This window comes from Arachis ipaensis, chromosome B01 (genome assembly GCF_000816755.2).
Source record: "Arachis ipaensis cultivar K30076 chromosome B01, Araip1.1, whole genome shotgun sequence".
Lineage (NCBI taxonomy): Eukaryota > Viridiplantae > Streptophyta > Magnoliopsida > Fabales > Fabaceae > Arachis > Arachis ipaensis.
This window is the reverse complement of record NC_029785.2, coordinates 111,196,450-111,268,538: the sequence shown is the minus strand read 5'-3', so window position 1 is coordinate 111,268,538 and position 72,089 is coordinate 111,196,450. Positions and strand designations below refer to the sequence as shown.

The window sequence follows — 72,089 nt, the reverse complement described above, 5'->3', positions numbered from 1 at the left end:
TTATATTTCTTTCATTTATTTACTCTTTTGATTTGCTGCTTGTTTGGACTTACATATGATGGATTATTATTGCCTTCTTACTGCGAAACACTTGCATAAATGAAATTGTGTAGATAAAATAGAATGTGATTATTAGCATATTTATTCTTTGTAAATTAATTCTTATGTATGTTGGTGGGAATCTCTCTAGGATATATGATTATTAGCATATTTATTCTTTGTAAATTAGCATTTTTTTACTGTTATTTAACTTTTGAGTTTGTATTTTGATAAGATTATAATACTCTGGTTGATGATACTCATATAATGCTTTTAATTTGAAAGACATTTTAAGGTTTATATAGACTATATTTATGTTTTATGGTGGTTATTTATAATTTATTTTTTATTATAAAACGGTTTTTTCAGTTGAACCTCAGTTGAACCGGTTGGACCAATAAACCAGTGAATCAGTAGCTAAAGTGGTTCGATGACCGGTTCGGTTTTTAGAACCTTGCTCTACACTCTTCTTTTAATAAATGTATCCTGTCACTCAATTATGATCAATAGAATTCTTTAATATAAATTTTTACGTCGCTGAACAATAGAATAGCTATATACCAATAAAGTGGTCTAGTACATGTAAAAACTTTTTTATTTAGAAGTTAGATAATCATTAATTTACTAGTATATCGATAAAATATACTGGCACATGTGAAAATCTTTCTATATTTTTCAGTAATTTATTTTTACTATAAGTTTTTAGCCATTTTGCATGGTCCATACTCTTCTCCGCCGCGATTCTCCTCTACGCTGCTACTCCGTGCTCTCCTCTCCGCTGCGCCATCCCCCACTTATTATAAAACGGTTTTTTTTTTGGATGAACCTCAGTTGAACCGGTTAGACCAATAAAACAGTAAACCAGTAATTAAAACGGTTCAATGACCGGTTCAGTTTTCAGAACCTTGCTTTTACCCCAATTCTCAATCTCTCACTAAGCTTCACTCCCTCCTTGCAGCCGCCCGGTAACACCCTAATTAGCCTAAGCTTTACCTCGTGTCGTAAAGCAAAGGTTAATCAAAGGTTACGACAGTTCTAAGCTCATACATATAATATATAGAAGAAATAATATAATCTAGAAGCCCGATAAATAATATAGCTCAAAAATAGGATTTAAAAAGCACAAAATGTACTAACAAAGCTGCTATCTTAAAGCACAAGAAACAGATGTGATATAACAAAAGATAAGGAGTATAATATCATAATAATCTAGCCAGGGATTGCGGAGTTTAAGCCGGCTAGTCATATATACAAACCAACAAAAATCTGACAGTAAAAACAGCTTATACATGTTTTGTTCTCTCTCAAATATATGCCTCTAAGCAAAGCAAAATACAAAAGTGAGAGATGCATAAACAAAATAAACCAAAAAGACTCCAAGAGTAATAGGATCCTCCGCTGCTGTCACCATCCAAACAACTCACCGAAGTGGGTTGCGACCTGCATCTGAAAAACATAACAGAAATATGGTATGAGAACCGAAGGTTTTCAGTATGGTAATAGTGCCCAGTGATGTAGGATATAAGACCCCGGGACGCCAAAGGCAATCCTAGACTTTATATCCATCACAAGATTTCAATCTTAAGGCATACTAAAACAGATAAGCATAATTATATAAATCTTAACATAATTAAATAGGGTACTCTATCTTAGGGGATTTCTAATCTAACCAAACACCGCTGTCTCACAGCCTTCACCAACCTATCCTCCATGCGATCCCATCGCCACCGCCTCCCGAACCTCCTCAATCCCAGTAGAAAGCACAGTAAATTTCAATGCAAGTAAAACACAAGTAGAAGCATATAAGGCAAGTAATTCAAGAAAGCAAATAGGCATGTTATTTATTTAGGAATACAATTAAAAGTCGGCAAAGCAAACAAACAGAAAGAAAATGCATATGATGAATGCCTGTCCTATTGGCTGTGATATCACATTGTCAGTTCAACTGCCAACCCGACACATCTCCATGGAGATGTCGCCCTTCGGAATCATCATTTGGGAACCCCCGAGATATAGCGCTCGGATCACTGTCCAAGGTTTTCTGCCTACATACTCTATTGATCCGAAGGGATGCGACCGGGATACTTTTGCCACTGACCTCACATTTCAACGCAAGCAGGACGAACCACCGCCCTTACGCCGCCGCCGCTACCTCGATAGGCGGGATCTAACCCCGTCCCTGCCAGGCGCATAACGTATCAACAATAGGAGTATAAAACAATATCTCAGTCATTTTTCAGAAAACATTTTCAATACATCAATGATTCATGTTTGAACATTCGAGTCCTCGACTCATCTCAACCACTGTCAATTCATATTTTAATTCCAAACTCAATAGTTCATCAGTTCTCATTTCATATATCAATCATCCTCCACATACCATCACACATCCTCAGTACACCCGAAACCTAAGCCTACGTTTTCTAATTTTTCATAATAATCATCAATTAAACCCTTAGGTTATTTCCCATTTTCTCATGCCCAAAATTAAACCCAAAAGCCTTAAAATGGTGTCACAAAAGCTTACAATCTTGTTGGCAAGGTGAAATAGTTGAAAATAAAGTTTAAATTTGAGAAACAGGGCGTGTGCGTACGCACAGGGGTGTGCGCTCGCACGCCCTAGAGAAGTTTTAAAATGTGTGTGTACGCATAGAGGTGTGCGTACGCACAGGTGCCAAAATTCACAATGTCTGTTCGCTTGCACAACCTGTGCTAGCGCCCTCAATAGACTAACCTTCCTAACGTGTGCGCACGCACAAGCTGTGCTAGCACTGTAAACAGAAAGCCTTTCCCTGCCTGTGCGTATGCACAGGTCTGTGTGTGCGCACAGGTTAAAATTTTCGCAGGGTTGTGCGTGCGCACAAGGCTGTGCGTGCGCACATACCAGAAATCATAAAATTCTGCAACTTTGCAGAATTTCAGATTTTAACACCAAACTTTGATTGATCCTAACTTCCTTTACAAAATTCCAAATTTTACAAACTTTATATCGTTTCGAAGAGTTTTCAATAAGCTTTAATTTCAAACAAATTTCAATCAATTTTGAAAACCGAGGCATGAGTTATGATCAGACAAAGTTCACTCAAAACCAACTTTTGCCAAAAGTTCACAATTTACCAAATTTCTCAATTTCACAACTTAAACCAACCAAAACCAAATAAAGCCATTTCAAAGTCCATTTTTCACCATAATTTACCCTTTGTGTCATATTACACCCAACTTACTACATTTCCTTCACATTTCATCATCCTCAACCTCAACATCAAATATATGACTCTAAAATCAATCCTCCACCAACACATTCAACAATCATCACTTTATCTCTATCAATTCTCATTCATGCTTTATATCAATATCCAAAAATATACAATCATTCAAAATCATCAAGTATCATATCTCAACATCATTATTTCTCAACATAACAATATCAATTCAATATACAACATCAACCAACCATCATCAGCAACCACATAAATCCAAACCTATCGTATGGGTCACTAGCCTAAGTGTCCATGAATATTATATACTACATAGAGGAAACCGAAATCATACCTTGGCCAATTCTCAATATGTCCTTAACCCAAAATGAGCACAACAATGATCACCAACAAGCTTTCCAACACAATCCAGGCCACCAACAATCACCAAAGGCCACCAACTCAAATCCAAAAGCTCCCAAAATCACAATAATCAAGCTATACACAATTAATTCATAAAATTAATACTTAGGGTTCTTTATATACATAAAACCACAAGTGATTTGTGATTCCTTACCTTGCCCAATGTGGATTGGGACAAACCCACTAATTACTCGGTGCTAGATTGTACCTAAATAATCAAAATCACAAGAACCACTCATTCACCATAGCCAAAAATCGAATCTGTTATAGAAGGAAGAACTGGGCAAGAAATTTGAAGTTCCTTACTGTAACACCCTAATTAGCCTAAGCTTTACCTCGCATCATAAAGCGAAGGTTAATCAGAGATTGCGATAGTTCTAAGCTCATACATAATATATATATAGAAAGAATAATATAATCTAGAAGCCCGATGAAAGATATAGCTCAATTTTGGATTTGAAAAGCGTAAAATGTACTGATGAAGCTACTAGCCTAAATCGCAAGGTACGGATAAGATATATCAAAAGATAGTAGTATGATATCATAAAGATCTAGCCACAGCTCGCGGAGTTTAAGCCGGCTAGACATATACAAGTATACAGAACCATACAGAAACCTGACAGTTTAAAAATAGCTTATACAAGTTTTTCTCTCATAATACAAGCCTCTAGGCAAAGACAAAATACAAAAAGAGAGATGTATAAACAAGATAAACCAAAAAGATTCCAAAAGAATCCACGATCCTTCACTTCTGTCACCATCCAAAGCAACTCACCGAGGTGGGTTGCGACCTGCATCTGAAAAATACAACAGAAATATGGTATGAGAACCGGGGGTTCTCAGTATGGTAACCGTGCCCAGTGATGTAGGATATAAGACCTCGGGATGCCGAAGGCAATCCTAAGCTCCATATCCATCACAATGTTTCATCTTAAAGCATACTAAAACCATAAAGCATATATACATAAATCTTATCCTGACTTAGAACCTTAATAGCATATAGAGGGAAATCTATCTTAGGGGATTACTAACTAAACTATTTACCGCTGTCCCACAGCCTTCGCCGTCCTACCCTCCGTGCGATCCCATCGCCACCGCCTCCCTAACCTCCTCAAATTCTATACAAACACAGATAATACAAGCAAGTAAAACACAGGTAATATTCAAATATATAATAGGTAATTCAAGAAGCAAGTAAGCATATTATACATTTAGGCAAACTTAAGTAATCAAAGCAAACAAGCACATAAGAGATATATATGATGAATGTCCATCCTATTGGCTCGTGATATCACTTGTCGGTCCGTAAATGCCAACCCGACACATCCTCCCGGATGTAGCCTTTTCTGCTACGCCAGGGATATAGTTCCCTGCACACTCATGCAGCAGCTCTTTTGCTATGCCAGAGATATAGTATCCTGCACACTCATGTAGTAGGGAGTCTACTACGCCGAAGATATAGGCCCCACACACTTTCTGTAGCAGAGAAGGAACCAAGCACAACAAATCATGCAACAGAATAATTTGCTACGCCAAGGATATAGGCCCCGCACACTCTCAACATCCAACAAATCATGCGGCAGAAACATCTGCCACACCGGAGATATAGGCTCCGCACACTCTCAACAAAAACTAGTCTTGCAGCAGAATAATCTGCTACGCTAGAGATATAGGCTCCGCACACTCTCATATAATCCAATCATTTCCTCATCATCAAATCATCATCAGGCATTACCATTCCTCATCTCAAATCTCTCAGTTATCAATTCTCAATATTCATCAATATCATCCTTTCTCTTCGAGTCCTTGACTCATCTTAACCGTCCTCAATTCATGATTTCCATTCCGAACTCATAATTCCTCAGTTCTCATCTCATATACCAATTCTTCTTTAATCTCCGCCCAACCCATTCTTAGTACACCAGAAACCTAGGCCTCCATTTTCTAATTTATCATAAAATCATCTACTAGAATCCTTAGGTTATATCCCATGTTCTAATACTCAAAACTAGGCCCAAAAGTCTTAAAATGGTGTTATAGAAGCTTACAACCTTGTTGGGGAGGTAGAATAGTTGAAAAACAAGTAAAATTTGAGAAACACGGCGTGTGCGGCTGCACAGGGGTGTGTGCGTGCGCATGCCCAGGAGATTTTAAAATGTGTGCGTACACACAGGGGTGTGCGTACACAGAAGTGGCAAAACTTCCAGAATCTGTTCACTCGCACAACCTGTGCCAGCGCCCCTAATATACTGGCCTTCCCAACGTGTGCGTCCGCACAGACCTGTGCGTCCACACAGGTTGAAATCTTCCTTAGATATGTGCGTGCACAAGCTGTGGTAGCGTTGCAAACAGAGCGCACTTCCCTGCCTGTGCGTGCACACATGTGTGTGCGTCCGCACAGGTCAAAATTTTTTGCAGGGTGTGTGTCCGCACAAGGGTGTGTGCCCGCACATATCAGAAATCATAAAAGTCTGCAACTTAGCGGAATTTTAGATTTTCAACACCAACTTTGAATGATCATAAATTCCTCTACAAAATTTCAATTTTCACAAACTTTTATCGATTTAAAGGGTTTTCAAAGATCTTTAATTGTAAACGAATTTCAATTAATTTGGAAAACCGAGGCAAAAGTTATGATCAAGCAAAGTTCACCAAAAATCCACTTTTACCAAAAGTACCCAAATGACCAATTTTCCCAACTATCATATCTCAAACCACCCAAAACAATACCAAACCATTCCAAACTCCCTTCTTCATCAAAATTTACCTTTTGGATCATATCACACCAACCATACCACAATTTTCTTCACATTCCATTATTTCCAACATCAATTAACACATATACAACATATCCACCAATCATCATTATCTCACTACCAATTCTCATAAGCAACTCAACCATGCTTCCTATTCATAGTTAACAATACTCATTCATCTAAATCCATTATTTTTTAAATTCATCATTTAATCACAACGATACATCAATTCATTATACCTCATCAACACAAACAATAATCAACAACATAAAATTTCCAAACCTATCCTATGGGACACTAGCCTAAGTGTCCATGGATATTATATACTATATAGAGGAAACCGAAACCATACCTTGGCCGATTCCCTATATGCTCCAAAACTCCAATTTATTCCAAACAAGCTCCGAACCAAAATCCAAGCTTCCAATTCCACTCCAATAAGCACAATTAAGTTCCAAAAGCTCCTAAAGCCACAACAATCAAACTATATGCATATAAATCATCTCAAATCATCCTAGGATTCCAATTAAATATAAATTTACAAGGGTTTAATGGCTCTTACCTTTTCCAACAGATTTTATAGCAAGAATTCAAGGCCAAGCAAGGATTACAGCAAACCTAAACATCCAAAATCACAAAAACTCACTTAATCCAAAATCCTAGAAACCCGAAATTTAGAGGAGAAAAACTGAAGAGATTTCGAGCTTTTCTTAATATTTTCTTATATGGGTTTTGTAGAGCTCTTCACAAGAAACGCGTAGCCACTGACGGCACACAAATCGGAGCACCGTAGCTCGAGATATCGCGAAGAGAAGAGAGGTGTGAATAGTGTTCTCTTCTTCCCCTCCTCCCCTTTCTATTTCTGAAGTGTGTGTGTGTTTAATGGAGTTGTGGCTGGTTTGGTTCACTTAATGAGCCTTTTATATGTTGGGCTTGGGCCCAACTTGAGCCTGACCCAACCTGTTAGCATTTTTAGCCCGTTTGGCTCAACTTCGGGCCAAACCTTTAAAATTAATGCCTGGTTTTCCATTTCTAACATTTTTCTAAGGTTTTTGACGATTTTCACTTTTTCTCATGCGGTACCGGGTAGACTTGAACCGGTTCAACTGGTTCAACTACTGATTTACGATTTTTCACGATTTTTCGCAGAAAACACATTTTCTGACTCAGGAAGACTCACTATGTCCAAAAATCACCTTTAAATCCTCAAATTCTCTTTCTAACTTTTCAGAATCTGATTTGGGGCAATATAATCACTTAATTAACCGGTTGATTAATTACGATTCTTACATTCTCCCATTCTAAAAAGATTTTCGCCCTCGAAAATCTGAATCATGCGATGTAATATATATATATATATATATTCTCCACGAAGCGTCCTACTTTCAACGTTACCAACCCAACAAGTTGCCAAAGCATCTCATTCACTATCATCACACCGTGTCGATGTTCTCTCTCGCCTTCCGCTGCGTCACTCTAATTATCGTCATTAGGAATCTGAAAATTCTTTCTTTTAAACCAATTACCGATTTTGTAATACTTTTCAAAACCTTTTAAAATAAGTTCCTTATAAATGAGCTCATTGGTAAAACTTTTTAAAAGAGTCAAAAATTATTTGTTTGTAAATCAATCATTTTAAAGCATGATTTTCCGAAATTCATTGAAACCCTTAAATCAAAACCCTTTCCATTTGAATCCCTTTCTATAAGTGAAATTACAAACCTAAAGTCACAAGTTAACAAAATCATAGAACTCACTTTCCCTTTTAAACTGTATCATTTGATCAAAATTTTCAACCCTAGTTTCAAAACCAAATCATTTAAACCAAAGCTCCAAATCAGATTTGAAAGTCATTCTAAACCTTAAAACCACAAAAATCATAGGTAAAAAAAATGGCAATGGCGTTAGTCGNNCTGAACCGCACCCATCACCCATACCGGAAACTGTCAAGACTTCTAGTCATGTCTGGTAATCCTTCCGGCACGTACACTCTAGTCGTTCGTCACCAAAATTCTGAAATCTTCGGCTACCGCTGCTAGAATCCTCCCTTCCCATGGTTCACTTCCAACAAAACTCTAAGCTCTTGTAATCCTAACGAGGACTTTGCAAAAGATAGAACCAAGCTACCCTCTGGTCTGGTAAAATTAATACTCAAAGCACACGCTTACCTTTCGTCGGAGGATTCGATCCCGTCGTATCACGTGCATCCAAAGCAAGCACACGACCTGACTGTTGCTGCTGACCCTCATCTCGGTTTCTCCCACGGCGACAATACTTGGATATGTGTCCAGGTTTCCCACAAGTAAAACACAGACGACTTCCCTTCATGTGGTAAAACTGGGCATTGTCATCCCTTCTGAAGTTCCCTTGACCTTGCAGATGCTGAGGAGTTTGTCCGTCTTTCTTGAAGTTCTGTCCCCTTGGTCTGAGGTAATCGTCACGTCCCATATTAGTATTCCTTCCATAGGTATCTTTGGATGTAGCTACTATCTTGGCATACTCCTCAACCACCCTTGCTTTGTTCACCAGATCAGAAAAAATACGGATCTCCATAGGAGTCACAGCAGTCATAATGCTATCCTTTAAACCCCTCTGGTACTTAATGCACTTCTAGCTCTCATAAGTTTCTGGGGCACCTTGACATACCCTAGAAAACCTACAGAGCTCCTCAAACTTGTTGGTGTATTCCGCCACAGATAAGGAACCTTACTTCAGCTGTATTAGTTCCATCTCCTTTGCTTTCCTTGCAGACTCAGGGAAATACTTCTTATAGAAGGTCGTCTAAAACACCTCCCACGGAATGTCGGCGTTCTGAAGTTATAGCAAACGACACTCTGCTTGCCACCAGGGCTGGGCCTCTCCCGCTAGCTGATAAGCGGCAAGCTCAACATATTGATTAAGGGGAACATGCTGCGCCTATAAAGCACGCTCCATAGCCTGGAACCAGTGATCTGCTTCAGTAGGATTAGTGGATCCTCAGAAAGTGGATGGATGAACCTTGAGGAACGTCGCCAAGGTCATCGGAACTCCTCTCGTGTTATCTCCGTTTCCCTCAGCATTATCATTGGCATTTCCTTCGCCATTCCCATTCCCGTTGTGGTTCTCATTTCTGTTGCCATTCCTGGCCAGTTGACCTAGCCTCTGCACAGCTTGCAGAGTCGCAGCAGCATTCGCCTCCATAGTATAGGCCAGATTCACCATCGCCGCTACGAATTCGGCATGGTTGTCCGCCGGTTGCTCATTCCTACTCTTGCGTGAACGTGCTTGACCTCGTCCGCGAGTGGCCATTAGGGTTTCTATCTACACCAAACAATCGATATCAAGGTGATCAGTGTCAATATCAAAAGCATAATGCTTCAATTATCCCAAACAGGTACTCACAAACAAGCATGCTATGCATATATCAAGTAGATAACCTAATAGAATAAAAGAAAAGACACACAGAGTATGCAATAAAGCACAATCGGTTTATCCCATAGGCTCACGAGGACGAACCGCAGATATAGCTCAATTTTGGACTTGAAAAGTGCAAAACGTACTAACGAAGCTACTAGCCTAAACCGCAAGGTACGGATAAGATATATCAAAAGATAGTAGTATGATATCTTAAGGATCTAGCCACGGCTCGCGGAGTTTAAGCCGGCTAGACATATACAAGTATACAGAACCATACAGAAACCTGATAGTTTAAAAATAGCTTATACAAGTTTTTCTCTCATAATACAAGCCTCTAGGCAAAGACAAAATACAAAAAGAGAGATGTATAAACAAGATAAACCAAAAAGACTCAAAAAGAATCCACGATCCTTCGCTTCTGTCACCATCCAAAGCAACTCACCGAGGTGGGTTGCGATCTGCATCTGAAAAATACAATAGAAATATGGTATGAGAACCAGGGGTTCTCAATATGATAACAGTGCCCAGTGATGTAGGATATAAGACCCCGAGATGCCGAAGGCACTCCTAAGCTCCATATCCATCAAAATGTTTCATCTTAAAGCATACTAAAACCATAAAGCATATATACATAAATCTTATCCTGACTTAAAACCTTAATAGCATATAGAGGGAAATCTATCTTAGGGGATTACTAACTAAACTATTCACCGCTGTCCCACAGCCTTCGCCATCCTACCCTCCGTGCGATCCCATCGCCACCGCCTCCCTAACCTCCTCAAAGTCCATACAAACACAGATAATACAAGCAAGTAAAATACATGTAATATTCAAATATATAATAGGTAATTCAAAAAGCAAGTAAGCATGTTATACATTTAGACAAACTCAAGTAATCAAAGAAAACAAGCACATAAGAGATGCATATGATGAATGTCCATCCTATTGGCTCGTGATATCACTTGTCGGTCCATAAATGCCAACCCGACACATCCTCCCGGATGTATCCTTTTCTGGCACGCTAGGGATATAGTGCCCTACACACTCATGCAGCAGCTCTTCTGCTACACCAGAGATATAGTGCCCTGCACACTCATGTAGTAGGGAGTCTACTATGCCGGGGATATAGGCTCCACACACTTTCTTCAGTAGAGAAGGAACTAAGCACAATAAATCATGCAGTAGAACAATCTGCTATGCCAGGGATATAGGCCCCGCACACTCTCAACATCCAACAAATCATGCAGCAGAAACATCTGCCACGCCAGAGATATAGGCTCCACACACTCTCAACAACAACTAGTCATGCAGCAGAATAATTTGCTACGCCGGAGATATAGGCTCCATACACTCTCATATAATCCAATCATTTCCTCATCATCAAATCATCACCAGACATTACCATTCCTCATCTCAAATCTCTCAGTTATCAATTCTCAATATTCATCAATATCATCCTTTCTCTTCGAGTCCTCGACTCATCTCAACCATTGGTATGCGAAATTGTTACTCAGGTTGTGAATTATTGTTCGAAATTGATTCCCTGGCGATGGCACCAAAAACGGATGCACAGAACCATGGTCTAAACATATCTTCACAACTTCGCATAACTAACCAGCAAGTGCACTGGGTCGTCCAAGTAATAAACCTTATGTGAGTAAGGGTCGATCCCACGGAGATTGTTGGTATGAAGAAAGCTATGGTCACCTTGTAAATCTCAGTCAGGCGGATATAAAATAGTTATGGAGTTTTCGAAATTAATACTAAAATAAGGATAGAAATACTTATGTAAATCATTGGTGAGAATTTCAAATAAGCGTATGGAGATGCATTCATTCCTCTGAACCTCTGCTTTCCTGCTGTCTTCATCCAATCCGTCTTACTCCTTTCTATGGCTGGCTTTATGTAAGGATGTCACCGGTGCCAATGGCTACTTTCAATCCTCTCGGAAAAATAGTCCAAATGCTCTGTCACAGCACGACTAATCGTCTAGAGGCATCACTCTTGTCATTGGTTGCATCCTATTCCTCTCTGTGAAAATGGTCCGATGCGCTGTCACTGCATGGCTAATCATTTTGGAGGTTCTCGATCATACTGGAATAGAATTTACTATCATTTTACGTCTGTCACTACGCCCTGCACTCGCGAGTTTGGAGTTCGTCACAGTCATTCAACCCCAGAGTCCTACTCGGAACACCACGGACAAGGTTTAGACTTTCCAAACTCTCATGAATGCCGCCATCAATCTAGCTTATACCACAAAGATTCTGATTAAGAGATCTAAGAGATACTCATTCAATCTAATGTAGAACGGAAGTGGTTGTCAGGCACGCGTTCATAGGGAATGATGATGATTGTCACGTTCATCACATTCAGGTTGAAGTGCGAATGAATATCTTAGAAGCGAAATAAGATGAATTGAATAGAAAACAGTAGTACTTTGCATTAATCTTTGAGGAACAGCAGAGCTCCACACCTTAATCTATGGAGTGCAGAAACTCTACCGTTGAAAATACATAAGTAATGAAGGTCTAGGCATGGCCGAATGGCCAGCCCCCAAACGTGATCAATAGATCAAAAGATAATCCAAAGATGTCTAATACAATAGTAAAAGGTCCTATTTCTAATAAACTAGCTACTAGGGTTTACAGAAGTAAGTAATTGATGTATAAATCCACTTCCGGGGCCCACTTGGTGTGTGCTTGGGCTGAGCTTGAAGTCTACACGTGGAGAGGTCATTCTTGGAGTTGCAAGCCAGCTTTTGTGCCAGTTTGGGCGTTGAACTCCACTTTGCAACTTGTTTCTGGCGCTGGACGCCAGAATTGGGCAGAGAGCTGGCGTTGAACGCCAGTTTGCGTCATCTAAACTTGAGCAAAGTATGGACTATTATATATTGCTGGAAAGCCCTGGATGTCTACTTTCCAACGAAATTGGAAGCGCGCCAGTTTGAGTTCTGTAGCTCCAGAAAATCTATTTTGAGTGCAGGGAGGTCAGAATCTAATAGCATCAGCAGTCCTTCTTCAACCTCTGAATCTGATTTTTGCTCAAGTCCCTCAATTTCAGCCAGAAAATACCTGAAATCACAGAAAAATACACAAACTCATAGTAAAGTCCAGAAATTGTAATTTAACATAAAAACTAATGAAAACATCCCTAAAAGTAACTAGATTCTACTAAAAACATACTAAAAACAATGCCAAAAAGCGTATAAATTATCCGCTCATCTACCATCCTCAATTCATGATTTCCATTCCGAACTCATAGTTCTTCAGTTCTCATCTCATATACCAATTCTTCTTTAATCTATGCCCAACCCATTCTCAGTACACCAGAAACCTAGGCCTCCGTTTTCTAATTTATCATAAAATCATCTAGTAGAACCCTTAGGTTATATCCCATGTTCTAATACTCAAAACTAGCCCAAAAGTCTTAAAATGGTGTTATAGAAGCTTACAACCATGTTGGGGAGGTAGAATAATTGAAAAGCAAGTAAATTTGAGAAACAGGCCGTGTGTAGCCGCACAGGGGGGTGTGCGTGCGCACGCCCAGGAGATTTTAAAATGTGTGCGTACGCACAGGTGGCAAAACTTCCAGAATCTGTCCACTCGCACAACCTGTGCCAACGCCCCTAACAAACTGGCCTTCCCAACGTGTGCGTCCGCACAGGTTGAAATTTTTCCTTAGATATCTGCGCGCACAAGCTGTGCTAGCGCTGCAAACAGAGCGCACTTCCCTGCCTGTGCATGCGCACAGGTGTGTGCATTCGCATAGGTCAAAATCTTTTGCAGGGTGTGCGTCCGCATAAGGGTGTGCGCCCGCACATATCAGAAATCATGAAATTCTGCAGCTTAGCAGAATTTCAGATTTTCAACACCAACTTTGAATGATCATAACTTCCTCTATCAATTTTGGAAACCGAGGCAAAAGTTATGATCAAGAAAAGTTCACCAAAAATCCACTTTTACTAAAAGTACCCAAATGACCAATTTTCCCAACTATCATATCTCAAACCACCCAAAACAATACCAAACCATTCCAAACTCCCTTCTTCATCAAAATTTACCTTTTGGATCATATCACACCAATCATACCACAATTTCCTTCACATTCCATTATTTCCAACATCAATTAACACATATACAACATATCCACCAATCATCATTATCTCACTACCAATTCTCATAAGCAACTCAACCATGCTTCCTATTCATAGTTAACAATACTCATTCATCTAAATCCATTATATTTCAAATTCATCATTTAATCACAACAATACATCAATTTATTATACCTCATCAACACAAACAATCATCAACAACATAAAATTTTCAAACCTATCCTATGGGGCACTAGCCTAAGTGTCCATAGATATTATATACTACATAGAGGAAACCGAAACCATACCTTGGCCGATTCCCTATATGCTCCAAAACTCCAATTTAGCCCAAACAAGCTCCCAACCAAAATCAAAGCTTCCAATTCCACTCTAATAAGCACAATTAAGTTCCAAAAGCTCCCAAAGCCACAAATCGGAGCACCGTAGCTCGAGATATCGCGAAGAGAAGAGAGGTGTGAATAGTGTTCTCTTCTTCCCCTCCTCCCCTTTCTATTTCTGAAGTGTGTGTGTGTTTAATGGAGTTGTGGCTGGTTTGGTTCACTTAATGAGCCTTTTATATGTTGGGCTTGGGCCCAACTTGGGCCCGGTCGAACTCGTTAGCGTTTTTAGCCCGTTTGGCCCAACTTCGGGCCAAACCTTTAAAATTATCGTCCGTTTTTCTATTTCTAACATTTTTCTAAGGTTTTTGACGGTTTTCACTTTTTCTCATGCGGTACCGGGCAGACTTGAACCGGTTCAACCAGTTTAACTGTCAGGTCACGATTTTTTACAAATTTTCACAGAATACTTATTTTCTGACTCAGGAAGACTCACTGAGTCCAAAAATCACCTTTAAATCCTCAAATTCTCTCTCTAACTTTTTAGAATCTAATTTGGGGCAATATAATCACTTAATTAACCAGTTTATTAATTGCAGTTCTTACATTTACCACTTTGTTCAGATGAAATTGAAGAGCTCGACGAGAGCTTTGCGTGGCAATTGACGGCATGCGAATCGAAGCTCCGGAGAGTGAGATATGGCTCCAAGAAGAAGATGGTGAATAGGGAATTTTTGGATCCCTACCTCTCTTCTCTCTTTTCACGTTGCTGCTGGTTGTGTGGTGTTAAAGTGGCTGAACTGGCCACTTAAAGGGACTTATATAATGTTGGGTTTGGGTCCAACTTGGGCCCGGTCCAACCCATTAGCGTTTTTAGCCCGTTTGGTCCAACTTTGGGCCAAACCTTTAAAATTAATGCCTGGCTTTTTACTTCTAATATTTTTCTAAGGTTTTTCACTATTTTAAATTTTTTTCACACAGTACCGGGCAGACTTGAATCGGTTCAACCAGTTTAACTGCCGGTTTGCGATTTTTTATGATTTTTCGCATAAAATATATTTTCTGACTCAGAAAAAACTACTGAGTCCAAAAATCATATTTAATTCCTCAAATTCTCACTCTAACTTTTTAGAAGCTAATTAGGGCAATATAATTACTTAATTAAACGGGTAATTAAGCTCGGTTCTTGCACGCCCCCTCACGGCCTCACCTCTGTTTCTCGTCTTCTGACTTTTCTCGTGCTTCCTTATTCCGTTAACCGTCTCTGCCCTTTGGTTATCACTGTCAACGTCACAGGTGCGGGCATCCGGTTCATCTTTCCATCCGCCTCTGCTTGTGCTTCTTGCCTTTGGGTCACTATCTGCCTCTGCTCTGCCTCTGCGTATTCTGGTTCGTCATCTACCGCTGTTTCTCCTCTAAATCTACCGCTGTGTGTGCAATCTGGTGAGCATTTTTTTGTTTCTTTGGTATTTAACTTTTTTTAATCAGTTGATAATTGCTTTACAATTAGTTGATAATTAGTTGATTGATGCTGGTAAATATGTAGAAGAATCAAAAAGCTTGGTAGGGAAGAATATATTTTGGGTATAAGAATGAAGGAACCATGGCTGCATAACAAACGTGAAAAATATTTCTTTTCATTGTGTGAGTCCTTTTAAAACCTTTATTGTGCGGCTTTTTATTTTTATTTTTTTTTTGCTTAGAAGAGAGGGTTTTCTCTCTGGGTGAAAGGTTATAGGTCTATGGTAGAATGGTACATGAAAATTGAAAAATGAGAGGAGAATAAGAAAAAGTAAGAATAAAAATAAAAATTTGATGATGTGAATTTAATGTGTGTTGGGTATTGTGATATGATAGCCTTTTTTTGTCTGCTTGCTATATTTCTGCAGAAATGAAAAATGGACCATTGAATTGAATTGAATCTGTCGAGACTTCTAGGAATTTTATTGTGAAAATATATGCATAACAAATTTTGGTCCTAATTAATTAGTAATTAGTGACTCACCAGTTGAATCAGTAACCCAATAACCCGGTGATCCATAGTCCAATAAGTTTGATTGCCATTTTGGTTCTAATAACTATGATAGGTTGATAAACCACTATTTTATGGTTTATCTTATGTTTAATTGAGTGGTTTCATCAAGCCTTTACCCACTTATTCACATAAAATGGCATGATTTTACAATTCCTTCCTAAGTTTATTCTATGGTTGAAAACTGGCTTCCTAGAGATCTTTAATTTGTATATTTTAATTCTCCTTTATTCCATTCGATGCCGTGATTCGTGTGTTAAGTGTTTCAGGCTTTATAGGGTAGGAATGGCTTAGAAATTGGAGAGGAAGCTTGCAAAAAATGGAAGGAACACAAGAAACTAAGGAGATGACCAGCGAGCATCTACACGCACGCATGGCTCACGCGTGTGCGCGACATGAAGAAATTTGCAGCGACACGTGCGCGTGCCTAACACGTACGCGTGGATTGGAGTCTGCACAAAAGACGCACACGCGTGGACGACGTGTACGCATGACAAGGAAATTTGCCAAATGACGCGCACGCATGACTGATACGTACGCATGACCTACGCAATCTGCAGAATTAACAGAAAATACTGGGGGCGATTTCGGGCCGCGTCTTGACCCAGTTTTTAGCCCAGAAACACAGAATAAAGCCAGGAAACGTGCAGAGACTCAAGAGAGATACACACATTCTCATTAGGATAATTTTTAGGTTTTAGATCTGAATCTAGAGAGAATTTACTCTTCTTTTAGGTTTTGTTTACATTCATAGTTTCATAGTTTATTGCTTTTGCTTTTGGATATTGAAGAGTCATCACCTCCGTTGAAGATACTATTCTAGTTTGTTTCCTTACTTGCTCTTTTATTTATTCCATATTCTTAATTCTTGTTTAGAGTGGTAATTGGATTGTTAATGCAAAGGATTACTTTTACTTTTAATTAATTTAAACCTCTATTTTATTTAAATTATTATGTCTCTTTTCTATTCCAAACTCCCAATAATGAAGATGGTATCCATGTCAATAGAGTAGATTCCCTACTTGACATGGGGTTGATTAAGAAGAGACACTTGAGCTGGAATGCTCAAGTAATTAGTTAAATTGGAAGTTGTTGGATAATTCTGTATTTACTAACGCTAGACCTTCCCAAGGGAGAGGACTAGGATTTGTGAATAAGAGTTAGCTCAATCACTTGACTTTCCTTTATTTAGTAAGGGTTAACTAAGTGAAAATAACAACATCTTTATACTACACTTGAGAGGATTCCAACAAGGACAGAACTTCCAATTAATCATTCCCCCAGTCAAGGCTTTTTATTCTGAATAATATAAATTTCTTTTAATTTTCATTGCACTAAATTACAATTGTTTATTTTCTGTTAATCAATTCTCAAAACTCTCGGAAAACACCTGATTAATAAATTAGCACCCTTTCTAGCAACTCATTGGGAGACGACCTGGGACTCATACTCCCAGTATTTTTATTTAAAACTTTTGTGACAACCTTTCTAAATTGATGCAGCGGATTTTTGCTGGTTAAGAGCTATACTCGCAATGCTATTTTTATTTTACAATCTCTTAATTGGTCTAATTTCTACCATGCACCAATTTTTGGCGCCGTTGCCGAGGAGTTACAATTGTGTGCTAAATTATTAATTAGTGTACATATTTTATTTTTTTATTTGCATATTTTATTTTATTTTGTTACCATGAGCTATATGTTTCTATCATTGAATGACGTGTTCATTGCCTGATCCGAGCTTAGCCGCATTTGACCCTGAAATTGAAAGAACTATTTCACGTATTAGGCGAGCTCGACGCGGGTTAGCCTTTGAGGGTGGTGAAGTGATTGTTATCGATTCACCAGTCTCATCTGAGGGCAAATCTGAACTGCCATTTGAGAGCGAAACAGCTCCTTTACTACTGATTCAGTTGATTCACGTGCAGATAACATGGCAGCACCTAAGAGGATCACTCTCCAGGAAACTGGAGCCCCAGATTTTACACTGCAGCCGTATCAAGTGCATCATCTAACTCTGGCCACAGATTTTGAACTGAAGACTGCACTAATCAACTTGATGCCCAAGTTTCATGGCTTACCTGCTCAGGAGCCTATCAAGCACCTAAGGGATTTTCAGACTGCCTGTTCTACTGTTAGGCATCATGGTGTAAATGAAACTTCTATTCTGTTAATCGCTTTCCCGTTTTCTCTTGAGAAAAAGGAAAGGGAGTGGTACTACTCCCAACCTGAAGCAACTGCTACCAACTGGGATACGCTCAGGAGAGAATTTTTGAAAAAATACTTTCCAGCGGAAGTTATAGACAGACTGAGGAAAGAGATCTCCTGCATTGTCCAAGGTGAATCAGAAACTCTCTATGAGTACTGGGAACACTTTAAGAAACTTCTAGACGCATGCCCCCATCACATAATTGATAGGCTAGTGTTAATCAGTTACTTCACTCAAGGCATAAAGCCTCGGGATAAAACTACACTGGATGGTGCTAGTAATGGTTCTCTGAAGAAGTACAAGACCGTAGATGAAGCATGGCAACTGATCAGCGACTTAGCTAAGTCCACCAGGAATCACAGGCACAGGAGCAGCCACTCAAAAGCTGTTGCAGAAGTTTTCTCTAGCACTGAGACTTCTGCTCTTACATAGAGTATATGTGAAATGACCAACCTACTGAAGCAAATGCAGTTGAATTAACAACAACAAGCTCAGCCTTCCCCACCACAACAAAGCCAACAGTTAGTTCCCCAAAGAGTATGCAGAATATGTGTTGATTATAGTCATTATACTGATGAATGCCCATAGCTCCAACAAGAAGACAATACTATGGCAGCTACTCATAGCTTCTATGACCGCCCGAATCAAGGATACAATCAACAAGGCGGCAACTACAATCAAGGTGGGAACTATAACCAAGGATGGTAGGACAACTCCAACCAAGGTTGGAGAGATAATTCCAACCATGGCTGGAGGGACAACTATAATAGAGGAGGCAGAGATAACAATGGAAACCAGAGGTGAAATAATAACAACAGATAGCAGAATCAGAACCAACCTTACAGAGCCCCTCACCTAAGACAATCACAAGGACCCCAACAAAACCAACAACAAGTCCCTCAGATCACTTATCCTACTTCCTCATCAAATGACGAGATGCTTCATTCTCTTGCACGAGGGCAACAAGACATGCAGACTATATTAAACTCTACTCTAAATGGTCTGAATGGAACTTTACAAACTCTCACCGCCCGGATAGATTCATTACCTGCTTCCACCAACCAACCTTCAAGCTCCATTGGAATTCCTTATTAACCCTTACCCAACCCAAAGGGTGGCATCAATGCCATCACTTTGAGGTTCAGAACCACATTGCAAGAGAGGAACCAAGAGGAGCCAAGCGCACTAGAACACGCCCCAGCTGAGGATATGGTAGAAGTAGAAGATGCTGAAGAGGAAGAGGAAGTACAAGACAAGGTTGAAGAAGAAGTAGCTCAGCAAGGGAATGGAGCACCAAAGGATGCAGAAGCTGCAAGTGGCGCCATTCCTATCCCATTTCCACACCTTGCAAGGAAGTCCAGAAAGCAAATGGAACTTGATCCCAAAATGGTAGAAATTTTCAAAAAGGTTGAGGTAACTGTTCTCCTTTTTGATGTTATTCAACAAGTACCTAAATATGAAAAGTTTCTGAAAGATTTATGCATACATAAAGATAAAATTAATGAATTAGAAACTATTCCTTTAGGTAGTTCTATATCTACTTTAATGGGAGGTATACCTGAAAAATGTAGTGATCCAGGTCCATGTATGGTTAACTGTACCATTGGAGGTGTGATATTTTCTGATTGCATGTGCGATTTAGGAGCGTGTGTTAGTATAATGCCGTTGTCTATATATGATACTTTAAGGCTCCCTCCCTTAAAAAGGTCGGCAGCTCGTTTTGTGTTAGCAGATAAAAGCATTATTACAGTAGTTGGAATTGCTGAAGATGTATTAGTGAGCATTAAGGGGCTCACATTTCCCATTGACTTCTATATCCTGGAAATGCCCCCTAATGACTCAAGAAGACCATCAGCAATCCTGCTTGGAAGACCATTCCTGAAGACTTCAAAGTTCAAGCTAGATGCATTCTCAGGAACTTACTCCTTTGAGATAGATGGCAGAACAGTGAGTTTCAGTTTGAATGAAGCTATGAAGCACCCTCCGGAAGATCATTCTATCTTCTAGTGCAACATCATTGATGAAATTGTAGCTGAAGTTCCCCAAGAAGAAGTAGAAGAGAAGCACATGGAGCAAGGTCCAAGTGTGGGGACATCCTTTGAACATAAAGAAGACCCTTTACCATTATCACTAGCCCCGGATGATCCAGAACCTAGCCAAGCGCAGAAATTAGAATTTAAGCCCCTTCCTCCACACCTCAAGTATGCTTACCTTGAGGATAATCAGAAGTTTCCAATTATCATTGCAAGGGAACTCACTTCCCAACAAGAAGAGCAACTGCTTAACGTGCTGAGAAAACATAAGAAAGTAATTGGGTGGAGCTTGGCGGATATAATAGGCATCAGCCCTCAAGTTTGTGAGCACAGAATATATTTAGAGGAGGAATCAAAGCCCGTCCGTCAACCCCAAAGAAGATTGAATCCCACCATCTTAGAAGTTTTCAAGAAAGAAGTGACCAGGCTACTTGAAGCACATATCATTTACCCCATCTCAGACATCGAATGGGTTAGTCCAGTACAAGTGGTGCCCAAGAAGTCTGGAGTCACAACAGTAAAGAATGAACATGAAGAGCTCCTGACAACTAGAGTGCAGAATTCATGGAGGGTTTGCATTGACTATAGGCATCTCAACCAAGATACTCGCAAGGATCACTACCCCTTGCCATTTATTAATCAGATGCTTGACCGCCTGTCAGGTAAATCCCATTACTGCTTTTTAGATGGTTATACAGGCTACTTTCAAATTCATATAGCTCTTGAAGATTAGGAGAAGACTACTTTTACATGTCCATTTGGAACGTATGCATACAAAAGGATGCCTTTTGGCTTATGTAATGCACCGGCTACTTTCCAAAGATGCATGATGAGTATCTTTTCAGATCTTATTGAGAACTGTATGGAAGTATTCATGAATGATTTTAGCGTTTATGGTGATTCATTTAACCTTTGCTTGGATAATTTAGCTAGAGTGTTAGACAGTTGTGTTAGTTCAAACCTTGTATTGAATTTTGAAAAATGTCACTTTATGGTAAAACAAGGTATTGTACTAGGACATGTTGTCTCTAATACTGGTATTTCTGTAGATCCAGCAAAGGTAGATGTCATTTCTAGTTTACCTTACCCCACTTCCGTGAGGGAAGTCCGTTCGTTCCTAGGCCATGCAGGTTTTTACAGGAGATTCATTAAGGACTTCAGTAAGGTAGCATTACCTTTATCCAGACTACTGCAGAAAGATATTGAGTTTGAGTTCAGTGAGGATTGCATGCACGCGTTTGATAAGCTGAAGATCGCCCTGACTCAAGCTCCAATTGTAAGAGGACCAAACTGGAGCCAACCATTCGAGATTATGTGTGATGCCTCCAACCATGCAGTAGGAGCGGCGCTGACTCAGCGCGAAGGTAAGGACCCTTTCATGATTGCTTATGCATCTAAGACCTTAGATGCTGCTCAATCTAATTACACTACTACTGAAAAAGAGCTTCTTGCTATTGTTTTTGCTCTGGATAAATTCTGAGCCTATTTACTTGGTACTAAGGTAGTAGTGTACTCAGACCATGCAGCTCTAAAATATTTATCAGCTAAAAAAGAGTCCAAACCAAGGTTGATACATTGGATACTGCTGCTGCAAAAATTTGATTTAGAAATTAAAGATTGGAGTGGTAACCAGAATTTAGTGGCAGACCACTTGAGTCGCCTTGAGCACATTAAGGATGACTCCACTCCTATCAATGATGCTTTTCCATTTGATAGCTTACAAGCAGTATCTGAAGTAGTTCCTTGGTACGCACCTGTAGCTAATTATCTAGTTAGCCATACTTTCCCTCCCAATTTTACTAAGCATCAAAGGGACAAGCTGAAAAGCGAGTCTAAATATTATATATGGGATGATCCGTATTTATGGAGGTGTGGCGCTGACCAGGTAATTAGAAGGTGTGTGCCCCAATCAGAATTCCAATCCATTTTAGAGGCCTGCCACTCTTCTGAGAGTGGAGGACATTTTGGCTCTCAAAGAACAGCTAGAAAAATCTTAGACTGTGGATTCTGGTGGCCTACTCTTTTTAAAGATGCTGCTGAATTTTGTAAATCTTGTTCCCCATGCCAAAGGTTTGGTAATATATCCAAGAGGGATGAGATGCCTCAACAGATTATGCTTTTCTGTGAAATTTTTTACGTTTGGGGCATTGACTTCATGGGTCCATTCCCAAACTCTAATGGCTACCTTTATATACTGTTAGCTGTAGATTATGTTTCTAAATGGGTGGAAGCAATTCCTACCCGTACTGATGATGCTAACACTGTTGTTTTCTTTGTTAAAAACCATATTATCTGTCGCTTTGGATCACCACGAGCAATCGTGAGTGATCAAGGCACTCACTTTTGTAACAGGAGACTGATAGGATTACTGAAGAAGCATGGGATTATTCATAAAGTAGCAACAGCTTATCATCCCCAAACCAATGGACAAGCAGAAGTGTCTAACAAAGAGATTAAGCATATTCTAGAGAAGATAGTAAAGCCTCAAAGGAAAGACTGGAGTGCCAGGCTACAAGATACAGTCTGGGCATATAGAACAGCATACAAGACACCCATTGGGATGAGCCCCTTCCGCTTAGTATTCGGAAAGGCTTGTCACCTCCCAGTGGAGGTGGAACACAAGGCTTTCTGGGCTGTACGGGAGTGCAACATGAATTTTGAAGAAGCTGGTGCTGAAAAGAAGCTGCAACTAGCAGAATTGGAGAACCTTCGCCTAGAAGCATATGACAACTCCAGGCGATACAAAGAGAAGATGAAGGTTGTCCATGACAAGCACAAAAAAGGAGAGAATTCAGACCAGGGCAGTTAGTTCTTCTTTATAACTCCAAACTGAGGCTCATGCCAGGTAAACTGAGATCAAGATGGGAAGGTCCCTACAGAGTAGAGAAGGCAGAGCCATACGGAGTTTTTCACCTGCGTCATCCTTCTAGCTCCAAATTCATCAAGGTCAACGGACATCGCCCAAAGCTTTATCATGGAGAAAAGATGAAGGATCACAAAGAGCTAAAGGTTTTCCTCTTGGAAGACCCACCAACAGAAGCAGAATGAGCCTGAAGACCGTCCAACTTAAGGACACAAAAGCAAAGTACTAGGTGGGAGACAACCTACCATAGTATAATCGCTCAGTCTTAGTTTTGTTTTATTTTATCTTACTTTATTTTCTTAAGTGACTCTTCTCATAATCTCTGCATATAGTCTGCATTTGCATTTGCATTCTGCGTAAAAAAAATGCACGCGATGCGCAAGCGCCGCTGACGCGTCCGCGTCATAGGTGCTTTCGAAACAAGAAGAAAAGAAGCAGAGAGTCACGCGAGAGCGTGGCTGGAGGCGTGCCTTAGGCACAAACATGCTCACGCGAAAGCGTCCCTGATGCGTCCGCGTCATTTGAAAAATAGCCTCCCACGCGTGCGCGTCGCACATGCGCACGCGTGACCCTGCAAAATCGACGTAAATAGGTGTATGGCAGAGAGTTATGATGGAGTGGGGCTGGAATGGTGCTGGAAGCACAAGCCCTATCACGCGAACGCGTCCGCGTCATTTTTAAAAAAAGAGGCCATTCATGTGTGCGCGTCACCCACGCGCACGCGTCACCTTAAATTTTGGCATTATGCAAACGAAATAGAGAGTTGTGCGTACGCGAGGCTGCTCTCGCGCCAATAGCACAGTTCATTTCATGCGAACGCATCGCCCACGCGAACGCGTCACCTGAAATTATCACAAACCACGCGAATGCGTGCACCACGCGTCCGCGTCACATGCGACGCACAGCTTGACTAAATCAGTGCCAGATATCTTATCTTTTCTTCCCCAATCCTAATTACTTCTTCGCCCTTCTTATTTCTTTCTTCTTCCTTCTTTCTTCTTTATCCCTTCTTATTTTTTTTACCTTTTTCTCCCCTCTCTTTTTCACATCCATTCTCAAAGGTTCTTTTCTTTTCTTCTTCCCATTTTACTTTTCCATTATTATTATTACTTTTTTCTTCTTCTTTTTCTTCTTATTTTCATTATCTATGTCTTCTTTTTCTTTCTTTTTCTTTTTACATACTTTTCATTGGTGTTAAGAAATTTAACTGGGTGATTGTTTTCTTCTTTATTTTGCTTGTGGATTATTTAAAAGTTGTTTGACAATTAATATTACTTCTCAAGGGTTGCTTGCATATTCAATTTAATACTTTCAACAACATATTTACCATGCATGCTAAGTGTTTGTGAAAAAACCCGTATGGCATTATGCATTTTTAAATTATTCGATTCTTCTAATCTAAATGCCTGTTTTTCACAAAACCCCTTTTTATATATTATTGATTGAATATTATTGTCAATACAAACAGGTTGTTATTTTGAAAGAGCCGATAATCATATTGAGCAATTAATGCTTGATCTATGCTACTGGTGCGCAGAAATCGTGACGGTTCTATTCCTTGGTAACGGTGCTAAAAACTCAATACGCACGTTCATAATCTTAGTTCTTTGTCATAACTTCGCACAACTAACCAGCAAGTGCACTGGGTCGTCCAAGTAATAAACCTTATGTGAGTAAGGGTCGATTCCACGGAGATTGTCGGCTTGAAGCAAGCTATGGTCACCTCGTAAATCTCAGTTAGGCGGATTCAATTGATTATAGAGATTTAATAATTAAAAGATAAATATAAAATAAAGATAGTGATACTTATGTAATTCATTGGTGAGAATTTCAGATAAGCGTATAGAGATGCATTCGTTCTTCCTGAACCTCTGCGTTCCTATTATCTTCATCCAATCATTCATACTCCCTTCTATGGCAAGCTGTATGTTAGGCATCACCGTTGTCAATGGCTACATCCTATCCTCTCAGTGAAAATGGTCCAATGCGCTGTCACTGCATGGCTAATCATCTGTCGGTTCTCGATCATACTGGAATAGGATCCATTGATCCTTTTGCGTCTGTCACTTCGCCCAGCACTCGCGAGTTTGAAGCTCGTCGCAGCCATCCCTTCCCAGATCCTACTCGGAATACCACAGACAAGGTTTAGACTTTCCGGATCTCAAGAATGGCCGTCCATGGATTCTAACCTATACCACGAAGATTCTGTTTAGGGAATCCCAAAGATACTCATTCAATCTAAGGTAGAACGGAAGTGGTTGTCAGGCACGCGTTCATAGTTGGGAATGATGATGACTGTCACGATCATCATATTCATATTGAGGTGCGAATGAATATCTTAGAATCAGAATAAGCTTGAATTGAATAGAAAAACAATAGTACTTTGTATTAATTCATGAGGAACAGCAGAGCTCCACACCTTAATCTATGGTGTGTAGAAACTCTACCGTTGAAAATACATAAGTGATGAAGGTCCAGGCATGGCCGAGAATCCAGCCCCCAAACGTGATCTAAGGATCAATAGATCATCCAAAGATGTAAATACAATAGTAAAAAGTCCTATTTATGCTAAACTAGTTACTAGGGTTTACAGAAGTGAGTAAATGATGCAGAAATCCACTTCTGGGGCCCACTTGGTGTGTGCTTGGGCTGAGCCTTGAGCTTTACACGTGTAGAGACTTCTCTTGGAGTTGAATGCCAGTTTGTAACCTGTTTTTGGCGTTTAACTCCAGAATGCAGCATGGAACTGGCGTTGAACGCCAGTTTGCGTCATCTAAACTCGGACAAAGTATTGACTATTGTATATTGCTAGAAAGCCCTGGATGTCTACTTTCCAACGAAATTAAGAGTGCACCATTTGGAGTTCTGTAGCTCCAGAAAATCCACTTTTAGTGCAGGGAGGTCAGAATCCAGCAGCATCTGCAGCCCTTCTTCAACATCTGTATCTGATTTTTGCTCAAGTCCCTCAATTTCAGCCAGAAATTACCTGAAATCATAGAAAAACCACAAACTCATAGTAAAGTCCAGAAATGTGATTTTTATTTAAAAACTAATAAAAATATACTAAAAACTAACTAAATTATACTGAAAACTATGTAAAAACAATGCCAAAAAGCCTATAAATTATTCGCTCATCACAACACCAAACTTAAATTGTTGCTTGTCCCCAAGCAACTGAAAATCAAATAGGATAAAAAGAAGAGAATATACTATAGATTCCACAATATCAATGAAACTTAGCTCCAATCAGATGAGCGGGACTTGTAGCTTTTTGACTCTTGAATAGTTTTGGCATCTCACTTTATCCATTGAAGTTCAGAATAGTTGGCATCTATAGGAACTCAGAGTTCAGATAGTGTTATTGATTCTCCTAGTTCAGTATGTTGATTCTTGAACACAGCTACTTTATGAGTCTTAGCCGTGGCCCTAAGCACTTTGTTTTCCAGTATTACCACCGGATACATAAATGCCACAGACACATAATTGGGTGAACCTTTTCAGATTGTGACTCAGCTTTGCTAAAGTCCCCAATTAGAGGTGTCCAGGGTTCTTAAGCACACTCTTTTTTTTTTTTTTACTTTGGACCTTGACTTTAACCGCTCAGTCTCAAGTTTTCACTTGACACCTTCATGCCACAAGCACATGGTTAGGGACAACTTGGTTTAGCCGCTTAGGCCAGGATTTTATTCCTTTAGGCCTTCCTATCCACTGATGCTCAAAGCCTTGGATCCTTTTTATTTACCCTTGCCTTTTGGTTTTAAGGGCTATTGGCTTTTTTCTCTTGCCTTTTGGTTTAAAGAGCTTTTGGCTTTTTCTGCTTGCTTTTTCTTTTTCTCTCTTTTTTTTCGCTATTTTTTTCTGCAAGCTTTTGTATTCACTGCTTTTTCTTGCTTCAAGAATCATTTTTATGATTTTTCAGATTATCAAATAACATTTCTCCTTTTTCCTTATTCTTCAAGAGCCAACATATTTAACATTCATAAACATCAAATTCAAAAGACATATGCACTGTTCAAGCATCCATTCAGAAAACAAAAAGTATTGTCACCACATCAAAATAATTAAACTAGTTTCAAGGATGAATTCGAAACCCTGTACTTCTTGTTCTTTTGTAATTAAAACATTTTTTATTTAAGAGAGGTGATGGAGTCATAGGACATTCATAGCTTTAAGACATAGACACTTAAACACTAATGATCATCTAGTAAAGACACAAACATAATTAAACATGAAGCATGGAAACTGAAAACAGAAAATAAATAGACAAGGAGATTAAGGAATGAGTCCACCTTAGTGAGGCTGGCGTCTTCCTCTTCTTGAAGGACCAATGGTGCTTTTGAGCTCCTCTATGTCTCTTCCTTGTGTTTGTTACTCCTCCCTCATAGCTCTTTGATCTTCTCTAATTTCATGGAGGATGATGGAATGCTCTTGGTGCTCCACCCTTAGTTGTCCCATATTGGAACTTAATTCTCCTAGGGAGGTGTTGATTTGCTCCTAATAGTTTTGTGGAGGAAAGTGTATCCCTTGAGGCATCTCAGGGACTTCATGGTGAGGAATTTCCTCATACTCTTGTTGAGGTCCATGATCTCTTGTTTGCTCCATCTTTTTCTTAGTGATGAGCTTTTGAGATGAATCTCTCTATCTCCCATAACTCAGAGGTGGAAGCTTTTGCCTTCCTTTTCCTCTTTCTAGAGGTTTCTCTGGCCTTAGGTGTCATAAATGGTTATGGAAAAACAAAAAGCAATGCTTTTACCACACCAAACTTAGAAGGGTTGCTCGTCCCCGAGCAAAAGAAGAAAGGAAGTATTAGAAGAAGAAGAAAATGGAGGAGATGGAGGTGTGTGAAAGGTTTGACCACTGGGGGTTTAAGGTGGTTATGATGTGTGAAAAGGAAGGAGTGATGGTTTGAATTTGAATGGGTCGGTGTAAGTGGGTGTATGATGGTTTTAGAGAGGAATTGGAGGTGATTAGTGGAGGTTATTTTGGGGAAGAATGTTGTGGAAAGGTGTGAAGAGGAGAGAAGAAGAGGTGGGGATCCTGTGGGGTCCACAGATCCTGAGGGGATCCTGTGGGGTCCACAGATCAAGTGGGGTCAAGGACTTAACATCCCTGCTCCAATTAGGTGTGTAAAACGCCCTTGCTGTGCAATCCTGGTGTTTAACGCCAAATTGCTGCCTGTTTCTGGCGTTAAACGCCCAAATGTAGCTTGTTTCTGGCGTTTAATGCCAGGCAGATGCTTGTTTCTGGCGTTAAACGCCAGACAGATGCTTGTTTCTGGCGTTTAAATGCTAGACTGCTCTCCTCTAGGGTGTGCTGTTTTCAATGCTTTTTTCATTCTGTTTTTGATTTTTCAGTAGTTTTTGTGACTTCACATGATCATCAACCTAATAAAACACGAAATAACAAAAAGAAAATAAAATAGATATGATTAAATAACATTGGGTTGCCTCCCAACAAGCGCTTCTTTAATGTCAATAGCTTGACAGTGAGCTCTCATGGAGCCTCACAAATAATCAGAGCAAGGTTGGAACCTCCCAACACCAAACTTAGAGTTTGAATGTGGGGGTTCAATACCAAACTTAGAGTTTGGTTGTGGCCTCCCAACACCAAACTTAGAGTTTGACTGTGGGGGCTTTGGTTGACTCTGCAGTGAGAGAAGCTTTTCATGCTTCCTCTCCATGGTTACAGAAGGAGATCTTTGAGTTTCAAACATAAGGTTGTCCTCATTCAGTTAGAGGACCAACTCTCCTCTGTCCACATCAATCACAGCTCTTGCTGTGGCTAGGAAGGGTCGTCCAAGGATGATGGATTCATCCTCATCCTTCCCAGTGTCTAGGATTATGAAATCAGCAGGGATGTAAAGGCCTTCAACCTTCACTAACACGTCCTCTACTTGTCCATAAGCATATTTTCTTGAGTTGTCTGCCATCTCTAATGAGATTCTAGCAGCTTGCACCTCAAAGATCCCTAGTTTCTCCATTACAGAGAGTGGTATTAAGTTTATTCCTGACCCCAGGTCACACAGAGCCTTCTCAAAGGTCATGGTGCCTATTTTGCAGGGAATTAGGAACTTACCAGGATCCTGTTTCTTTTGAGGTAATTTCTGCCTATCCAATGCATTCAGTTCATTGGTGAGCAAGGGAGGTTCATCTTCCCAAGTCTCATTACCAAATAATTTGGCATTCAGCTTCATGATTGCACCTAGGTATTTAGCAACTTACTCTTCAGTAATTTCTTCATCTTCTTTAGAGGAAGAATACTCATCAAAGCTCATGAAGGGTAGAAGGAGGTTCAATGGAATCTCTATGGTCTCTAGATGAGCCTCAGATTCCTTTGGTTCCTCAAAGGGATACTCCTTATTGGTCACTGAACATCCCAGGAGGTCTTCCTCACTAGGATTCACGTCCTCCTCTTCCTCTTTGGGTTTGGCCACACCATGTAAGGCTATGGCCTTGAACTCTCTTTTTGGATTTTCTTCTGTATTGCTTGGGAGAGTACTTGGAGGGATTTCAGTGACTCTTTTACTCACCTGGCCCACTTGTGCCTCCAAATTTCTAATGGAGGACCTTGTTTCATTCATGAAACTCACAGTGGCCTTAGATAGATCAGAGACTATATTTGCTAAGCTAGATGGATTCTGCTCAGAATTCTCTGTCTGTTGCTGAGTGGATGATGGAAAAGGATTGCTATTGCTAAACCTGTTTCTTCCACCATTATTAAAGCCTTGTTGAGGCTTTTGTTGATCCTTCCATGAGAAATTTGGATGATTTCTCCATGAGGGATTATAGGTGTTTTCATAGGGTTCACCCATGTAATTCACCTCTGCTATTGCAGGGTTCTCAGGATCATAAGCTTCTTCTTCAAAAGATGCCTCTTTAGTACTGTTGGATGCTTCCTTTAATCCATTCAGACACTGAGAGATCATATTGACTTGCTGAGTAAATATTTTATTCTGAGCCAATATGGCATTCAGAGTATCAATTTCAAGAACTCATTTCCTCTGAGGCGTCCCATTACTCACAGGATTCCTTTTAGAAGTGTACATGAACTGGTTATTTGCAACCATGTCAATGAGTTCTTGAGCTTCTGCAGGCATTTTCTTTAGGTGAATGGATCCACCTGTAGAACGGTCCAATGACATCTTTGATAATTCAGACAGACCATCATAGAATATATCCAGGATGGTCCATTCTGAAAGCATGTCAGAAGGACACTTTTTGGTCAGTTCCTTGTATCTCTCCCAAGCTTCATAGAGGGATTCACCTTCCTTTTGTCTGAAGGTTTGAACATCCACTCTAAGCTTGCTAAGCTTTTGAGGAAGAAAGAACTTGGCTAAGAAAGCCGTGACCAGCTTATCCCAAGAGTTCAGGCTGTCTTTAGGTTGAGAGTCCAACCATATTCTAGCTCTGTCTCTTACAGCAAATGGGAAAAGCATAAGCCTGTAGACCTCGGGATCAACCCCATTGGTCTTAATAGTATTACAGATCTGCAAGAATTCAGTTAAGAACTGAAAAGGATCTTCTGATGGAAGTCCATAAAACTTGCAGTTCTATTGCATCAGAGAAGCTAATTGAGGTTTCAGCTCAAAGTTGTTTGCTCCAATGGCACGAATTGAGATGCTTCTTCCATGTAAATTGGAATTTGGTGCAGTGAAGTCACCAAGCATCTTCCTTGCATTATTATTATTTTCGGCCATATCTCCTTCTTTTTCGAAATTTTCAATCAGATTTTCTCCTGAGAGTTGTGCTTTAGCTTCCCTTAGCTTCCTCTTCAGAGTCCTTTCAGGTTCAGGATCAGCTTCAACAATAATGTTCTTGTCCTTGTTCCTGCTCATATGAAAAAGAAGAGAACAGAAAATATGGAATCCTCTATGTCACTGTATAGAGATTCCTTTATGTGAGTAGAAGAAGATATAAATAGAAGAATAAAAGAAGGGGAAGAGAAATTCGAAAATTAAATAAATTAAAATAAAAGTATTTTTTTAAATTAGAATTAAAATTAAAACTTCGAAAATTAAGAAAGGAAAAATTAAATCAAATTAAATTAAATTTAAAACAATTAGTTAATTTAAAAAGGAATTTTGAAAAAGATGACGGTGATTTTCGAAAATTAGAGATAGAATTAGTTAGGTAGTTTTGAAAAAAAGATAAGAATCAAACAAAAAGATAGGATTAGTTTGAAAAAGATTTGAAAATCAATTTTTGAAAAGATAAGAGGTTAGAAAAGAAGTTAGAAAAGATTTTGAAATTGATTTTGAAAAGATGTGATTGAAACTTATTTTGAAAAAGATTTGAAAAAGAAATTTAAAAAAGATTTGATTTTGAAAATTAAAGTTGATTACTTGACTAACAAGAAACTAAAAAGATATGAGTCTAGAGTTTAAAGATTGAACCTTTCTTACTAGGAAAGTAATAAACTTAAAAATTTTGAATCAATCACATTAATTGCTAATAAGATTTTCGAAAATATGAAGTAAGAATAAGAAAAAGATTTTTGAAAATCAATTTGAAATTTTCAAAAATCATAAAAGAAAAATGAAAAAGATTTGATTTTTGAAAAAGATTTGAAAAAGATAGAATTTTTAAATTAAAAATTTGACTTAACTCATAAGAAACAACTAAATTTTAAAAAGTTTTGAAAAAGTCAACTCAAATTTTTGAAAATTTATGGGAGAAAAAGAAAAAGATATTTTTTTGATTTTTGAATTTTAATAAAGAAAGAGAAAAACATCAAAAAGACTCAAGATATAAAAATTTTGGATCAAAACAAAGGAAACATGAAAGAACACTTTGAATGCAAAGATGAACACCAAGAACACTTTGAAGATCATGATGAACATCAAGTATGTATTTTTGAAAAATTTTTAATAAGAGAAATCATGCAAGACACCAAACTTAGAAATTTTTAATATTTGGACACTAAGAATTCAAGAATGCATATGAAAAACAAGAAAAGACACAAAACAAGAAATTTTAAAGATCAAACAAGAAGACTTATTAAGAACAACTTGAAGATCATGAAGAACAAGAAAGAAACTCAATGCATGTGTTTTCGAAAAATTTTTAAGAAAAATAAAAGAATGCAATTGACACCAAACTTAAAAATTGACACTAGACTCAAACAAGAAACATAAAATCATTTTTGATTTTATGATTTTATTAATTTTTTTTGGATTTTTTGAAAATTATTTTGGAAAAACGAAAAAGAAGAAATTTTTTTTTTATATTTTTCGAGAATAAGAAATAAAAAGCTTAAAATTAAAATAAAATTACCTAATCTGAGCAACAAGATGAACCGTCAGTTGTCCAAACTCGAACAATCCCCGGCAACGGCGCTAAAAACTTGGTGCGCAGAAATCGTGACGGTTCCATTCCTTGGTAACGGCGCTAAAAACTCAATACGCACGTTCATAATCTTAGTTCTTTGTCACAACTTCACACAACTAACCAGCAAGTGCACTGGGTCGTCCAAGTAATAAACCTTACGTGAGTAAGGGACGATCCCACAGAGATTGTCGGCTTGAAGCAAGCTATGGTCACCTCGTAAATCTCAATCAGGCGGATTCAATTGATTATAGAGATTTAATAATTAAAAGATAAATATAAAATAAAGATAGTGATACTTATGTAATTCATTGGTGAGAATTTCAGATAAGCGTATAGAGTCGGTTCTCGATCATATTGGAATAGGATCCATTGATCCTTTTGCGTCTGTCACTACGCCTAGCACTCGCGAGTTTGAAGCTCGTCGCAGCCATCCCTTCCCAGATCCTACTCGGAATACCACAGACAAGGTTTAGACTTTCTGGATCTCAAGAATGGCCGTCCATGGATTCTAACTTATACCACGAAGATTCTGTTTAGGGAATCCCAGAGATACTCATTCAATCTAAGGTAGAACGGAAGTGGTTGTCAGGCACGCGTTCATAGTTGGGAATGATGATGACTGTCACGATCATCATATTCATATTGAGGTGCGAATGAATATCTTAGAATCGGAATAAGCTTGAATTGAATAGAAAAACAATAGTACTTTGTATTAATTCATGAGGAACAGCAGAGCTCCACACCTTAATCTATGGTGTGTAGAAACTCTATCGTTGAAAATACATAAGTGATGAAGGTCTAGGCATGGCCGAGAGGCCAGCCCCCAAACGTGATCTAAGGATCAAAAGATCATCCAAAGATGTAAATACAATAGTAAAAAGTCCTATTTATGCTAAACTAGTTACTAGGGTTTACAGAAATGAGTAAATGATGCAGAAATCCACTTTTGGGTCCCACTTGGTGTGTGCTTGGGCTGAGCCTTGAGCTTTACACGTGTAGAGACTTCTCTTGGAGTTGAACGCCAGTTTGTAACCTGTTTCTGGCGTTTAACTCCAGAATGCAGCATGGAACTGACGTTGAAGGCCAGTTTGCGTCATCTAAACTCAGACAAAGTATGGACTATTATATATTGCTAGAAAGCCCTGGATGTCTACTTTCCAACGAAATTGAGAGCGCACCATTTGGAGTTCTGTAGCTCCAGAAAATTCACTTTTAGTGCAGGGAGGTCAGAATCCAGCAGCATCTGCAGTCCTTCTTCAACATCTGTATCTGATTTTTGCTCAAGTCCCTCAATTTCAGACAGAAATTACCTGAAATCACAGAAAAACGAAAAACTCATTGTAAAGTCCAGAAATGTGATTTTTATTTAAAAACTAATAAAAATATACTAAAAACTAACTAAATTATATTGAAAACTATGTAAAAACAATGCCAAAAAGCGTATAAATTATCCGCTCATCAGCTACTCATGCCCTTGCCAGCATGCCAATAAACATCTTGCATCTTACTTGAATATGCCCTTGCTATATTTCCATTGATGAAATGATCACATAGAGTCGCGACTATGTGATAAAAGTCATCCTTCTTTACCTTGGCATTGATTATCACTTGTGCTATTCTCTTCCTTGGTCAAACCCTTAGCTTTACATATTACTTTCCTTTTCCTATTTCAGGATGGCCACAAGAAGGGTAAAGAGAAAGCTACTTCCAAACCACCAGCAAGGAAAGGAACAAAAAGAGCACTAGCTGCAGAGCCATCTTTGACAGCAATAAAGCCCTCAACAAAGCGAATCAAGAGGATCATCAAGGTCGATGAAAAAGAAAAAGCCTTTCCAACAAAGGACACTGCGCGGTTCACTAACCGCTACTGTGAGCAGATTTTCTCCATCCTGGCTGAGCGAAACTATAACAATGAGTACCTTCTCATCCTCCCAACCCACATTGTGGAATTTGTTGAGCCCGGCATCGAGCAAAGACAATGGGGATTCCTACGGAGACAGCCACGACAGGTTAACCTTTCATGGGTAGTTGAATTCTACTCCAATTTTCACATGACAATCATGTAGTCTGTCTATGTCCGTCAGAAGAAAGTTCCCATAACTGAAGACGCCATTCAACGAGCTTTAAATCTTCCCCCTGCTCCAGAAGGATTGGACACATTCCAAGAAGCCTCATTTAAATGCCAGACATACCAATTTGACTGGGACGCCATTCTTAGAGTTATAGCACAACCTGGCAGCAGATGGATCTATGGATACCATTGATCTCAACCTAAGAGCATGTTGGCTTCAGCACTCACCTTGGAGGCTCAAGTGTGGGCATAGATTATGTCCCATTACATCCTTTCGAGCACTCACGAGTCCTCCTTCACTGCAGACATGGCTGTTCTACTCTGGTGTATCCTTACAGACCAGCACCTCAATTTACCAAGATACATTCGGCATGCTATGGGACACGTACAGATTGCGGGCAACCTACTTTTTTCCGTCTTGGTTTCAGATCTAGTCTCAGCAGCAAGAGTTTCCTAAGAGCTGGGGACACTAAGGCCATGATTCCACGGGATGATCAGATAGTCCCTAACGGAAAGTACATCAGACCTCAAGCAGCCACTACCAATCGGAGCACAGAACCAGCGGAAGATATCCCTTCTCCTTCCACAGCACAAGCACCTTCAACAAACCAACTACTCCATCAGATACTTGAGAGATTGGACCGGATTGACCGGCAGGGAAAGCGAAGAGAGCGCCGTAACAAGCGCCGATTTACATACCTCAAGGAGCTGCTTGTTGGTAACCACCCACCTGAAAAAAACCCAGACACCCCGGACTCCACGTCATTTACAAGCACAGGGAGCCATGACGGTCCCGATTGTGGAGATGCTGCAACCAGCCCCCCTTTGTTCCTGACTGATGGCACCGAGGACGGTGCCAAGCTTTAAGTGTGGGGAGGTCGGTCAGTACCTGATTTTCAGAGGTAACTGCTCTTTCTTAACACCAATAGTTTATTTTTCTTTTTCTTTTGTTAGGATAGGATAAATTACATAGTAATAGGTTATTTGCATGCATGTTCTATTTGGTTGAAAAACAATAAGTTTCCTTTTAAGACCCTATTTTTGAAAATTTCACTAATTTAAATCAAAACTTTTTGTGTTAAACTTGTTTGAAGATTGTAAATTGGAACATGGTTTTTGAACTAAGAACGCACAACCCAGTGAGAATTAAGCTTAATTATATGGTTACACTATTTAACCATAAAAATTTTATTTTTGTGTGTTCTGCTTCTCTATGATTGTGATCTATATTTTGTTCCATCCTATATGTCCAATGCTTAATGTGTTATATGCATACGTATGATTGAGGCCATTATTTTATTAACTCACTTATCCCAAATAGCCTACCCTTCCATTCACCTTTGTTAGCCACTTTGAGCTTTTTAATCCCATTTGTTCTATATTTTACTACATCACTAATCTTAAGCAGAAAAACAATTAAATACCCCAATTTGAATCTTTGATTAGCTTAAGATAGAGATTGTGTGTTAATTAAGTGTGGGAAACTGTGGGAACATGGGTTAACAAGGGAATGTGTTATGTTTTTACAATGATGAAATATTGAGAATTTGAGTACCTACTCATGTGAAACTAGAAAAATTATAAATCCATGTGCATTGATAAAAGTCATGTTTACTTTTATTTAAAAAAAAATTCAAGTAATTAAGTAAATAAATAAATAAATAAGGGGACAAAATTACCCCAATGTTAAATTTAATGAAAAATCAATGCATATGTGATACAAGTTAAGAGAAAAGTTGATGCATGAGTATGTAATACAAAAGTGGGAAAATCTTGGGTAGCTAGGCATGATTTAAGAGGAATATAGAGTATGTATAGGTAAGAGCTTAGGTTACTCAAAGATTCAATTTATAGCTCACTTAGCCATATATATACCCTCACCTTTACCTTGGCCCCATTACAACCTTGAAAAGACCTTATGATGTTTGCATTGGTACATTGAATACTTATTGATTGGTTAGGTGAAGAAAAAAGTTTAGAAAGCATGACTAGAGAAGAGTAGAGTGATCACCCTATACACTTGAGTGATTAGAGTGCACATATACTATCAGTGAGGGTTCAATGCTTAATTCTATGTTCCCTGCTTTCATGAGCTGTCTTCTTACAAGTTTACTTGTTTCTACTGTATAGTTTGAATTAGTGGAATTTGAGTTATTTTTGTCTTGAAGGACTTATTTACTTTTAACCAAGTAGGCAAAAAATCATTTTAGCATATAGTCGCATTCATATACATAGATTGCATTGCATTATATGAGTCTTACTTTTTCCTACTCATTTATCTTATCTCCTTAAGCTAAGTATGAGGACATGCTAATGTTTAAGTGTGGGGAGGTTGATAAACCACTATTTTATGGTTTATCTTGTGTTTAATTGAGTGGTTTCATCAAGCCTTTACCCACTTATTCACATAAATGGCATGATTTTACAATTTCTTCCTAAGTTTGTTCTATGGTTGAAAACTTGCTTCCTAGAGATCTTTAATTTGTATATTTTAATTCTTCTTTATTCCATTCGATGCTGTGATCTGTGTGTTAAGTGTTTCAGGCTTTATAGCGCAGGAATGACTTAGAAATTGGAGAGGAAGCTTGCAAAAAAAGGAAAGAACACAAGAAACTAAGGAGATGACCAGCGAGCATCGACGTGCACGCATGGCTCACACGTGCGCGCGACATGAAGAAATTTGCAGCGACGCGTGCGTGTGCCTGACGCGTACGCATGGATTGGAGTCTGCATAAAAGACGCGCACGCGTGACAAGGAAATTTTCCAAATGATGCGCACGCATGACTGGCGCGTATGCGTGACCTGCGTGATCTGCAGAATTAACAGAAAATGCTGGGGGCAATTTCGGGCCGCATTTTGACCCAATTTTTATCCCAGAAACACAGAATAAAGCCAGAAAACGTTCAGAGACTCAAGAGAGATACACACATTTTCATTAGGATAGTTTTTAGGTTTTAGATCTGAATCTAGAGAGAATTTACTCTTCCTCTAGGTTTTGTTTACATTTATAGTTTCATAGTTTATTGCTTTTGCTTTTAGACACTGAAGAGTCATCACTTCCGTTGAAGATACTATTCTAGTTTGTTTCCTTACTTGCTCTTTTATTTATTCCATATTTTTAATTCTTTTTTAGAGTGGTAATTGGATTGTTAATGCAAAGGATTACTTTTACTTTTACTTAATTTAAACCTCTATTTTATTTAAATTATTATGTCTCTTTTCTATTCCAAACTCCCAATAACGAAGATGGTATCCATGTCAATAGAGTAGATTCCCTACTTGACATGGGAGTTGATTAAGAAGAGACACTTGAGTTGGAATGCTCAAATAATTAGTTAAATTGGAAGTTGTTGGCTAATTCTGTATTTACTAATGCTAGACCTTCCCAAGGGAGAGGACTAGGATTTGCGAATAAGAGTTAGCTCAATCACTTGACTTTCCTTTATTTAGTAAGGGTTAACTAAGTGAAAATAACAACCTCTTTATACTACACTTGAGAGGATTCCAACAAGGACAGAACTTCTAATTAATCATTCCCCCAATCAAGGCTTTTTATTCTAAATAATATAAATTCCTTTTAATTTTCATTGCACTAAATTACAATTGTTTATTTTCTGTTAATCAATTCTCAAAACTCTTGGAAAACTCCTGATTAATAAATTAGCACCCTTTCTAGCAACTCGTTGGGAGACGACCTGGGACTCATACTCCCAATATTTTTATTTAAAACTTTTGTGACAACCTTTCTAAATTGATGCGGCAGATTTTTGCTGGTTAAGAGCTATACTCGCAACGCTGTTTTTATATTACAATCTCTTAATTGGTCTAATTCCTGCCACGCACCATAAGTCTACAGTATAATTCACTCAACCTAGTGTATAGAACATGTTTTATTTGTTTTGTTGCCTCAATATACTGAAGTTTTTTTTATGTTATTTGTTTTCTACTTTGAGTATTCCTAAATTAAAAATTCCATGCCTCAACTAGAATGCAAGGGTTTTCTCTGTTAAGCAATTAAGTTAAACGAATTTGATATGTAGTGTATGATTATCTATATATATTTTATTAAACTTGCTTCTTATTCTAATATGTTTTGTCTTTCTCGACATGAATACTTGTTTTATTACCGTTCTTGTTTATTTGTTTGTTCCCTCTTCTTGATTTGCAGATTTTTTTTCCTTGCAGTTTTTAGTCATGAGTTTGCTTGAAGTCGTTAAAAATGCTTCAATCAATTCGAAGCCACTTAATTCTCCATTGGATTATCCTATTGTTCTGAACTCTAATACTATTATACCTAACTTGAAGCCTGAACAAGAAGACACAGCGGCCTTGTGTCTAGTAAAACCTCTTAGTGGATGGAAAATTTCGCAAGCTGATGCCGAACTCATTGACATTGGGAAGAAGTTCTTTATACAGCTAAAGGCAAATCTCAAGAGTGGTAATGGTTTGGAGAAGGATGAGTTTATTAGTGATTTGAATTCCTATCTGAATAGCATCACTAAGAAAATAGGTATTTCGGTTGCTATTAATCCATCTATGCCCAATTATACTAAGTTCTTGATTGACAAGGTTAGATATTTTATGGGTAAGGATGTTGTTGGTGTTGTTTTGGATGTGTGCATTTCGTTTGATATTTAGAATATAGTTGAGGCTTTGATTGAGCATGGTGTTATTAAGCATTCTTGTGATTCGGACTTGGTTACTAGGTTCGTTGAAAGGAAGAGATCCGACTTGATATGTTCGTGCATTAAGCACGCGTTTGATCTCGGGTAATCTGAAATACTCAGCATTCTGATGTATTTTTTTTCTCCATCCAAAGATGCTTATGATAGTATGATAACTGTGAAGGAGGCATGGGAGAACCAAGAACAGTTGGCCATTGATGGAATTAGTGATAGCAATTGGAACAAAAAGAATCTGCTTGTGGCAAAGGAGGCTTCAATTTTGCTTATGGTAGCTTATGATGGTTTCTCTGCATCTAAGATTTGTTTGCATTATCTACTTGCATCGTCAAACATCAATGATGTGCTGTTATCATCTTCCTTCAGTAAGTTGAACGGCAAAGAGTTGATTAACTTGATTCGCTATTTATCGAAGTGGCTAAATGGTGCACAAAATTTTGATCTCAACGGCGCCAACAACTTGGTACGCACGATCGTAATCTCAACTCTTTTTCACAACTTCGCACAACTAACCAGCAAGTGCACTGGGTCATCCAAGTAATAAACCTTACGTGAGTAAGGGTCGATCCCACGGAGATTGTCGGCTTGAAGCAAGCTATGGTCATCCTTGTAAATCTCAGTCAGGCAGATTCAAATGGTTATGAGGTTTTGATAATTAAAATATAAATAAAATATAAAATAAAATAAAGTTACTTATGTAATTCATTGGTGGGAATTTCAGATAAGCGTATGAAGATGCTTTGTTTCTTCTGAACCTCTGCTTTCCTATTGCCTTCTTCCAACCATGTGTTACCTCCTTCAATGGCAAGCTGTATGATTCTCTCGGATGAAAACAAATCCATATGCGCTGTCACCGCACGGCTAATCCATGTTGGTTCCCGCTAGCGTTGGAATAGGACCATTGTCCTTTTGCACACTGTCGCTTGTGCCCCACATTCGCAGGTTTGAAGCTCGTCACAGTTATCCCTTCCCAGATCCTACTCGGAATACCACAGACAAGGTTTAGACTTTCCGGATTCCAGGAATGCTGCCAATGGTTCTAGCCTATACCACGAAGGTTCTAATCTCAGATTCAGTTGCTCTATTGTCAGGAGAGGCAACGTGAATCATTGATTAGGGACCCAAGAGAATATACTCCAGCTGTCGTCCAATGACTACGTTGAACATCATGTAGACCGCTTTGTGGTTGTCAGGCACGCGATCTTGGCTAAGCGAGTAACGAAGATTGGGTGATTGTCACGGGTCACCCCTTTATTCTGACTTAACTGAATTTAGAACAAGAGTATATCTTGGAGAAGAAGTAGGCGTGAATTGAAGGAAAAACAATAGTAATTGCATTAATTCATGAAGAACAGCAGAGCTCCACACCTTAATCTATGGGGTGTAGAAACACCACCGTAGAAAATACATAAGTGAAAGGTCTAGGCATGGCCGTGAGGCCAGCCTCCAAACGTGTACAATACTATGATCAAAGATCAAAAGTGATCAAAAGATCAAAAGTGATCCAAAAGATAAAAAACTCTAAAATAAATCTCTAAAAGTAGTTTTTATATTAAACTAGTAACCTAGGGTTACAGAAAATGAATAACTAAGTGCAGATAGTGCAGAAATCCACTTCTGGGGCCAACTTGGTGTGTGCTTGGGCTGAGCATTGAAGCTTTTTCGTACTTAGGCTATTTCTGGAGTTAAACGCCAGCTTTGGTGCCAGTTTGGGCGTTTTACACCAAGATGTTTTAGGCTGACTTTGAACGCCAGTTTGGGCCATCAAATCTCGGGCAAAGTATGGACTATTATTTTTTTGGAAAGCCCAGGATATCTACTTTCCAACGCAATTGAGAGCGCGCCAATTGGACTTTTGTAGCTCCAGAAAATTCACTTCGAGTGCAGGGAGGTCAGAATCCAACAGCATCTGTTGTCCTTTTTCAGCCTCTGAATCAGATTTTTGCTCAGGTCCCTCAATTTCAGCCAGAAAATACCTGAAATCACAGAAAAATATACAAACTCATAGTAAAGTCCAGAAATGTGATTTTTGAATAAAAACTAATAAAAATATAATAAAAAGTAACTAAAACATACTAAAAACTATGTAAAAACAATGCCAAAAAGGGTATAAATTATCCGCTCATCACAACACCAAACTTAAATTGTTGCTTGTCCCCAAGCAACTAAAAACAAAATAAGATAAAAAGAAGAGAATATACAATGAACTCCAAGCTTATCAATGAAGATTAGCTTCAATTAGATGAGCGGGACTTGTAGCCCTTTTGCTTCTGAATAGTTTTGGCATCTCACTTTATCCTTTGAAGTTCAGAATGATTGGCATCTATAGGAACTTAGAATTCAGATAGTGTTATTGATTCTCCTAGTTTAGTATGTTGATTCTTGAACACAGTTACTTTATGAGTCTTGGCCGTAACCCTAAGCATTTTGTTTTCCAGTATTACCACTGGATACATAAATGCCACAGACACATAGCTGGGTGAAACTTTTTAGATTGTGACTCAGCTTTGCTAAAGTCCCCAGTTAGAGGTGTCCAGAGCTCTTAAGCACACTCTTTTTGCTTTGGATCACGACTTTAACCGCTCAGTCTCAAGCTTTTTACTTGACACCTTCACGCCACAAGCACATGGTTAGGGACAGCGTGGTTTAGCCGCTTAGGCCATGATTTTATTCCTTTGGGCCTTCATATCCATTAATGCTCAAAGCCTTGGATCATTTTTATTTTACCCTTGCCTTTTGGTTTAATGGGCTATTGGCTTTTTCTGCTTGCTTTTTTTTCCGCATGCTTTGTCTATGCACTACTTTTTCTTGCTTCAAGAATCAATTTTATGATTTTTCAGATTATCAATAACATTTCTCCTTTTTCATTATTCTTTCAAGAGCTAACAATTTTAACATTCATAAACAACAAATTCAAAAATATGCACTGTTCAAGCATTCATTCAGAAAACAAAAAGTATTGCCACCACATGAAAATAATTAAACTAATTTCAAGATATAATTTGAAACCATGTACTTGTTCTTTTGCAATTAAAAATATTTTTCATTTAAGAAAGGTGAAGGATTCATAGGACATTCATAGCTTTAAGACATAGACACTTAGACACTAATGACCATGTAATAAAACACAAACATAGACAAAACATAAGGCATAGGAAACAAAAAACAGAAAATAAAGAACAAAGAAATTAAAGAACGGGTCCACCTTAGTGATGGCGGCTAGTTCTTCCTCTTGAAGATCTTATGGAGTGCTTGAGCTCCTCTATGTCTCTTCCTTGCCTTTGTTGCTCCTCCCTCATGGCTCTTTGGTCTTCTCTAATTTCATGGAGGAGGATGAAATGTTCTTGGTGCTCCACCCTTAGTTGTCCCATGTTGGAACTTAATTCTCCTAAGGAGGTGTTGATTTGCTCCCAATAATTTTGTGGAGGGAAATGCATCCCTTGAGGCATCTCAGGGATTTCATGATGAGGGATTTTCTCATGCTCTTATTGAGGTCCATGAGTGGGCTCTCTTGTTTGCTCCATCCTTTTCTTAGTGATGGGCTTGTCCTCTTCAATGAGGATATCTCCCTCTATGGCAATTCCAGCTGAATTGCATAGGTGACAAATAAGATAAGGGAAGGCTAACCTTGCCAAAGTGGAAGACTTGTCCGCCACCTTGTAGAGTTCTAGGGATATGATCTCATGAACTTCTACTTCCTTTCCATTCATGATGCTATGGATCATGATAGCCCGGTCTATTGTAACTTCAGACCGGTTGCTAGTGTGGATGATAGAGCGTTGGATGAACTCCAGCCATCCCCTAGCCACGGGTTTGAGGTCAAGCCTTCTTAGTTGAACCGGCTTGCCTCTTGTGTCTCTCTTCCATTGAGCACCTTCCACACAAATGTCCAAGAGAACTTGGTCTAACTTTTGATCAAAGTTGACCCTTCTAGTGAAAAGGTGAGAATCTCCTTGCATCATTGGCAAGTTAAATGCTAACCTCACATTTTCTGGACTAAAATCCAAGTATTTCCCCCGAACCATTGTGAGCCAATTCTTTGGGTTCAGGTTTACACTTTGGTCATGGTTCTTAGTGATCCATGCATTGGCATAGAACTCTTGAACCATTAAGATCTCGACTTGTTGAATGGGGTTGGTGAGGATTTCCCAACCTCTTCTTCAAACTTCATGTCGGATCTCCGGATATTCACTCTTTTTGAGCTTGAAGGGGACCTCGGGGATCACCTTTTTCTTGGCCACAACTTCATAGAAGTGGTCTTGATGAACCTTTGAGATGAATCTCTCCATCTCCCATGACTCAGAAGTGGAAGCAATTGCCTTTCCTTTCCTCTTTCTAGAGGTTTCTCCGGCCTTAGGTGCCATTAATGGTTATGGAAAAACAAAAAGCTTTATCTTTTTCCACACCAAACTTAGAATGGTTGCTCGTCCTCGAGCAAAAGAAGAAAGAAATGAGTAGAAGAAGAAGAAATAGAGGAGATGGAGGTGATGAGAGGGTTTGGCCAAGGGGGGTTTATTGTGTATGATGTGTGAAATGGAAGGTGGTAAGGAGGGGTATTTATAGTGTAAGAGAGAGAGGGAATTCGGTCATGAAGGGGTGGTTTGGGAGGAAAATGGTTTGAATTTGAATGGTGAGGTACGTGGGGTTTTATGATGGATGGATGTGAGTGGTGAAGAGATTATGGAGAAGAGGGTAAGATTTGAGAGGTGAGGGGTATTTGGGGAAGAGTTATTGATGGGATTGGTCAAGGGTATTTGAGGAAGAGTGTTGTGGAAAGGTGTGAAGAGGAGAGAAGAAGAGGTGGGGTAGGTGGGGATCCTGTGGGGTCTACAGATCTAGAGGTGTCAAGGAATTTGAGTCCCTGCACCATTCTGGCGTTCAAACGCCCATTCTGTGCCAATTCTGGCATTTAACGCCAGCTCTGCTACCTTTCCTGGCGTTAAACGCCAACCAGATGCCCATTTCTGGCGTTTAACGCCAGCCAGATGCCAGACAACCCTTTCTGGTATTAAACGCCCAGAGTGCTGCCCATTCTGGCGTTTAACACCAAGAATGCTGCCAGGCTGGGCATTAAACGCCCATTCTGCTATCCTTACTAGCGTTTGAATGGCAGTAAGCTTGTCCTCCAGGGTGTGCTGTTTTTAATGTTGTTTTTCATTCTATTTTTTATTTTTCAGTTGTTTTTGTGACTTCACATGATCATCAACCTAAAGAAAACATAAAATAACAATGGAAAATAAATAAATATAATTAAATAACATTGGGTTGCCTTCCAACAAGCACTTCTTTAATGTCAATAGCTTGACAGTGAGCTCTTAGAGAGCTTCACAGAGATTCAGAGCTTAGTGGTGGCCTCCCAACACCAAACTTATAAGTTGAGTGTGGGGGCTCTGTTTGACTCTGTATTGAGAGAAGCTTTTCATGCTTCCTCTCCATGGTTACAGAAGAAGATCCTTGAGCCTTAAACACAAGGTAGTCCTTATTCAATTGAAGGACTAGCTCTCCTCTATCCACATCAATCACAGTTCTTGCTGTGGCTAGGAAGGGTCTTCCAAGGATAATGGATTCATCCTCTTCCTTCCCAGTGTCTAGGATTATGAAACCAGCAGGGATGTACAGTCCTTCAACCTTCACTAAGATATCCTCTACAAGTTCATAAGCCTGTTTCCTTGAATTGTCTGCCATCTCTAGTGAGATTCTTGCAGCTTGCACCTCAAAGATCCCTAGTTTCTCCATTACAGAGAGGGGCATGAGGTTTATCCCTGACCCCAGGTCACACAGAGCCTTCTCGAAGGTCATGGTGCCTATGGTACAAGGTATTAAGAACTTTCCAGGATCCTGTTTCTTCTTAGGTCATTTCAGTTGAACCAGATCATTTAGTTCATTGATGAGCAATGGGGGTTCATCCTCCCAAGTCTCATTACCAAATAACTTGGCATTTAGTTTCATGATTGCTCCTAGATATTGAGCAACTTGCTCTTCAATAATATCTTCATACTCTTCAGAGGAAGAATACTCATCAGAGCTCATGAATGACAACAGTAAGTTCAGTGGAATCTCTAGGGTCTCTATATGAGCCTCAGATTCCTTTGGTTCCTCATTAGGGAACTCCTTGGAGGCCAGTGGACGTCCATTGAGGTCTTCCTCACTGGAAATCACTGCCTTTTCTTCCTCACTTGGTTCGGCCATGTTGGTTATATTTATGGCCTTGCACTCTGATGAGCGGATAATTTATACGCTTTTTGGCATTATTTTTACATAGTTTTTACTGTGTTTTAGTTACTTTTTAGTATATTTTTATTTGTTTTTAAATAAAAATCGCATTTCTGGACTTTACTATGAGTTTGTGTGTTTTTCTGTGATTTCAGGTCATTTCTGGATGAAATTGAGGGACTTGAGCAAAAATCTGATTCAGAGGCTGAAGAAGGACTACAAATGCTGTTGGATTTTGACCTCCCTGCACTCAAAATGGATTTTCTGGAGCTGTAGAAACCCAATTGGCACGCTCTCAATTGCGTTGGAAAGTAGACATCCAGACTTTCCAGCAATATATAATAGTCCATACTTTGCCCGAGTTTTGACGACACAAACTGGCATTCAAACGCCAATTTCCTGCCCTATTCTGGAGTTAAACGCCAGAAACAGGCTGCAAATCAGAGTTAAACGCCAGAAACAGGCTACAACCTGGCGTTTAACTCCAAAAAGAGTCTCTACACATGAAAGCTCAATGCTCAGCCCAAGCACACACCAAGTGGACCCGGAAGTGGATTTCTACATTATTTACTTATCTTATGTAACCCTAGCTACTAGTTTAGTATAAAAACTACTTTTAGTGATTTATTTTATATCTCTGGTTAATCTTTTGGATATTTTATGTTCAGAGATCACGTTTAGGGGGCTGGCCATTCGGCCATGCCTGGATCTTAATCACTTATGTATTTTCAATGGTAGAGTTTCTACACACCATAGATTAAGGGGCAGAGCTCTGCTGTTACTCATGAATTAATGCAAAGTACTATTGTTTTTTTATTCAATTCAAGCTTATTCCTATTCTAAGATATTCGCTTGCACTTCAACCATGATGAATATGATGATCCGTGACACTCATCACTATTCTCAACCTATGAACGCGTGCCTGACAACCACTTCCGTTCTACTGTAGATCGAGCGTGTATCTCTTAGCCTCCATTCCGAAAGATCAGAGTCTTCGTGGTATAAGCTAGAATTATTGGCGGCCATTCCTGAGATCCGGAAGGTCTAAACCTTGTCTGTGATATTCCGAGTAGGATCTGGGAAGGGATGACTGTGACGAGCTTCAAACTCGCGAGTGTTGGGCGTAGTGACAGACGCAAAAGGATCAATGGATCCTATTCCAACATGATTGAGAACCGACAGATGATTAGCCATGCGGTGACAGCGCATTTGGACCATTTTCACTGAGAGGACGGGAAGTAGCCATTGACAACGGTGATGCCCAACATACAGCTTGCCATGGAAAGGAGTATGAATGATTGAATGAAAGCAGTAGGAAAGCAGAGATTCAGAAGGAGCAAAGCATCTCCATGGGATCGACCCTTACTCACGTAAGGTTTATTACTTGGACGACCCAGTGCACTTGCTGGTTAGTTGTGTGAAGTTGTGAAATAGAATTGAGATTATGAACGTGCACCAAGTTTTTGGCACCGTTGCTGGGAAAGAACAATCACGATTTCATGCACCAAGTTTTTAGTGCCGTTGCCAGGGATTGTTCGAGTTTGGACAATTGACGGTTCATCTTGTTGCTCAGATTAGGTAATTTTATTTTAATTTTAAGTTTTTGTTTTTTTTATTCTTTTTATTTTCAAAAAATTTTCAAAAAATTTTTTTTTCTATGTTCTTCAAAATTTTTAAGAATGAATTCTAGAGTTTCATGAGATGTGTTGAATCCTGGCTGGCTGTTAAGCCATGTCTAATCTTTTGGACCGAGGTTTCAACTATCCTTAGAAGAGCTTCTTTGTCTTTCTAAGCAAATTAGCTGTTGTATGTAATGTTCTGCTAAAGCTTGACTGGCCATTGGCCATGTCTAGTGTTTTGGACCGGAGCTTTTACTGAAAGCTTGGCTGGCTAGTAAGCCATGTCTAATTTCTGGACCAGAGTTTTAGACTAACATTGCATGATTCCTGGAATTCTCATTAGAAATTTTGAAATCCTTATTTTTTTTCCAATTAATTTTCGAAAAATACCAAAAAAAAAAATAATAAAATCATAAAACCAAAAATATTTTGATGTTTCTTGTTTGAGTCTTGTGTCAATTTTTAAGTTTAGTGTCCATTGCATATTTTTAATTTTCACTAAATTTTTGAAAAATTCATGCATGGTGTTCATCATAATCTTCAAGTTGTTCTTGATAATTTCCCTTGTTTGATCATTGCATTTTCATGTTTTGCATCATTTCTTGTTTCTCATATGCATATTCAATTTGTTAGTGTCTCAACATTAAAAATTTCTAAGTTTGGTGTCTTGCATGTATGTCTTTTCTTAAAAATTTTCAAAAATAAGTTCTTGGTGTTCATCTTGATCTTCAAAGTGTTCTTGGTGTTTGATAAACCACTATTTTATGGTTTATCTTGTACTCAATTGAGTGGTTTTTATTAACTCTTTACCCACTTATTCATACTATTTGCATGGTTTTATATTTCCTTTCTAATTATGTGTTTTGATTGAAAACATGCTTCTTTGATCTTATATTTACTTATTATTAATCCTCTCTTATTACCATTAGATGCCTTGATATGTGTGTTAAGTGTTTTCAGATATTATAAGGCAGGAATGGCTTGGAGGATGGGAAGAAAGCATGCAAAAGTGGAAGGAATGCAAGAAGATGGAGAAATTGCTAAGCTGTCCAGCCTGACCTCTCTGCACTCAAACGGCTATAACTTTAGCTACAGAGGTCCAAACGACGCAGTTCCAGTTGCGTTGGAAAGCTAACGTCCGGGGCTTCGATTTGATATATAATATGTTATAGTTTCTCTGATGCTAGGTGACGCGACCGCGTGATCCATGCGGCCGCATCGCAGTGACGGAAATCAGCGTATTTGAATTCTTCTCCAGCGAATTCTGGGCTGTTTCTGACCCAGTTTGCGGCCCAGAAAACACAGATTAGAGGCTATAAAGTGGGGGAATGCATCCATTCATAGAGAGGCTCTCATAATTCACTTCTCATGATTTAGATTAGTTTTGAGAGAGGTTCTCCCCTCTCTCTCTTAGGATTTAGGACTTCTCTTAGTTTTAGGAGTGACTCTCAATCCCAGGTTCTTTATTTTTATATAATTTATGAACTCTTCCATGTTACATATAATTTTCTTAATTAATGTTATTTGAGGTATTTCAATTCATGACTGCTTTCTTTTATTTACATGATTACTGCTTTCCATCTGAAGACATCTTTATTCCAGTAAATTTATTATTTTCCTTTTGGCTTTGGTTAAGAAATCAGTAACTCAGGAATTATCCAACTCAATAGCATAATTGTTAATTGTTATCTTGCCAATTGAATTGATCTTCAATAATCCCAACTTTTTCTTAGGAATTAACTAGGATTCAAAGATCTAACTAATTAGTCACTTGACCTTCCCTTGTTACAGCAAAGGTTAACTAAGTGAAATTAAGATTCAATTTTCATTATCATTGATAAGGATAACTTGATCTGGACTTCCAATTTCTAATACCTTGCCAAGAGTTTATGTTTATTGTTATTATTTTATTCCCTCTGCCATTGCTTTTCTAACTTTTTACCTTGATCCAAAAACCCCAAAATATACCTTTGCATAACCAATAATAAGAACATACTTCCCTGCAATTCCTTGAGAAGACGACCCGATGTTTGAATACTCGGTTATCAATTTCAAAGGGGTTTGTTACTTGTGACAACCAAAACGTTTGTACGAAGGAATTTCTGTCGGTTTAGAGACTATATCTACAACGCGACTGTTTTTATGAACTTCTTTACTGGCAAAAATCCCAACGTCAGTGTTCATCTTGACATTCAAAGTGTTCTTGCATATTTTTCTTGTTTTGATTCATAATTTTTATGTCTTGTGTCTTTTTTGTATTTTTCTCTTTCTTCGTAAAAAATTCAAAAATAAAAAAAAAATATCTTTCCCTTATTCTTCTCATAAAATTCGAATATTTGAGTTGACTTTTTCAAAAACTTTTAAAAATCTAGTTGTTTCTTATGAGTCAAATCAAATTTTCAATTTAAAAATCTTATCTTTTCAAAACCTTTTCAAAAATCAAATCTTTCTCATTTTTTTTATATATTTTCGAAAACTTTTAAAAATGATTTTCAAAATCTTTTTCTTAATTTTATTTCATAATTTCAAAATCTTTACTAACAATTAATGTGATTGATTCAAAAATTTTAAAGTTTGTTACTTGCCTATTAAGAAAGGTTCAATCTTTAAATTTTAGAATCATATCTTGTAGTTTCTTGTTAGTCAAGTAATCAACTTCAATTTTAAAAATCAAATCTTTTTAAATTTCTTTTTCAAAAATCAATTTTTAAAATCTTTTCTAACTTCTTATCTTTTCAAAATTGATTTTCAAAATCATTTTCAATTAACCACTTGACTTTTTGTTTGATTTTAAAATTCTTATCTTTTTCAAAACTATCTAACTACTTTCCTCTCTTTAATTTTCGAAAATCACTAACCAACTTTTCAAAAATCTTTTTAATTAAGTAATTTATTTAATTTTTAAAATTTATTTTGTTTCTCTTTTTGATTTTCGAATACTAATTGATTTTTAAAATAAAAACAAAAATATTTTCCTTTTATTTTAATTTTAAAATTTGAATTCTCTCTCCCTCTCTCATCTCCTTCTATTTATTTATCTACTAACATTCCTCTTCTACTCATAATTCGAACCCACTCTTCTTCTCTGTGTTCGAGTTCTTTTCTTCTACTCCTTCTATTCTTCTATTCCTCTACTCACATAAGGGAATCTCTATTCTGGGACATAGAGTATTCCTATTATTTTCTATTCTCTTCTTTTTCATTTGAGCAGGAGCAAGGATAAGAACATTCTTGTTGATGCTGATCCAAAACCTGAAAGGACCTTGAAGAGGAAGCTAGGAGAGGCTAAAGCACAACACTCTGGAGAGGACCTGACAGAAATTTTCGAAAAAGAAGGAGACATGGCCGAACCAAATAACAATGCCAACAATGCAAGGAAGATGTTTGGTGACTTCATTGCACCCTCTGCTGACTTCAATGGAAGAAGCATCTCAATTCCTGCCATTGGAGCAAACAACTTTGAGCTTAAGCCTCAATTAGTTTCTCTAATGCAGCAGAATTGCAAGTTTCATGGACTTCCAATGGAAGATCCTCATCAGTTTTTAGCTAAATTCTTGCAAATTTGTGACACTGTCAAGACCAATGGAGTTGATCCCGAGGTCTACATGCTTATGCTTTTCCCTTTTGCTGTAAGAGACAGAGCTAGAACATGGTTAGATTCACAACCAAAGGAAAGCCTGAACTCTTGGGATAAGCTAGTCAGTGCTTTTCTAGCCAAATTCTTTCCACCTCAAAAGATGAGCAAGCTTAGAGTAAAAATCCAAACCTTCAGACAGAAGGAAGGAAAGTCCTTCTATGAAGCTTGGGAAAGATATAAGCAACTGATCAAAAGATGTCCTACTGACATGCTTCCAGAATGGAGCATCATATGTATATTCTATGATGGTCTGTCTGAGTTGTCAAAAATGTCATTGGACTATTCTGCAGGAGGATCTCTTCATGTGAAAACCCCTACAGAAGCTTAGGAACTCATTGAAATGGTTACAAATAACCAGTTCATGTACACCTCTGAGAGGAATCCTATGAACAATGGGACGCCTCAGAAAAAGGGAGTTCTTGAAATTGATACTCTGAATGTCATATTGGCTCAGAATAAAATATTGACCCAGCAAGTCAATATGATTTCTCAGAGTCTTAATGGATTACAAGCTGCATCCAACAGTACTAAAGAAGCATCTTCTGAAGAAGAAGCTTATGATCCTGAGAACCCTGCAATGGCAGAGGTGAATTACATGGGAGAACCTTATGAAAACACCTATAATCCTTCATGGAGAAATCATCCTAATCTCTCATGGAAGGACTAATAGAAGCCTCAACAAGGCTTCAACAATAATGGTGGAAGAAATAGGTTTAGCAACAACAAGCCTTTTCCATCATCTTCTCAGCAATAGACAGAAAATTCTGAACAGAGCCATTCTGGCCTGGCAACCATGGTCTCTAATCTATCTAAGACCACACTAAGTTTCATGAATGAAACAAGATCCTTTATTAGAAATTTGGAGGCACGGGTGGGTCAACTGAGTAAGAAGATTACTGAAACTCCTCCCAGTACTCTCCCAAGCAATACAGAAGAAACCCCCAAGAGAGAGTGCAAGGCTATAACCATGACCAACATGGCCGAACCTAGAGAGAGTGAGGAGGACATAAATCCCAGTGAGAAAAGCCTCATGGGACGTCCCCTAGACAGAAAGGAGTTTTCCTTTGAGGAACCAAAGGAATCTGAGGCTCATACAGAGACCATAGAGATTCCATTGAATTTCCTTCTGCCATTCATGAGCTCTGATGAATATTCTTCCTCTGAAGATGATGAAGATACCATTGAAGAGCATGTTGCTAAATATCTAGGAACAATCATGAAGCTGAATGCCAAGTTATTTGGTATTGAGACTTGGGAGGATGAACCCCCCTTGTTCACCAATGAACTGAATGCATTAATAAGGCAGACATTACCTCAGAAGAAACCGGATCCCAGAAAATTCTATACCTTGTTCCATAGGCACCATGACCTTTGAGAAGGCTCTGTGTGACCTGGGGTCAGGAATAAACCTCATGCCACTCTCTGTAATGGAGAAACTGGGAATCTTTGAGGTACAAGCTGCAAGAATCTCACTAGAGATGGCAAACAAATCCATGAAACAGGCTTATGGACTAGTAGAGGAAGTGCTTGTGAAGGTTGAAAGCCTTTACATCCCTGCTGATTTCATAATCCTAGACACTGGGAAGGATGAGGATGAATCCATCATCCTTCACAGACCCTTCCTAGCCACAGCAAAAGCTGTGATTGATATTGACAGAGGAGAGTTGATCCTTCAGTTAAATGAGGACTACCTTGTATTTAAGACTCAAGGTTCTCCTTCTGTAACCATGGAGAGGAAGCATGAAAAGCTTCTCTCAATACAGAGTCAAACAAAATCCCCACATTCAAACTCTAAGTTTGGTGTTGGAAGGCCATAACTAAACTCTAAGTTTGGTGTTGAGAGGCCACAACATTGCTCTGATTATCTGTGACGCTCCATGAGAGCTCACTGTCTAGCTATTGACATTAAAGAAGCGCTTGTTGGGAGGTAACCCAATGTTATTTAATTATGTCTATTTATTTTCTATTGTTATTTTATGTTTTCTTTAGGTTGATAATCATGTGAAGTCACAAAAACAACTGAAAAATCAAAAAACAAAATGAAAAACAGCATTAAAAACAGCTCAGCCTGGAAGAAGAGCTTACTGGCGTTTAAACGCCAGTAAGAAGCAGCAGACTGGCGTTTAACGCTAGAAGGAAGCATCAAGCTGGCATTAAACGCCAGAAACAAGCACCAAACTGGCGTTTAACGCCAGAACAGAGCATCTACTTGGCGTTTAACGCCAGAAATGGGAGAGAAGCTGGCGTTAAACGCCAGAAACAAGCAGCAACCTGGCGTTTAACGCCAGAAGTGCACTCTAAGGGCGTTTTGCATGCCTAAAAGGAGCAGGGATGCTAAGTCCTTGACCCCTCAGGATCTGTGGACCCCACAGGATCCCCACCTACCCCACCTCTTCTTCTCTCCTTTTCACACCCTTTCATAACACTCTTCCCCAAATACCCTTCACCAATCACCTCCATACCTCTTCCCCAAATACTCTTCACCAGTCACATCCATCCACTCTTCCCAAAAAAACCCCACCTACCTCCAAATTCAAAATCCTTTCCCTCCCAAACCCAACCCTAATACACGAACCCTAACCCTTCCCCCACCCCTATATAAACCCCTCAACACTACCTCATTTTCACACATCACAAACACTTCTTCCCCTCTTGGCCGAATACACTCTTCTCCTCTATCTCCTCCATTTTCTTCTTCTTCTACTATTTTCTTTCTTCTTTTTCTCGAGGACGAGCAAACATTTTAAGTTTGGTGTGGTAAAAGCGTTGCTTTTTGTTTTTCCATAACCATTAATGGCACCTAAGGCCAGAGAAACCTCAAGAAAGAGGAAAGGAAAGGCAATTGCTTCCGCCTCTGAGTCATGGGAGATGGAGAGATTCATCTCAAAGGTCCATCAAGACCACTTCTATGAAGTTGTGGCCAAGAAGAAGGTGATCCTTGAGGTCCCTTTCAAGCTCAAAAGGAGTGAGTATCCGGAGATCCGACATGAGATTAGAAGAAGAGGATGGGAAGTTCTCTCCAATCCTATTCAACAAGTCGGAATCTTAATGGCTCAAGAGTTCTATGCAAACGCATGGATCACTAAGAACCATGATCAAAGTATGAACCCGAATCCAAAGAATTGGCTTACAATGGTTCGGGGGAAATACTTAGATTTCAGTCCGGAAAATGTAAGGTTGGCGTTCAACTTGCCAATGATGCAAGAAAACGCACGCCCCTACACTAAAAGGGTCAACTTTGATCAAAGGTTAGACCAAGTCCTCATAGACATATGTGAGGAAGGAGCTTAATGAAAAATTGACTCAAGAGGCAAGCTGGTTCAACTAAGAAGGCATGACCTCAAGCTAGTGGCTAGGGGATGGTTAGAGTTCATCCAATGCTCAATCATTCCCACTAGCAACCGGTCTGAAGTTACTATAGACCGGGCCATCATGATCCATAGTATCATGATTGAGGAGGAAGTGAAAGTTCATGAGATTATACCTCAAGAACTCTACAAGGTGGCTGACAAGTCCTCCACTTTGGCAAGGTTAGCCTTCCCTTACCTCATTTGTCACCTCTGCAATTCGGCTGGAATTGACATAGAGGGAGACATCCTCATTAAAGAGGACAAGCCCATCACTAAAAAGAGGATGGAACAAACAAGAGAGCCCACTCATGGACCTCAACAAGAGCATGAGGAAATCCCTCATCATGAAATCCCTGAGATGCCTCAAGGGATGCACTTTCTCCCACAGAACTATTGGGAGCAAATTAACACCTTCCTAGGAGAATTGAGTTCCAACATGGGACAACTAAGGGTGGAGCACCAAGAGCACTCCATCATTCTCCATGAGATTAGAGAAGATCAAAGAGCTATGAGAGAGGAGCAACAAAGGCAAGGAAGAGACATACAGGAGCTCAAGAACACCATTGGTTCTTCAAGAGGAAGAAGATGCCACCCTCACTAAGGTGGACCCGTTTCTTAATCCGCTTGTCTATTTAATTTTTCTGTTTTCGTTCTCTATGCTTCATTTTTAATTATGTTTATGTCTTACTACATGATCATTAGTGTCTAGTGTCTATGCCTTAGAGCTATGAATGTCCTATAAATCCATCACCTTTCTTAAATGAAAAATGTTTTTAATTACAAAAGAACAAGAAGTACATGATTTCGAATTCATCCTTGAAATTAGTTTAATTATTTTGACGTGGTGACAATACTTTCTGCTTTCTGAATGAATGCTTGAACAGTGCATATGTCTTTTGAATTTGTTGTTTATGAATGTTAAAATTGTTGGCTCTTGAAAGAATGATGAAAAAGGAGAAATGTTATTGATAATCTGAAAAATTATAAAAATTGATTCTTGAAACAAGAAAAAGCAGTGAATAAAAAGCTTGCAGAAAAAAAAATATATGCAAAAAAAAAGAAAGAAAAAGAAAAAGCAAGCAGAAAAAGCCAAGAGCTTTTTAAACCAAAAGGCAAGAGCAAAAAGCTAGTAGCCCTTAAAACCAAAAGGCAAGGGTAAAATAAAAAGGATCCAAGGCTTTGAGCATTAATGGATAGGAGGGTCTAAAGGAACAAAATCCTGGCCTAAGCGGCTAAACCAAGCTGTCCTTAACCATGTGCTTGTGGCGTGAAGGTGTCAAGTTAAAACTTGAGACTGAGCGGTTAAAGTCGTGATCCAAAGCAAAAAAAGAGGGTGCTTAAGAACCCTGGACACCTCTAATTGGGGACTCTAGCAAAGCTGAGTCACAATCTGAAAAGGTTCACCCAGTTATGTGTCTATGGCATTTATGTATCCGGTGGTAATACTGGAAAACAAAGTGCTTAGGGCCACGGCCAAGACTCATAAAGTAGCTGTGTTCAAGAATCAACATACTGAACTAGGAGAATCAATAACACTATCTAAAATTCTGAGTTCCTATAGATGCCAATCATTCTGAACTTCAAAGGATAAAGTGAGATGCCAAAACTGTTCAGAGGCAAAAAGCTACTAGTCCCGCTCATCTAATTGGAGCTAAGTTTCATTCATATTTTGGAATTTATAGTATATTCTCTTCTTTTTATCCTATTTGATTTTCAGTTGCTTGGGGACAAGCAAAAATTTAAGTTTGGTGTTGTGATGAGCGGATAATTTATACGCTTTTTGGCATTGTTTTTACATAGTTTTTAGTATGTTTTAGTTACTTTTTAGTATATCTTTATTTGTTTTTAAATAAAAATTGTATTTCTGGACTTTACTATGAGTTTGTGTGTTTTTCTGTGATTTCAGGTAATTTCTGGCTGAAATTGAGGGACTTGAGCAAAAATCTGATTCAGAGGCTGAAGAAGGACTGCAGATGCTGTTGGATTCTGACCTCCCTTCACTCGAAATGGATTTTCTGGAGCTGTAGAAACCCAATTGGCGCACTCTCAATTGCGTTGGAAAGTAGACATCCAGGGCCTTCCAGCAATATATAATAGTTCATACTTTGCCCAAGTTTTGGCAACGCAAACTGGCATTCAAACGCCAACTTCCTGCCCTATTTTGGAGTTAAACGCTAGAAACAGGCTGCAAATCAGAGTTAAACGCCAGAAACAGGCTACAACCTGGCGTTTAACTCCAAAAAGAGTCTCTACACATGAAAGCTCAATGCTCAGCCCAAGCACACACCAAGTGGGCCCGGAAGTGGATTTCTACATCATTTACTTATCTTATGTAACCCTAGCTACTAGTTTAGCATAAACACTACTTTTAGTGATTTATTTTATATCTTTGGTTAATCTTTTGGATATTTTATGTTCAGAGATCACGTTTAGGGGGCTGGCCATTCGGCCATGCCTGGACCTTCATCACTTATGTATTTTCAACGGTAGAGTTTCTACACACCATAGATTAAGGTGTGGAGCTCTGCTGTTCCTCATGAATTAATGCAAAGTACTATTGTTTTCTTATTCAATTCAAGCTTATTCCTATTCTAAGATATTCGCTTGTACTTCAACCATGATGAATATGATGATCCGTGACACTCATAACTATTCTTAACCTATGAACGCGTGCCTGACAACCACTTCCGTTCTACCGTAGATCGAGCGTGTATCTCTTAGGCTCCATTCCGAAAGATCGGAGTCTTCGTGGTATAAGCTAGAATTATTGGTGGTCATTCCTGAGATCCGGAAAGTCTAAACCTTCTCTGTGGTATTCCGAGTAGGATCTGGGAAGGGATGACTGTGACGAGCTTCAAACTCGCGAGTGTTGGGCGTAGTGACAGACGCAAAAGGATCAATGGATCCTATTCCAACATGATCGAGAACCGACAGATGATTAGTCGTGCGGTGACAGCGTATTTGGTCCATTTTCACTGAGAGGACGGGAAGTAGCCATTGACAACGGTGATGCCCAACATATAGCTTGCCATGGAAAGGAATATGAATGATTGAATGAAAGCAGTAGGAAAGCAGAAATTCAGAAGGAGCAAAGCATCTCCATACGCTTATCTAAAATTCTCACCAATGAATTACATAAGTATCTCTATCTTATTTTATATTTTATTTATATTTTAATTATCAAATCTCCATAACCATTTGAATCCGCCTGACTGAGATTTACAAGATGACCATAGCTTGCTTCAAGCCGACAATCTCCGTGGGCTCGACCCTTACTCACGTAAGGTTTATTACTTGGATGACACAGTGCACTTGCTGGTTAGTTGTGCGAAGTTGTGAAATAGAATTGAGATTCTGAACGTGCACCAAGTTTTTGGCGCCGTTGCTGGGTAAGAACAATCACGATTTCGTGCACCACACTCTCTTTTTGGATTCTCTTTTGTATTGCTTGGGAGAGTACTAGGAGGGATTTCAGTAACTCTTTTACTCAGCTGACCCACTTGTGCCTCCAAATTTCTAATATAGGACCTTGCTTCAGTCATGAAACTGAGAGTGGTCTTAGATAGATCAAAGACTACAGTTGCTAAGTCAGAGTGGCTCTGCTTAAAATTCTTTGTCTGTTGCTGAGAAGATGATGGAAAAGGTTTGCTATTACCAAACCGTGCTCTCCCACCATTATTATTATTGAAGCCTTGATTAGGCTTCTGTTGATCCTTCCAGGAGAAATTTGGATGATTCCTCCATGAAGGATTATAGGTGTTTCCATAGGATTCTCCCATGTAATTCACCTCTTCCATTCTAGGGTTCTCAGGGTCATAGGCTTCTTCTTCAGAGGAAGCTTCCTTAGTACTGCCTATTGCAGCTTGCATTCCAGACAGACTCTGAGAAATCATATTGACTTGCTGAGTCAATATTTTATTCTGAGCCAATATGGCATTCAGGGTATCAATCTCAAGAACTCCTTTCTTCTGAGTTGTCCCATTATTCACAGGATTCCTTTCAGAAGAGTACATGAACTGGTTATTTGCAACCATTTCAATGAGTTCCTTGGCTTCTGTAGGCGTCTTCTTCAGATGAAGAGATCCTCCAGCAGAGTGGTCCAATGACATCTTGGACAATTCAGACAAACCATCATAGAATATATATATGATGCTCTATTCTGAAAACATGTCAGAAGGACACCTTCTGATCATTTGCTTGTATCTTTCCCAAGCTTTATAGAGGGATTCACCTTCCTTCTATCTGAAGGTTTGGACTTCCACTCTCAGCTTGCTCAATTTTTGAGGTGGAAAGAATTTGGCTAAGAAAGCATTGACCAACTTTTCCCAAGAGTTCAGGCTATCTTTAGGTTGTGAGTCCAACCATGTCCTAGCTCTGTCTATTACATCAAAAGGGAAAAGCATAAGTCTGTAGACCTCAGGATTAACCCCATTGGTCTTAATAGTGTCACAGATTTTCAAGAATTCAGCTAAAAACTGATGAGGATCTTCCAATGAAAGTCCATGAAACTTGCAATTTTGCTGCATCAGAGAAACTAATTGAGGTTTAAGCTCAAAGTTGTTTGCTCCAATTGCAGGAATTGAGATGCTCCTTCCACAGAAGTCAGAAGAGGGTGCAATAAAGTCACCAAGCATCTTCCTTGCATCTCCACCATTGTTATTGGGTTTGGCCATCTCTTCTTCTTTTTCGAAAAATTCTGTCAGGTCCTCTCCAGAGTGTTGTGCTTTAGCTTCCTCTTTAGAGTCCTTTCAGGTTCTGGATCAGCTTCAACAAGAATGTTCTTATCCTTGCTCCTACTCATATGAAAAAGAAGAGAACAGAAAAGAATAGGAATCCTCTATGTCACAGTATAGAGATTTCTTTATGTGAGTAGAAGAAGAGAAGAGTAGAAGAATGAGAAGAGAAAAATTCAAATACAGAGAGGGAGAGAGGGTTCGAATTATAAGAAGAAGAGAAGTGTTAGTAAATAAATAAATAAATAAATAGAAATAGATGAGAGAGAGAGAATTCGAATTTAAATTAAAATAAAAGGAAAATATTTTTGTTTTTATTTTAATTATTGGTTAGTATTCGAAATTTAAGAGAAGAAATAAAATAAAATTTGAGAACTAAATAAATTAATTAATAAAAAAGATTTTTGAAAAAGTGGTTAGTGATTTTTGAAAATTGGAGAGAGAAAAGTAGTTAGGTGGTTTTGAAAAAGATATGATTGAAATAGTAAAGTTTTAAAATCAAACAAAAAGTCAAGTAGTTAATTAAAAAAGATTTGAAAATCAATTTTAAGAAGATAAGAAGTTAGAAAAAGATTTTGAAATTGATTTTGAAAAATATATGATTGAAAATCATTTTGAAAAAGATTTGAAAAGGAAATTAAAAAGATTTAATTTTTGAAATTAAAGTTGATTACTTGACTAACAAGAAACTAAAAGATATGATTCTAGAATTTAAAGATTGATCTTTTCTTAATAGGCAAGTAACAACTTGAAATTTTTAAATCAAAATATTAAATGCTAGCAAAGAATTCGAAAATATGAGATAAAATAAGAAAAATATTTTGAAAATCAATTTTAGAAATTTCGAAATTATTAAGAAGAAAATTGAAAAGATTTGATTTTTGAAAAGGATTTGAAAAAGATTGAATTTTTAATTTGAAACTTTGACTTGATTAACAAGAAACAACTAAATTTTAAAACTTTATGACTAAATCAATTCAAATTTTCAAAATTTATGAGAAGAATAACGGAAAGATATTTTTTTTGTTTTTGAATTTTTAATGAGGAGAGAGAAAAACACAAAAATGACACAAAACATGAAAATTTAAGATCAAAATAGAGAATGCATGCAAGAACACTTTGAATATCAAGATGAACACCAAGAACACTTTGAAGATCATGATGAACACCAAGAACACATTTTTGAAAATTTTTAAGAAAAGAAAAACATGCAAGACACCAAACTTAAAAATTTTTATTCTATAGACACTAATAATTCAAGAATGTATATGAAAAATAAGAAAAGACACAAAACAAGAAAATTTAAAGATCAAACAAAGAAATTCATCAAGAACATCTTGAAGATCATGAAGAACAAAACTCAATGCATGGATTTTTGAAAATTTAAAGAAAAAAATCAAAATATGCAATTGACACCAAACTTAAAATTTGACACAAAACTCAAACAAGAAACACAAAATATTTTTGGTTTTTATGATTTTATTAATTTTTTGGATTTTTCAAAAATTATTTTGGAAAAAGAAAATAAATAAATTCAAAATTTTTAATAGGAATTCCAGGAATCATGCAATGTTAGTCTAAAGCTTCGGTCTAAAAGATTAGACATGGCCAATGGCCAGCCAAGCTTCAGTATACAAATCAGACATACAACAGCCAATTAGATGGGAATCCAAAGGCTCTTGCAATGATAAGTGGAAGCCTCAGTCCAAAAGATTAGACATGGCTTAACAGCCAGCCAGGCTTCACATATCATCTGAAACTCTAGAATTCATTCTTAAAAATTCTGAAGAACAAAATATAAATTTTTCGAAAACTATTTATTTTTTTTAATTTTTTGAAAATAAAAATAAAAAATCTTAAACATAAAATAAAATTACCTAATCTGAGCAACAAGATGAACCGTCAGTTGTCCAAACTCGAACAATCCCCGGAAACGGCACCAAAAACTTGGTGCACGAAATTGTGATCTCAACGGCGCCAACAACTTGGTACGCACGATCATAATCTCAACTCTTTTTCACAACTTCGCACAACTAACCAGCAAGTGCACTGGGTCATCCAAGTAATAAACCTTACGCGAGTAAGGGTCGATCCCACGGAGATTGTCGGCTTGAAGCAAGCTATGGTCATCCTTGTAAATCTTAGTCAGGCAGATTCAAATGGTTATGAGATTTTGATAATTAAAATATAAATAAAATATAAAATAAAACAAAGTTACTTATGTAATTCATTGGTGGGAATTTCAGATAAGCGTATAAAGATGCTTTGTTGCTTCTGAACCTCTGCTTTCCTATTGCCTTCTTCCAACCATGCGTTACCTCCTTCCATGGCAAGCTGTATGATCCTCTCAGATTAAAACAAATCCATATGCGCTGTCACCGCACGGCTAATCATCTGTCAGTTTCCGCTAGCGTCGGAATAGGACCATTGTCCTTTTGCACACTGTCACTTGTGCCCCACATTCGCAGGTTTGAAGCTTGTCATAGTCATCCCTTCCCGGATCCTACTCGGAATACCACAGACAAGGTTTAGACATTCCGGATTCCAGAAATGCTGCCAATGGTTCTAGCCTATACCACGAAGGTTCTAATCTCAGATTCAGTTGCTCTGTTGTCAGGAGAGGCAACGTGAATCATTGATTAGGGACCCAAGAGAATATACACTGGCTGTCATCCAATGACTACGTTGAACATCATGTAGACCGCGTTGTGGTAGTCAGGCACGCGATCTTAGCTAAGCGAGTAACGAAGATTGGGTGATTGTCACGGGTCACCCCTTCATTCTGACTTAACTGAATTAAGAACAAGAGTATATCTTGGAAAATAAGTAGGCATGAATTGAAGGAAAAACAATAGTAATTTCATTAATTCATGAAGAACATCAGAGCTCCACACCTTAATCTATGGGGTGTAGAAACTCCACCATAGAAAATACATAAGTGAAAGGTCTAGGCATGGCCGTGAGGCCAGCCTCCAAACGTGTACAATACTATGATCAAAGATCAAAAGTGATCCAAAGATAAAAAACTCTAAAATAAATCTCTAAAAGTAGTTTTTATACTAAACTAGTAACCTAGGGTTACAGAAAATGAATAACTAAGTGCAGATAGTGCAGAAATCCACTTTCGGGGTCCACTTGGTGTGTGCTTGGTCTGAGCATTGAAGCTTTTTTGTGCTTAGGCTGTTCTTGGAGTTAAACGCCAGCTTTGGTGCCAGTTTGGGCGTTTAACTCCAATTCTAGTGCCAGTTTGGGCGTTTTACGCCAAGATTTTTTAGGCTGACTTTGAATGCCAGTTTGGGCCATCAAATCTCGGGCAAAGTATGGACTATTATATATTCCTGGAAGGCCCAGGATGTCTACTTTCCAACACAATTGAGAGCGCGCCAATTGGGCTTCTGTAGCTCCAGAAAATCCACTTCGAGTGCAGGGAGGTCAGAATCCAACAGCATCTCCAGTCCTTTTTCAGCCTCTGAATCAGATTTTTGCTCAGGTCCCTCAATTTTAGCCAGAAAATATCTGAAATCATAGAAAAATACACAAACTCATAGTAAAGTCCAGAAATGTGATTTTTGAATAAAAACTAATAAAATATAATAAAAAGTAACTAAAACATACTAAAAACTATGTAAAAACAATGCCAAAAGGGTATAAATTATCCGCTCATCACTAAAGAAGTACGAGAGGTTTCCTCAAGCCGGTCCCTACCTTGAAGCTGCAGCAGCTTTGGGTTTGACTGTTTGTGATTGGCTTCCCAAACTCGACGATGTTGTGAAGTTTCTTGGTTTTGTGCTTGATGAGAACTTTTCTTCTTTGGTGTTGCATCCAGAATTTCATGAGCAGCTAAGATTAATTGAGGAAGTGGTTAGTTCTTTGATTGCTGAATCCAAATGTTGTTTTTTGATGGCTGATGTGGTGAACAAACTAAAGATGGAAGTAAAAGGTGGAAATACATATGATCTTTTTGAAGTGTGAATTGATAATCAAATGATCAAATCATTGTAATTTTTGGTTTATGATATCGACTGCAATTGCTTGTATCTTTCCTAAGCTTTATAGAGGGATTCACCTTCTCTTTGTCTGAAGGTTTGAACTTCCACTCTAATCTTGCTCATCCTTTGAGGAGGAAAAAATTTAGCCAGAAAAGCATTAACCAGCTTTTCCCAAGAGTCTAAGCTCTCTTTTGGTTGGAACTGATAAGGATCTTCCATTAGAAGTCCATGGAACTTGTAGTTCTACTGCAAAAGAGAGACTAACTGAGGTTTAAGCTCAAAATTGTTAGCTTCAATGGCAGGTACAGAGATACTTCTGCCATAAAAGTCAGAGGTAGGCATGGTGAAGTCACCAAGAACCTTCCTGGCATCATCTTTAGGTTTGGCCATGTCTCCTATTTCTTGTTCAAAATTTTCTGAAAGGTTTCTTCTGGAATGTTGTGCTCTAGCTTTTTGTAAGCTTTTCTTCAGAGTCCTTTCAGGTTCAGGATCAAGATCAAAGAGGGGTTCTTTATCCTTGTTCCTGGTCATAAACAAGAAAAGAAGAAAAGAAAGAAAGGAAGAAAGTTTTTTGTGCCACTTGGACCAAGAGCTTCTAGTTAGATGTGAAGAAGAAGAAGTAGAGAAAGAAAAGTGAAGATGGAAGATGAGAGAGGGGGTAGAATTCGAATATAGAAGTGAATAGGAGAAGAAGTATAAATAGAAAAGATAAATAAGAATTAAAATATTTTTATTTTTATTTTATTTATTTATTATTTTCGAAAATTAAGTTAATAATTTAAAAAAAGTTAAAAATTAGTTATTGATTTTCGAAAATAGAAGAGAGAGAAGAAGAGATAGTTTTCAAAAATTAAGATAGAAGAGTTAGTTAGGAAGTTTTGAAAAAGAGGAGAGAGAAGAGAAGTAATTAATTAAGAAAAGATTTGAATTTAAAATAAGATAAGAGATAAGATAAGAAAAGGTTTGGAATTGAAATTTGAAATTAGAAAAGGATAAGAAAAGATAAGATAAGAAATTAAAAAGATTTGAAAAAGATTGAATTTTAAAATTTGAGATTAGATAAGATAAGATAAGATAGGAAATTAAAAAGATTTTAAAAATATAAGATTTTGAAATTTGATTTTGAAAAAGATAAGAAAAATTTTTGAATTTTGAAAAAGATAAGAAAAAGATAAGAGTTTTGAAAAAGATAAGATTTTTAATTTTTGAAAAGATTTTATTTTTGAAAACTTGAAGACTAAGATATGATAAGATAAAAATTTTGAAATTAAAATCTGAATTTTTAGTCAAAAATTTCGAAAATAATGGTTAAATAAAAATAGAAAACATATTTTTTATTTTTGAATTTAATGAGGAAAGAGAAAAACAAGTAAAAGACACAAGACTTAAAATTTTTATATCTAATGCCCCTTATTTTCGAAAATTTTTTTAGGGAAACACAAACGGACACCAAACTTAAAAATTTTAAGATCAAAACACAAAGAAAACACAAGAACACTTTGAAGACTAACAAGAACACTAAGAACAAAACTCAAAGACTCAAAGAACACAAGAACATAAAAAGGACACCAAACTTAAAATTTTTAGAAAACTAAAAAGTGATTTTCAAAAATTAAAAGAAAAATAACAAAAAAAAACACCAAACTTAAAGATTTGACATAAGATTTGATCAAAGAAAAACTATTTTTGAAGAATTTTTGAAAGGAAGATTCCAAAAAATCGAAAATTGCAATAAGAACAGAAACAAAGACTGAAACAAAAGACACTAATTTTGAAAGATTTTTAGAAAAAGGACTCAAGATTTTCAAAAATTACCAAGAACAAAAACAAAAAGAGTCAAACTAAGAAAAAAGAGTAAACAAAGAAAAGAAAAAATATTTTTGAAAAGATTTTTGATTTTTTTCAAAAATTGAAGAAGAAGAAAATAAAAATAAAAGACTCAAATAAAATAAAATAAAATAAAATAAATTACCTGATCTAGGGAGCAAGACAATCTGTCAGTTTGTCCAAACTCAACAATCCCCGGCAACGGCGCCAAAAACTTGGTGCACGAATCCCCCCACTTTGGAAAAACTACCAAAAGTACCCATGAAGTTTACAAACGCTGACAAAAGTACCCATAATATAAGAAAACTAACGTTGTACCCATGAAAGATGGGTTCCGTATGACAAAAGTATCCAAATCTTAATTTTTTGTTGATTTTTTAATAAAATTCCTAAACTACCCTACATTCAACCTCAATTCACTTTTTCAACCTTTTATAACTCTTTGCACCAACTCTTTTCATGGAGTCCAAAACTACTCCTACAACAAACCAGACCGAAATCAATGGTAGTGGTGGTGGTGGTAGAGGATTGGACCTCAACCGATTCACTCATAAGTTTATAATCCATACCCAAACTAAATTAATCACAAAACATAAAAATTTTCAAATCCATTCATCCAATTTCAATTTACTTTAGCAAAACTAGAAATAGAAAAAGCCATCAACCATAAAAAATCAATAAATCCATTCATCTAATTTAAAATTTATTTCAGCAAAAATCAGAAGTAGAAGTAGCCATCAACTGGATCTTCTGTGAATCAATCTCAGCCTTCATAAAAAATAGAAGCAGATTTAAAATAAACTAGAACAGTATCATCTTAGTAGTAACTAAATCAATTTCTGAAAAGAAGAAAAATAAAATAAAAATGTTTTAAAAAAAAAAGAAATACCTTTTTCTTCGCCGGCCGATTGTAACATCGTCAATGGCAGAACCTCCATCGACAGTGCCACCTCCCTTTCTTCTCTGATTTCTCTTTACCGAACCTGCTTTCTGCATGCAAGAGTACCACGACCGCTCTCTCTTCTCAGGTGTGCGACGAGGGTGTTCTCCTTGGCTGGATCAGACGCGCCACGACGACGTTCTCCTTGGCTGCAACAAGCGCACCACGGCAGCATTCTCCTCAGGTTGGGTCACAGGTGTGCGATGAAGGTGTTGTAGTCACCTTAATAGTGAGAGGGAGAAGCAGTGAGAGGAGAAGAGATTGGCGGTAATGGAGTAGGTGGGTGGCGGACCGCAATGAAGAGGTAGGAGGAGAGTTTCTGTGACTCTGTGAGGGTTTTTGAGGGATAAGTGAGGAGAGAGGAAGAAGAGAAGAGAGGGAGTGACGGTAGAATGGGGTTAGAGTGGGGTAGTTTAGGAATTTTATTAAAAAATCAACAAAAAATTAGGATTTGGATACTTTTGTCATACGGAACCCATCTTTCATGGATACAACATTAATTTCCTTAGTTTATGGGTACTTTTGTCAGCGTTCGTAAACTTCATGGGTACTTTTAGTAGTTTTTCCCCCCACTTTCGTACAACTGTACCAGCAAGTGCACTGGGTCGTCCAAGTAATACCTGAGCGAGTCAGGGTCGATCCCACAAGGATTGTGGTTTGAAGCAAGCTATGGTTATCTTGCGGGTCTTAGTCAGGCGAATCAGAAAGTTGTTGGATATGGAGTTGTATTAGGATTAAAATCAGTAATAGGAGTAAGGTAAAGGATTGGAGTTGCTTTGTCTTTCTGAGTTAACTCTGGTATTACTGTCTTCTTTGCTTGTGAATGATCTCTTCAATGGCAGACTGTATGTGATCAACGCCATTGCCCATGGTCATTAATCTCCTCTGCTCCATATCGAACACTATTGCATGTGGTCATCCAATCTAATGGAGGGTGAAGCTCTAGCAGTTTATTCTCTTGGCAATCCTACTCAAAACGCCACAGACAAGGTCGAATCTTCTGGATCAGAGAATGCTGCTTCTTTGGATTTTCTAGCCTATACTACAGAGACCCTAATCTCCTCAGAAATTGGCTGAACTGGTATCTCGAGAAGTCTCCAACGAAGTCGTGGATTAGCCATTTGAGAGATGTATAAACATAGCTATTGGTTCACGCTTTCCACCCACGTATTCACATGAACCCAAGTAGACGCAGGTATTTGTCAGGCACGTTCGTCTTAGTATGATGAACAGAGTTGATTGTCATTGATCATCCTATTTACCATGTTGAAGAATGAATATCCATCTTAGAAATAAATCAAACATAGATCAAAGAGAAACAGTAATAATTTTATTAATTCATAGGACTCAGCAGGGCTCCTTGATGCGTGAGCATCTTCTCTATCTTTTCCTAGTGAATTTGCACTCAAATTATTGAGTTTAATAAAGATTTAATTACCTTTAGCCACTATGAATGCTATTTTGAGTTGTTTGCAATTTTTGTTTATTTCAGGTAGCATTCGGATGAATTTGACGGAGTTTTGTAGCAGAAAAGGAAGAAAGCGAATGATGCTGTCAACCCCGACCTCCTTGCACTCAAATAGGAATAACTTGAGCTACAGATATCCAATTGACGTGATTCTAGTGGCAGTAGAAATCTAACTTTCAGATCTTTCTAACGATATATAATAGTATACCTTTTTTTTTCCATTTCACATGGCTACCTCCACGCTAAACTTGGATCCTTCCAAGTTTGGCGCCACCAAGAAGCCCCAAGGAAGAATACACGCTGCCATCTACACGCCGAACTTGAGTTTACTAAAGTTCAGTGCCAGTTCAATGACAAAGGCTCCACGTACACGCTGCCCACTCCAAGCCATGGCACCAGTTCATCTGATTTCAAGTGGTCCCACGTCTCCAAAGCTATGTACAAGATTTATTTTGGTTTTGATTAAAACTTTTATTTTATTTTTAAAATAGGAAAAGATATTATTTAGTTTTAGAAAATATATTTTACATTAATTAGGATTAGATATAAAAGGAAAAAGAATCATCCCTTCGGGCTCTTCTCTTCTCTTGGACCTCATTCCGCAATTTTACAGTTTTTCAAAATCCTTGTTTTCTCTCTGAACTGTGAGCAACTAAACATCCACTGTTAAGGTTAGGAGCTCTGTCTATTGTATGGATTGATACTATTATTTTTCTATTTTTTAATTCATGTATTGATTTCTATTTCAAGAATTATTTTCATTCTTTATCTTATGAATTTGGGTGGAATGGAAGTATGACCCTTATTCTAATTGAGTTCTTGTATAACTTGGAAAAGCTCTTTACTTGAACAACAGCTTGAAAACAATTTCTCCTAAACGTCTGATTATCTGGACTTAATGGGATACATGACATATAATCCTCTTATATTTGGGTAATTAAGATTTTTGTGGCTTATAACTAGAATTGAACTTCACCCTCTAATTGGAATTAAGTGACCAAGGAATTGGCGGTTGATGAAGGTTAGAGGAGACTAAAAAGGTCTAAGGAATTAGGGTTTAGTCACATATAGTTTGCCATGAATGGAATCTTGCATGATTAAAATAGTTAGTAAGAAAAGTCAATCCGAAAATTAGATAACTCTGAAGCTTTAACTGTTTCTCCATATATATTTCACAACCCGTTTACTATTTGCTTTCTGATCTTCTGAATTACTGTTTGATGCAATTGAACTCTCAATACTCCTTTTTGTTTGTCTAACTAAGTAAATCACTTAACCGTTGTTGCTTAATCTATCAATCTTCGTGGGATCGCCATCATTCACTTGAGGTACTACTTGGTACGACCCGGTGCACTTGTCGATTAGTTTGTGGGTTATAAATTCTGCACCACTCCTCCTCTCAACCTAGGAGGTTTAGAAACTCATACTAAAAAGAAATACAATGTAAAAAACGAAAATATGCTGAATGGTGGTAAAAAGGTTCGAATAACATAAATCTAATCCCTTAAATACTAAATAAATGACTAGTAAGGGTAAAATAGTCTTTCTAGTGCCAAAATCCACTTCTAGGGCCCACTTGGTGAGTGTTTGGGCTGAGCTTTGGTGAGATCTATGTGCTATAAGGCTCCTAAGGTATTGAACGCTGGTTAGGGGGTCCTCTCTGGGCGTTTGGATGCTGGTCTCTGCTCTTTGGGCGCTGGATGCCTGGAAAGGGGCAGGAGGCTGGCGTTGGACGCCAATTCTGGGCCTTCTAATCTGAAGCAAAGTATAGACTATTATATATTTATGGAAAGCTCTGGAAGTCAGCTTTCCATAGACGTTAAGAACGCTCCATTTAGACTTTTGTAACTCCAGAAAAGCTCTTCCAAGTGCAAGGAGGTCAAATCCGGACAGCATCTGCAGTGCTTTCTCTGTCTCTGAATCAAATTTGTGCTCAAGCTCCTCAATTTTAGCCAGAAAATATCTGAAATTGTATAAAAACACTCAAAATCAAAGTAGAATCCAAAAATGTGAATTTAATACTAAAACCTATAAAAACTTAATAAAAACTAAACAAAACACACTAAAAACTATATGAAAATGATGCCAAAAAGCATATAAAATATCCGCTCATCAGGACCCGGTCAATGTGGATGAGTTTTTGTTCAAGACAACCCGAGGCGATGATGTGTAGTGGCCTGGTGTACACCTTGATAGTATAATTGGTGGAGGGCCCGTGGCAACTTCGGCAGAGTCTCTATGTTCTTCTTTATAGCTACTAGTAGTTACTGTGAGAATACCTATCCAGATTGCAACTGAGCATGCGCTTCATAATCTTTGTGCACTAATAGTTGTTGCATCCTCTCATAAGTTGTCCTCACAATAGTTGCGATGGGAAGGTTCCTCGTTCCCCTTAAAAGAGCAGTGATACACTCTGAAAGATTCTTGGTCATGTGACCATATTGATGACCTCCATCACAGTGCTGGAGCCTTAGTTTTCTACTAAAGATCAGTGACCACTCCAACATATCTCTTGATAACCCTTTCAAGGCATCCAAGTACCACTCACATCCTTCCTTTCTTGGACTATATGCTATATTGATAAGATATCGCTTGCCTTCTACCGATTTAAACGGGGTATTGAAGTTGGAAGCCATATGACGTATGCAATAAGCATAGTAAGTTATAGAAGAATGCTTGCCACTATTGATTACATTAAGGGCAATGGATATGGCTTGAGATATATTAGATATGAGAAGAAGGCCATGTTGCGGTGTAACGTGCTGCCTCAAATTTGTCCGAAAAAATGACTATGACTTGGTAGACTCAAATTCCACTAGTGCAAAAGCTATGGACAGAATGTTGTTTCTATATTGGGGCCACAAAAATTATCAGCACATCCCCGTATTTTCCATACAAGTGTGTTCCATCAACTGACACAAATGGCTTGTTATGCTTAAACGCTTCGATGCACAGAGAGAAGGCCCAAAATACCTTCTCAAGCTGGCTACAATTCCTGTCAATCATGTTCTTGTTATAGTGTAGAACAGCAACACGATCGTGTATGGTGCTAGGGAGGCATTGGGACAAAGCTTGTAATAAGATGGGAACCTTGTTGTATGACTCTTTCCAATCATTATAAATCTGAGCAATCGCCTTCTGTTTTGCCATCCACACCTTTCGATATGATTGCTTGAAACGATAACTTTGTTGCACTGTACTTTACAACACTATGATAGAAACAGAGGGATCAGCATGCATAATTGACAGGATTATAGTGCAAAATAGACTGCTATCCAACTGAGCATGGTCGGCGCCTAACATGTATGTGGTCCACCTAACCTACGAAATTCCTTACAAAATAACTCATAAATTTTATCAACTAATATATAACATAAGCAACATTTATTAATTATATAAACGGTAAAATACAACATTTATATTCTGTTTGTTCCTGTGATTGCCTTGCATTGTTTGTTCCTGTGATTGATTCTGTTTTAGGATTGAGTTTTGATGGTGATTTATTTTGAATTGGGCCGAAGACTGAGTTGATTTGATTTGGGCCGGAGGCTGCAATTGGTTGGATTAGTGGTAAGTTTTGGTTAAAATGGTTTCTTAGTAAGCGGTGAAATGTATAGAATGTTATTTTGCGTGAAATTTTTATAAGAAAAAAAATATGAGTTTTAGATTTGGATAATGAACTGATGATCACTGCGTTTGAAAATGATTTTATTTAAAATATCTTCTTATGACAATTCTTAAACATTCTACTGAGAATTTGCAGGGACGAAGTTTTCACCCCCTACAGACTTCTCTTTTCAGGATGGGCGAGGAAGCTCACGGAATTTTTGCTAAGTTCTTAAAGATGCTATTTCTATTTGTATACATATGTTATAGATTCACCTCGCCTATATTATTATATTCTTGTAAGAGGGATAAGAGTTGTGATTGTAATGATATGTATGTATATAATATTTGTAAGTTGCTTGAGTAAGAAATGTTGTATATATGTATATGCTTGTTTGTTTTCAAAAAAAAGTATTTTTCTGGTTTTTCAAAGAAGACAGCGATATGGTTTCGAGTCAAAAGCTCCTATATTATTATTAAGTATATGAAGTTGTCATAATACTTCTTAATATTAGAGTGCCGCAGCCAAAAGTGTGACATTCTAATAACAAGGGTGTTACAAGTATAATTTAATTTTTTAAAAATACATTATTATATAATATTTATTAGTTTAATAATATTTTTATTCTTAATCTTTTTTTTGTTTTTTACACAAAAATTTTTTTAGCATTTATTTACAAGGAATTGGTTATGGTGGAGAAAGTTGAACATAGTATTGCAAGATTTTTGCTAAAAGATGCCTATTATGTGGTGAGGATGAGAGCTGTACAGCAGAAGGCCCAATTTCTAGTATACCCTTTTTTTTAATAATTAGAAACATGTCTAAGGGAGCAAGTATAAGTATGCTGTGCTGAATGGTATTAGTGTGGAGAATAGGGATATTGAGCTTTAGTTGAAAAGTTGAAGCGGGTCGGGCATTTATTTATAGCGGCAATAGCTTTTGAAATGAACAGAATGAGAAAAAAAATTAACGCTGCTGGAGCTTTAGGTTGGTTGGGCTGGGATTTGATTAGTTTTCAATTTTAAAAAAAGAAAAGAGTTTAATTAGTTTAATGTGTTGGGATGGGTGTGCATGTGTGCCACATCCTTATGCATGTATGCCACATCCTTGAATCAATGTACGTCCAAAAAAAATTATTAAGAATCAATATGTGTGTATGGTATGAATATTGAAGATGTTTATGATTTTGAAGACTACTCATGTTAAATTTTTATTTTTTTAATTGAGCTTTCTTATATTATGCAG

The 72,089-nt window shown here is 38.0% G+C and overlaps 1 pseudogene; it reads left to right on the top strand.

The window, feature by feature from the left end:
• LOC107610741 lies at positions 15,447-62,985 on the top strand (annotated as a pseudogene).